Below are 64793 nucleotides of genomic sequence, written 5' to 3'. Positions count from 1 at the left end.
GGGGGGGGGGAAAGGCATTACTTGAGATAGGAGGTAAAAATATCTATGGTTTAAAGTTGTAGGAGGAAATTATTTGAAGCAAACTCAGACAGACAAAATGATTTTCATCCATTATATAGGGATGCATTGAGAAATAATAAATTTCAAACCCGCTGAATTAACTTTGAAATCCCTTGAAATAATTAATTTCATCTCTCTTAATATTTTGACTCTAAATTACGTTAAAATATTACGATAAATATCTGGTACTAGTAAGAACTGAGAACCATAAGATCTCAGGTTCAAATCTAAATATTAGGTGATTTCTTCCTATTTGTCCAAGTCTCGGTGGATAGAATTTCGATACTATATTGGTAAAAGGTGGCACGTACATCGTGGAATTAATTAAGATGCGCGCATACTGACCCGAATACCATAATTATATATAAAAAATATTTTACCCTAAAACTGCTCTCATATTCACGCTACTAAGTGTTAGACCTCCGCCACTTTGAGCTTGACTTGACAACGAGAGCGTTGTCATGAGGCAGCAAGAGTGTTGCAAGCTAGGTGCACGAGTAGCACCAAGGCAAAAAGGGAAACGGGTAAGTGATGGCCAAGGCTTGACGGAGGTGAGGCGGCTTGGCAAGGGCTTGACAATGAGTTGCAGGCTGAGGGTGACACTTGATCATGGCAAAGGCATAAGGCATGAGGCAGTGATGCCAAGGCAAGGCAAAAACGAAGTGGCAAAGGCAGGCTAAAATGCAACGGAAGGCAGTGCGGGGACAGACTTGTTATGGCATTGGGGCGAGGCAAAGAACCATGTTCGTGGGCAATGGCATAGGCAAAATGTGGCTACAATGCAGCAGAGGCGAATCTAGGATTTTAAGTTTATGGGTTCATGTCGCAATTTTAAATTAATATACAATAATAACTGGGTTCACAAGTAGATATTTATAGATATTTAATAAAATTTTTAACAAAAATACAAGGTCTACGCAAAAGTTACTGGGTTCCCAGGAACCCGTATATTACACCCTAGATCCGCCCCTGCAATGCAGCTGGATACAACGGCATTGGCGCCTGATTCAAGCCAAGGTATGAAAATGAGTAGCAAGCTTCAGATTGACCAAGTCAAGAGCGGTTACAGCACATGTTGTGCACATGGGCAGCAATTAGCTTTTTTCAAAATGCTGGCAGATGGGAGTTAGCACGTTTTTTGCCATATTTCCATTATTATTGGCATGATCTTACATGTTCCTAGTAGTTTGGGGATGTCAACTACATTAGGCTAAAATAGTGGGCTATGTGGGACAAGTGTCTAAGCCTAAGTGCAACTAACTAAGGGGCTGGTTCATTTGTTATAAATGGGCAGCACCCTTATGCTTGTGGGATAAGTGAAAACGTGAGAGTGCCTGTTTTGGTTTAGGAAAGAGTTCCTAAGTCCGTTTTCAAGAGTGAAAACGATAAGGCTAAGAGTAGTCTTTGTGAGAAAAGTCTGAGGGTCAAGAGTGATCTTCTTTTGTACACGGCTATACTTTGAGTTGAGTTTCCTTGTATGCTCGAGTTAAATACAAAGTTTGGAAAAGAGTTTCATGTATATTCTGACTTGTGTACATCTAAATTTTGTTACCTTTACGTATTTTTGTTGCTAAAATCAGTCCTAATACTTACTACGTTGAAGCTCTCCAAAATAATCTAAGTTCAAAGTTACTGTAATTTTGGCTAAGTGTTGTGAAGGCTGAAGTCAAGTGCGGGACTTGGCTGCCGCGCAGGCTGGTTTTCGGCGGAGTGAAAACGCGCCTGTGACGACTTGTATTAGAGCGAAGCAAGTTCGTGACGGAGACACGAAGGGCAGTGGTAGATTTCATGGTCTTGTTTGAGAACATGGCTAGTGGTAACAACGAACTGCGGGAAAGGCTAACGAAATTGGAGGCATTGGTGGGAAATGTTCCTGATGGTGAAGAAATTCAGACTCTCGTGATAAGTCGTGCCTACCTTGAGGCAGAATTGGCAAGGCTAAGTCAAGAGAATGCGGATCTGAAAGCCGAGACAGTGGTGCTGCTATGTGCTGTGGGCGAGGATGCTCCTCAACGTGGTGCTGATCGTCTAAAGGTGAAAATTCCTGAACCAAAGGCATTTGATGGTGCAAGGAGTGCATGTAAATTGGAGAATTTTCTTTGGGATATGGAGCAGTACTTTCATGTTATTCGTGTGCAAGACGAGAAGGAGAAAGTAACCTTGACTAGCATGTATTTGAGTGAAGACGCTAAGTTATGGTGGCACACTCGTGTGGCTGAAGATGAAAGTTTGGGCAGACCAAAGATTGAGTCGTGGGAGCGGCTTAAAAAAGAATTGAAGGATCAGTTCCTTCCTAGCAATACGTCTTGGATTGCTAGGGACAAACTGAAAAAGTTGAGGCAAACCGGATCAGTTAGAGCATATGTCAAAGAATTCACTTCTTTAATGTTGAGCATCAACAACATGTCGGAAGAAGACAAATTGCACAACTCCATGAGCGGGCTGCAACATTGGGCACAATTGGAGTTGCGAAGGCAGAATATTCAAAACGTCGCAAGTGTTGTGGCTGCGGCAGATGCATTGGGCGATTTTCACTTGAGTGATGAGATTTCTGCTTCAAAGTCTAACGATGGAAAGAAAGACAAGGCAAAGGAGTGGAAGAAATGTGAAAACAACAATGCTAATGAAGACAAGGGGAAGGGAAAGCATGAGGCTGGAACTTCAAAGAGCAAGGAGAAGGACAGCAAATTCAGTGGTTGTTTCCTTTGTGATGGGCCACATCGAGCAAGGGACTGCCCGAAGAAGGCAGTGTTAAATGCTATGACTACCGCGGACAAGAGGGTTGCATTAGAGGCAATGGCCAGCGACAAACAAGTGGCTGGAGTGAATACAATTGTAGCTGAAGAGAAGGGAGGCCAAGGGGCATTGCTTGTCAACCCCTTAGGACTCATAAATTAAGCTAACCTCGATGAGGACGTCGAGTTTCAAAGGGTGTGGGTGGTTTGTTAGACCTCCGCCACTTTGAGCTTGACTTGAAAACGAGATCGTTGTCATGAGGCAGCAAGAGTGTTGCAAGCTAGGTGCACGAGTAGCACCAAGGCAAAAAGGAAAATCGGCAAGTGATGGCCAAGGCTTTGACGGAGGCGAGGCAGCTTGGCAAGTGCTTGACAATGAGTTGCGGGCTGAGGGTGATACTTGATCATGGCAAAGGCATCAAGGGATGAGGCGGTGATGCCAAGGCAAGGCAAAAACGAAGTGGCAAAGGCAGGCTAAAATGCAACGGAAGGTAGTACGCGGGACAGGCTTGTCATGGCATCGGGGCGCGACAAAGAACCATGTTTGTGGGCAATGGCATAGGCAAAATGTGGCTACAATGCAGCTGGATACAACGGCATTGGCGCCTGATTCAAGCCAAGGCACGAAAATGAGCAGCAAGCTTCAGATTGACCAAGTCAAGAGCGGTTACGGCACATGCTGTGCACATGGGCAGCAGTTGGCTTTGTTCAAAATGCTGGCAAATGGAAGTTAACACGTTTTTTGCCATATTTCCATTATTATTGGCATCATCTTACAAGTTCCTAGTATTTGGGGGATGTCAACTACATTAGGCTAAAAAAGTGGGCTATGTGGGACAAGTGTCTAAGCCTAAGTGCAACTAATGTAAGGCTAAGGGGCTGGTTCATGTGTTATAAATGGGCAGCACCCTTATGCTTGTGGGATAAGTGGAAAACGTGAGAGTGCCTGTTTTGAGTTAGGAAAGAGTTCCTAAGTCTGTTTTCAACAGTAAAAACGTTAAGGCAAATAGTAGTCTTTGTCACACCTCCTTTTTCCTACCCCCGAAAGGGTATAAGGGAGTTTTTCCAATTAAAGTGACAATCGAAACGGAATTATTTATTTAAAAATCAGAGTCACAACTTGGGATAGTTTGTGGTGTCCCAAGTCACCGGTTTAGAATCCCGAATCGAGGAAAGATTTGACTCTGTTTATGTCTGCGAACAAAGAAATTCGGGTAAGGAATTCTGTTAACCCGGGAGAAGGTGTTAGGCACTCCCGAGTTTCGTGGTTCTAGCACGGTCGTTTTGATCATACTTGGCTTATTAAATTGTTTAATTACTCATTTTAGAACCTATGTGCTTTTGCCTCTTTCATCGCTTTTAATTAAGAAAATTATCTTGGAATGGGTTACGCGTACGTATACCCATTTGTTTGGTGCGTCAAAATCGTGTCACGCGAACGTGTCCATAATTAATAATGCTTTATTATTATTAAGAAAGTTTGGCCGAAGTTGCGCAAACGCATACTCCAGTTTTGTTTTTTAGGAATCGTAATCATGTCACGCGAACGTGTCCACAACCACGATAATATATTAAACGTGCCTAAAGCAAAACTACGAACATTTTTCATTTTATATCTAAGTCATAAGAAATCAATACGAGGGCCATATGTGATTTAGTTATAGATGGAACACCTCGATTCTAATTTTAAGGGAGCTCAAACTGAATTTTGGAAGGCCGTAAGCTATTTGTGTTATCTAATACGGCTCCCCTCCATCAATTAATGGACCTAACCAATTAAACATAGCAGGAGCCCAGATTCGGGTCCAAAGTGAGCCCTCTCTGCTTAATGAAGACACGAACGTCCAAACCATATGCCTTTTAGGCAAATTGGGCCATCCGTTGGCCCCATCTTCATAACCAAACACATGGATTACCAATTAAATACAACACTATATGAAAACATGAGATTGAACTACACCTTTATTTCTAATTCTCTACTGATTAACACAAATTAGTTAACTTAAGCCTCCAATTTTATTTTAGCACATTTTTGAATCAACTCTGTTATGTAGACATGTCCAGCAACAATCAATACGAGCTATTGGGCTCAACGGACAAGCCCAATGCATCAAAGTACCATCCTCTCTCGAAAGTGGCCCAAAATCTAAGGCTCCATGAACCTAAGACTTGCAAAACCAAAACTGGAAATCAAGACTCAATATCGAGTCTGACCCAACACAGAAGCCTCAACATATCCTGTAGAATTGACACTGAATAACCACAAAATTAAACTGACAATTACTAGCTATTGAAACACTAACCAGCACTAAACTGACAACTATTTTAAACCATTTCTAAGTTTAAACACATTCACATGCTAATCATTGAAACACTATTAATTGACAACTACTGAGACACTAACTAGCTAATCATGATGCGTTTTCTGATATTCACACTTAAGTCGACTAAATGAGCATCCCAATTTCCACTCCATTTCTAAAGTTAAACACATTCACATGCCCTCCAACAGTAAATCAGTGCATGATTTTACCCCCTGAAGCAAACCAGACCATCTTGAAAGGAACATTCAGCTATACACTTACATGAACATTGCAGCATCCAAACACCACAAGAATTTGCCAACAATTTAAATGAACACATAATAGAAAATGTCTAGTGCAGTCCAGGATTTAAATGATGGAATACAGAGCCTAAACTACTAATTCAACCCAACAAGCTGTTTTCCAAGTTTTCCTGACAATCCAAACTTAGATACAGTAATAAAACTTACTAATACAAACTAGAACTCGATTAGACAATGTAATTTACCGAGACAGCATCAATAGGAATCAGCTTCGACCAGCAATGGAACAGTAAACCAAACAGCAAAACTTAAACCAAAACCTTTTCAAAACCCAAGCTCAGTCCATTTCAACTCCAGAATGAGAATTTGTGATTTTTAAAAGTTTTGCTCACCAATCGAAAAAGGAAGACTAAAAATCAGCAGGGTTGGAGCAGTTTCCCAAACAAATAATGCAAGGAATTCAGAATTCTTTCCAAAGAAAACCCCCTAGCCATTTCAGTTTTTTTTCAGTGTTTTTTATCTCTTAGCTCTCTCAAACAAGCCATTTCAGCCCTCAGATAAGTCAGAATTCAATTCAGGAGTTGGAAATCTAAGAAATCACCAAGGTAACTCAATGAAACAGTAATTTTGCAGCCATTTATATTTTTTCAGAATTTTTCTCTATTTTTCTGGAATTTTTTATCTCTTCAAATCTCTTGGGTCTATTTTTTCTCCCTTGCAAAGCAAGTTTGGGTTGCCTTTATAGGCAAAGGACTAGGGCAACATATCAGATTTTTTATTTCAATTTTAGTCCATTTCTAATTCCTATTTTTGCTACTTCATCCCTCATTTACTGACTTGTTACCCAAGCTAAAGTCTGAAATTCAATTACAGACCCCTACTAGAAGCTTCCTATTTCTATTATCAAAGATTTCCTAATCTAGACTACCCAAATTAATCCTAGTTATCCCTGAATTTACCTTAAAAACCATCTTGGGTCAAATTGACCTGGCTAATGGGTCTACAAACCCAAATTAAATCCCCTATCTGGACTAATCCCCTTTTCCGGGTTCAATTTCAATTAAGAAATCAAAAATAGTAACAAAACAGGCCAACCATTTGGGCTCAAACAAATTTACGAATCAATTGCCATATGTGGCCCAGGACTAAAATAAAATCAAGTAAACTAAACTAACGAACTCAAACAAACTAGAAGAGGAAACAATTAAAGATGAACTTGGATTAAAAAAACACATGCAGAAACGACTTCGAGGGAACAAAGGAGAAGAAGAAAAAACAAAAATAGAAGAGGATAAGAAAGCGAAAATGAAGAGAAGGAAATACTGACCATATCTGTCTGAACCAAACGAACAAGAAATCCTTGAACAACCTCTGGAATCCGATTTTGGATCGAAATAAACTTTAATCGTGCGTTCTCGATGAAAACACACGACTAAAGTCCAATTCGAACTCAAATTTTCTTCCACCGGCTGATTTGTACTTTGGAGATTTTAGGGTTCCGCTTTTAGATTTAGGATTCGAAGAGTTCTAGGCAGATTCGAGGAAAACTAATCAGGGATCGAGGAAGGGGAGGTTGAGGGGGTTCTATGGTGTTAATTTGGGTAGGTTTGGCCGCCGGCCGCCGCCGTGGGCGATTTCTGGCGGGCGGCGGACGGTGGCTTAGGGTGGAGCTCGGCGGGGCTTTCAAAGGTTGAAGGAGAAGACTGGGGTAGGGGGGTAATGAATTAGGACATATATATATTTAGTACTCCTTAGTTCAGAGCCGTTGGATTGATGAGATCCAACGGTTGGGGTTAAAATGGGCAAAACTGTGTCGTTTAGAGGGGAAGGGGGCTGGACCGGGTATGGGGAGCAAAACTTTGGGCCTGAAATAGAACCAATTAATTTGGCCCAAACAGACCATCTCTTCATTAATTCTTTCCCTTCTTCTTTTTTATTTTTTTATTTTTTTATTTTTCTAATTTCTTTTAAATTCTTTTTAAATTGAAATAAAATTAAAAAAAATCTAAATTAATCCCTAATCAAATTATCCCATCAAGTTAAGTTAATTACTATATCTAACACTTATTACACCTAATTAAAACCAAATAAAAAAAAGAATACCAAAATTCCAAACTAAAATTAAAGTGTGAAAATAAATTACTTTTTGTGTGATTTTCCCTCTTTGTAAAATAAATACTTACTAATTAATTCTTAAAAATGCAAAGTCAAACCCTAAATGCAACTGCAACATATTTTTTCGTATTTTCACCAATTAAAATGCACAGACAAAAATGCAAACAATTAACAGAAAATGCCACAAAAATCCACACAATTACAAACACTGAAAGAAATTATTTTATTTTGAAATTATGGGAGTAATTCATATAGGGCAAAAATCACGTGCTCACAGTCTTTGTGAGAAAAATCTGAGGGTCAAGAGTGATCTTCTTTTGTACACGGTTGTACTTTGAGTTGAGTTTCTTTGTATGCTCGAGTTAAATACAAAGTTAGGATATTGTGCCTTGTGTTCCTCTAAGTTTCTGTTGCCTTTACTTATTTTCGTTGCCTAAAATCAGTCCTAATAGTTACTACGTTGAAGCTGTCCAAAATAATCTTAGTCCAAAGTTGCTATAATTTTGGATAAGTGTTGTAAAGGTTGAAGTCAAGTGCGGAACTTGGTTGCCGCGCAGTCTGATTTTCGGCAGACTGAAAACGCGCCTGTGACACTAAGATAGAACAATCAACAGGTTGTGAAGTCGCCTGCACCTGCGGCGACATGCAGCACTCGGTGCGATTTTGTTTTCTTTTTTTAATTCATTACCGTCCGTCAAGCTATTTTTGGCAACTTGACCATTTTATATTATATTTTCGGTTATATCATTTACCATCTATAAAAAGGCTTTGATTCTAACAATACCCGTTTAGGGCAAGACCTCCGCAACTGTGATTGGCTAGGATAAATCCTTCAACAACCCCGGGAGCGCCGCCTGTCACATGACTACTCCAATTGCCGAAATCGAAGGAGACATTGACACAGCCATAGACAAAGACAACCTCAATCCTTTCAGTATGATGCTTCTACAAGATGGTCAAGACAAAGACGCGAATCATACACCTCAGCAGCAGCAGCAACAAGTCTATTTTCTCCAATCCATTAACTCCAACATAGTCATTAGGCAACTCCCATCTCAAGGTCTTTCCTTCCAACTCTGGCCTGCCGCCACCATTCTCATCACTCTCCTTGACAACATCCGTGGCGCATCAACTCCGCTTTCCGACTTGTTCAAACGTCAAGAAGAAGAGGATTCACCCCTTCGCATTCTTGAACTGGGTTCAGGAACAGGTGTTGTAGGGATAGCTGCTGCTGCAATTCTTGGTGCTAAGATAACTGTTACTGACCTCCCTCATGTTCTGCCTAATATACAGTTCAATGTTGATGTGAACTCTAAGGTTCTGGAACAGCAGAGTGGGGTTGTTGATGTTGCGGCGCTTAGCTGGGGGGAGAGCCAGGATATGGAGGCTGTTGGTAGAGATTATGACCTGATTTTGGGATCTGATGTGGTGTACCATGATCACCTCTATGATCCTCTGATTAAAACGCTGAAGTTCTTCCTGTTAGGGGGTGAAAAGAAGATAGCTTTTGTGATGGCTCATTTGAGAAGATGGAAGAAGGAATCTGTATTCTTCAAGAGAGCTAAGAAGCTTTTTGATGTCCAAATCATACATACAGAGCCTCCATCCAATGGGTCTAGGATTGGGGTGGTTGTGTACCTTTTCACGGGGAAAAGATAGCCTCAAAAAGAGCCACTGTCGTCAACCAACGCATGATGTTAGTATTAACCTTATTGTCATGTTTAACAGTGGGGTTTACCCAACAAAGAAGTAAAACGCTCTTTGCTTTTACATGGAAATACGAACAACAAAGAAAATTGTGTATCATTGCATATTAATTGAACATTCACAATCTGAGTTGGTACAAACACTGCATTCAAAGACACTCTTCATAAATAAGTTATAAACACCTCCAATACTAGCTTCAATATTTTTCAATACAGACTCACATTACACAACCTCAGATTTTACTTCAACGTTTGACATAATATACAACATCTGTATTACACATTCCTTTGCAAGAAGCACTGTCATTATTGCTTGCACGTGTGTACCACCAGCTCGTTTCATATCTCTTGGTATACAGTCAATAATCATGCAAACACACCAGAACACTTCCAGAAACACGAGAGCAGAAGTTTACTTTTAGGAATAAGGGCGAATTAAAACTTTAAGCCGCAGAACATGTTAAACGGTACTAACAAGAACAACTGCAATCAATGCCACACATATAGCAAACCCAAAAACTCAGTTAATCCAAATCCAACTTCTCATTATCATCTTTTCCTCAACTGAGAGCCTCTTCCAACTGCCTTCATATTCTGTGAATCTCTAAAGCAAACAAAGTGCACAATTGTCTTACCATTAGGATAGACTGCAAAGACACTGGTCCCGATCTTCTTGTTGCAAAGAGAACACAAGCTATCACTTGTGATCTTCAAGACTGCTTTTCTTTGGTTATACAGCTCATCTTTGACCTGTTTCGTACACACAGCTTTATAATGAGAGACAACAAACACTAAACCACAGCTTTAGTAAACAATCTAGTCGTAGAAATTAAAATATTCCCATGATTAATTTTTAAATTTGCATTTGCTAACATAAACTCAAACAACTGAATTGCAAAGATGATAATTGGAGGTTACCGTAATACAGAAAAAATAGATGGAAAGAAGAAGATGATTCACATACCAGTAAAGAAAATGTGTGTGTAATTGATTGGTATAACCACATATAAAATTTACCTGTAGGTTTTCACTTTCTCTCAAGCTTTTAATCACCGAAAAGTTCCGATACGCTTCACTGGATTTCCTCAGAAGAGGTCCAAGAAATGGAAGCAAATTCTGCATGATGCCAAAATGACTCAATACAACAGTACAACAGCAAGATGCGAAACATTCTTGCTCATGCACAGGGCAAAGCTAGAGACTAGAGTGAATGATTCTCCAGTTGCAATTTTAACATGTCTGGGCATGAGAGGAAGTTTACTCAAAACAAATAAACAATGTTGCATGTACTATTCCTACAATGCGTATATGTCGAACTTCTAGAAAATCCTAAAGGCTCTACTACGTAATCTTCTCATTATAACTTGATGCTGGGAGAGAGCATAAAGAAAAACTAAACCAATTCTTTGTCCCAAGAGAATCAACAAGATGCTGACATGATATAGAACAGTGCATGCGGATTAGCATTCGATAGCAATTTACTTGGCATAGTTGTTTCAAACACACAATTCGATATACTTGACCATTTGAAAGACAAATCGAAACAAACTTCACCTTGCAGCTTTCTTAATGTGTATGTGTATTATCTCAAAGTAAATATTTCAAGGTAATATGGTTGGAAGTATCTAATATACAGTTTAACGACAGTGTCCAATCTAAAAACAATGCCTTAGGAGTTTGGGAGGTGTTAACATGATTAGTGCTCAGATGCAGATAGGACTACCACTCTTGAACAGATATCTTAGCTGGTGTTCTAGTGAGACATTTTTTTTTTTTGGTTTTTGGCCAGGGAAGGGGGATGGGGGATGTGGCATGATGATATAGCGGACACTGTCTCTAGTTTCTTTTCTGAGAGAATCGCTTCTGCAAGCAAAAAACAATGCTTGTTTTCTTCAGCCAAATTTGATTAAAATTTAGAACAGCAACAAACTTCTTCATCTAGTTCATTATACCATCACACTGATATGGTTTTCTACCTGTAGCTTCGTATCCCTTGGCAGTAGTTTCAGAGCTTGGGCCCCATGGATCCGATCCCACCTTCTGCTCAAAAGATCAAGAACTTGATCTAGCATAATGGTAGAATCTCCTTCCTCAGCAACATCTTCCATATCTCCATCACTCCTACCACTGTCAGTGCCACTTGGACTGAATCGAATGTCCTCGGCACCCTCAATTTCAGCAATTTTCTTGGAGCGGCCTCCTTTTATCTTTGCTGTAGTTCCTGAACCAACTTTTGGAATCCCAGGGCTCTGAGATGATACCAGATTAGTAATTTTTGTCTCAAAATTTTTTGTTGTCTTCGTAGGATTTAGATAGATTTGCAGTAGAGTCAGGTAAATGTTTCCATATGATTTTGCTGAATGTTGTTGAAGTCCTGAATCATACACCCGATCACAATAGGACAGTGCAAGTTCAGGAACGTGAAGCTATCAATCAAACAGAGCAATTCACTTTAGTATGAAAGAACACCCACAATTCAAGGTAAATACAACACAAAGAGACAACTGAAAAGACTTCAATACCTGCCATCAAAATTCATAGAATTAGACATGTATGCTCAATAAAAAAAAATGACATATCCAATGCCCCTACTTGGGAAATTATACTAGCCCAATAACATAGAGAGAAAGAAAGGGTAAATAGAAATCCAATGATGTAATAAAACCATGAGAAGGTTAACATTTCTGACCAACAGGTACACCAAATAAAAGAAGAGTGAAATGATCGCACTACTGGGATTGACTGCTAGATTAGTCAATAGATCTAACAGCAAATGTCAAGTTCATAATACAAGCCTGTAGTAGCACTTATGAAGAAGAAATTGTACAGTTTAGATTTCGTGACATCTTAAGTCCCCTCGAAAGCACCAATGCATTAGATAAAAGACACCAAAAAGAATGTCATGTGCAGTTGAGGTGGAAAAAAATACCTTGTGCACATAAATAGACAGAGCAAGTTCATGTTGATTCATTTTCCCCAACAGAACTGCACGTTCTTCATACAAAGCATCTGGTGGAAGTCTCTTCAGCAGCACCTCTGGGTTATATCCAGAGATACTCTCCAAAGCAGACAATAGCTTTTTCCTTGTCGGAGAATATGTTTTCTCATCCCACTTTTGCTGGGTATTTAGTTCAGCATACAAATCAAGCACTTCCGAGAGATAAATTTGCACCTGCCACAAGTTACTAAGTGTATTTATCATACTCACGGACACTCTCAACATTTACGTCAGAAGGATGGAATTGAAGCACAAGTTTATCCACTGATAAACAGTTCTAGAGTCAAGAGAATTGTTCCCAATTTTCTCAACCCAGCTTTGAGTTGAAAGGATCCTAGAAAATATGAGCTTCTTTTCGCCATATCAAGAACCTCCAGCCTTCTTGCTTCACTTGAAGCAATGTTGCTTTCATAGATTTTGTGCAATAGAAAGTACACAGGGGAAAGAAAGAGAGAAGCTACAGAAAAACCAGACTGATGAACAAGTGCCCTACCATTTCATTCTGCAGATTCCTGGAGATGCTATTTTCATTCATGGCAAGCATGAGTTCCAGATATGTCGCCTGCATGTTTGGAGCATGCTGTTTTAAGTAAGAGTTCACCAAGTCTGCTGGAATGTTACCAGACAAGAATAGCTCAATGGTTTGCATAGGACAGCTTTCAAGAACAGGCAGTGAGAACTCCAGGACAAGCATGGGGTCTGTTGCACAAAGGGGCTGCCAAAACAGAAAGACTATAATCAGGTGTATATTCTGAATTGACATAATAACTGCATTGACGAAGGTTTGTTCCATAAAATTCCTTGCAGCCAAACTTCAACATAGCTGATCCAAACACTTTACGAGCTTCCACCTCTCAAGTAGTTAAAACCCAAAAGGAAAGAAATAAAAGTAGATAAAGATGCATACTTTGAGATATTCAATGATCATATCAGGCTTGAATTTCGTTGAAAGCTCTACAGGAATTTGCTCTGACTTGCACTCTTCTACCAATTGATGGAGAAGTTTCAGTGCTTCACGATGCATTGAGTTGCTTCTATAAAGTTCTAGCAGACAAGCATACTGGATTCTTTTCTGCAGAAACTCCTGGCATATTTTCACATCACAATAGTTGAGGGCTTTCAGAAAATCTGTAGCAGCTGAGGACTGTCCAGTTAAAAGTAGAGCTTGAAGGAGTGCAGTGTCCAGAATTGCAGCCATATCCCTAGCGACGGAAGTGATTGGAGCATGGGTTCTTCCCTAAATGGATCAAGGAAACTACATTTTTAGATGTAAATTAGGTAACAAGTAATACAGCTACCTTTTAAGTGGTTTCTCCATTCAGTAGACCTCAACTATAAATAAGCCAGTACTTTTGCAAATAGCAGAATCAGAACTTACCTCCCTGACATTTAGAATTTTGGAAGATACAAAGGAAACAGTATTTTTCGGAATGATATAAATGATCTATAGCTTGAATAATCAATCAGAGTATTCTGGACCAACTTAAGCTTTTCTTTCTGATATGGTTTTCAGTATTTAAATACATCAAACACAAAAATAACCAGAAAGGTACTTACACTTGGATGCAAAAAAAGGTCTATGTTAAACAGCTCAATATAATTTGGGCTGCTTGTTAAACAAGATAACCACCTGGATACAATTCCCCTGTGGAGTCTTTGGAATTTCTAGAAAGCTTTGCTCAAAAGTACTGAAATACACTGCTAGTCACATTTACCAAGAAGAGATCTGCTTAATGTCAAAACTTTGCCTTTTGATTGGGACCTTAAAAATAATTTCTCCAAAACACCGTAGATAGAAGGCATAAGATAGAAGAAAAGTTACCTTGGCTGGTTTCTTGGACCGGCTAGTTCCATAGGAAATGAAATTATCTCCTACAGCATCTGAAACCACCTCCTCAGTTCCCTCAGCTGTGGCTTTCTCAATGACACTATATCTCTTCTTCTGCAAATACTTAATCAGACCCATCAAAGTGTTATGACTCATTTTCTTGGATTCTATATCCATTTCATCAGATTCTAAGACATTCGAAGGCGTCGAGTCCAGATCATCTGATAGACCAGAGGAACCTCGGGAGAGATATGGTGCATCCGCGACATCAAGAAATTTCTGTGGTTCAGGTATGAAAGATGATTTGGGAACAATAATTGATGGATATAAGGCGAGCACATAAGTGATTTCTACTTGAGATGCCAGAAAATGTTCCATTGCCTCTTCATAGCTCCCATTTTCAAATAGAAAGTGCGCATATCTGTATCAAAAAATTGTTATCATTCTTCAAGTAATTAGTTTCGGCACTTTCTTTTTCTTTCCCTTTTTTTTTCCAAAGAAATAACTTATGAATCTACAAAAAATGAAAAGAAAGAAAAGAGATAAGATGCAACTTTTTTTTTGATAAGGTTAAGGTGTTAATAAGATACAAGTTTTTTAAGAAACTTCTTGCCGATCAATGTTCATATTTCAATTTCTTTTTTCAAAACGGAGGTACCGTGCCAACTGCTGTGCACTTTGACTAATCTAAGTTACCTTCTACCTCCTACAGGCACAAATATCAAGTAACTCTGCCCACCAAGGTTTAACTAGATGAGACGAAATCACCACCAAGGTTTAACTAGATGAGAAGAAATCACATGATGTTTTTTTTTTCATCAAAGATCACCTAATATTTTTTTCTTCTCTGTTGGAATTTGAACTTTTGGTCTCCAAGGGCTTTTTCCATTTCATTGACCAATAGGCTAGACCCTTGAGTGTTGTTTATATTTCAACTTTTACTGGAAAAAAAGGGAGAACTTGCTAGAAAATAGAGTCAGGATAGTTTCCTGGTCAAGCCAGTATGCTGTCAGTGCTTCCTACTCATGTGTGCTACACCAGATGAAGTAAAACTTTCTAGCGAACATAACATCTCACATAAGTTTATAGTAATATTATCTATGCATTATTCCTGTGCAATGGAAAAAATGTGAATTGTTATTAAAATAAGGATTAGTTTCCATTATAGCTTCTATATAGCCTAAGCTTTATCAAAAAATGCGACACATCTTGCTAGATCCCACATTATCACACCCATTAAGAAGTCCAAGACAAAAAGTATAAACTGATCTTCCAGGGAAGATAAGATAAGCAAAATCTCAAAGTTGGTGAGAATGCAACAAGTAAACAACTTGAGACAGAGGCGAAATAAACCAACTATAGTCATATATCAAAACTCTTACACATACAGTGCCAATACACCAGAACCAAGTAAAGGTTAACTAAGCTTCCCAAGCACAAGTGTTTCAGACACTATGGCAACCAAAATTCTCTTTATTCAGGCACCAGTGATCTCATTGTGATAAACTAATTAATATTTCCTTTATCAAAAATAAATAATTTATTGAATGAAGAGGGAAGTGCAGAAGTCAGTCTTCATATGAAACGTGACTTTCTACTAAAAGCACCCAATCACTAATACTAAGTGGAATACCATTAATGCACCAAAAATGTGTCCGAAAAAATTCCACTATTTAGTACAAAAGACTTAACTCCCTCAAATGCTCCTTTGTTTCTTCCAATATGGTCCACATAAGCTCCAAAAGTGATTTCCATGCTCTACTTCTCTACCTCTTTTTCCTGAACTTCCACCTAAACAGTATGTCTTTAACACAACCAAGCATCACACGATCAACACCAAACATGTTCCATGCTACACATGATAACCAATAGCCACAGCACAATGGAATAACAGATGGTTAACATCTGCTAGCCTTTGAAAATTTTGGCCTCATTGATTCTCGTAGAACTTTCTAAAGATGTTTTGTCTAAACTTTCAGTTTAGACATTCAGCTTCCCTCACTAGAGCTTATTTATTTGTAACTTGTGCTAAATGTAAACATGTATGCGCTATCACATCATATAAGAAAATATTCAATTTAATTAACTACGACTTAACAAGAAACTATCACTATTGAACTGCAATGTTAACATAAAAATTGGTTAAACGTACTGGCGCGCGCACGGGGTTAGTGTGACCATGACCTAAATGGGATACTTTTTATTGGTTCAGATTAAGTAAGACTTTCATTAATATAAACACCAAGAAGGTTCTGAAAATGATCTAGATGAGATACTATTGCCATTGACCTAGCTCAAAATTTCCTTAAACGCAGGGTCGGGGGAATGACCTTATATGAATCGATTGCTCCTTTGCAGTTCTAAGACTTGAATCTTCTGGTGGTAGCAATTTGCACAGAGCCAAGGCTTCCTCAAAGTTTCCAGATGCTGTTAGTTGTACAATCTGCATTATAGAGACAAGTTGGAATCACACTCGCAATTCTCTGAAATAAGAAGCAGTTTTCTCTATGACCAAGAAATACCCTGGACCCAGTGGAATCACTCTCACAGTTTTTTCCAACATCCATACTGTTTCTCACACTAACATCCTCCAATCTCCATCCCCTCAGCAAAATACTAATAATAATTGACTTGGGGCACTTCAGTGATGGTAAATCATGAAGATAAAATACAATGGTAATAATTAAAGCCCCATCTCTGAGGTATACATATTACAGAGTTTCACTTCGGGGGACTTCCCAAATTTAACATTGGAAACTAAATTAAATCACATTCTGATGTTTTTTCAATTAAATCAGCTGTGCAAACGAACTGCAACATTTAATTTGATCTTTTCTTCGACCACATGAATGTTATATACGAGTCAAACAAACTTCGTAGTTAATACTCCAAGTCAAAATATATAATATAAAGGGATGGGGAGCATTAGTATTTGGACAATATGCAGCATTTTTCTCTTTTATCTAAATTGGACAATATTCTGAGTCAAAATATATTTTTGCGATTTTTTTTCATAAAACTGTAAGCTAAACCTCATCATTTTTTATAAGTAAAAGTTTAAAAAATATTATTGTGGCTCATGCGGGTCTCGTAAACAACATTAATCAAGATCAGGTACAACTTGCAATATTGATTTATTTTGCAAGACTTAGGCATCAATTTGAGTGCCTAAGGCATTCTCATCTCAGTTTAATGACAAACCTCAGTCGCTCCAAAATGAAATGTTCGGTTACAAGGAGACATGAATGTGCTAGAGTTCCAATACTGGATTCAAAGCATAAACAAGATAACTTCAACATGATATTAAACTAAACCTTTCAGAGTGATAATTACCTGTGCACCCAGAGGAACAGGAAAAAAGCCATAAACAGAATAATCAAGAGCAACAATAACAGCATTGTTGCTTCGAACAACACGGCGAACATTCCGAAGGACAACTGTTTGAATTAAAGGATAAGGAACACGAAGAGAACGTATCTGCAATATTCCAAAAGATCAAACGGCATTATCTTTCCAGATTATTAATACCTAAGGTTATTCGCTTATTGAAGAACAAAAAGAGCAGCTTAACAAGCTAAACACTCAAGCTACCTCAACATGCCGTGGTAAGAGACCTATTGCATAGGGATTCTGAATAACAACAGCTGCAGGAGCCTCAGACCAACAAACCCTCCCCTCTTGAATCAACTTGCCATTTTGGTCAACTAAGACACCAATATTATCCTGAAACAACACTTAATATCATATAAGAATACACATAGTTTTCAAAGATCAGGACTTGACTCGAGAAAAGTACGAGATGATCCACAAAGGCTTCATCAACTAAGTCATAGAGTACACTATAGATTATAGTAACAGCTCTATCCAGGGAATAAGGATGGAGAGTACATCATACTAATGAATTAGTATAAGAAGTAAAAGCAGATTTTCCCTGCTCCATGGATTCATTGAGGCTCTGGTAAGAAGAATTTGATAGTAACAACACTCGATGGCCCACCTTGGCCCATCGGATCATAGTATTGTGTGCATGAGTGTGACAGAGAACTATAAGGCCAATCAACTCAATGTAATAATGACAGTGACAACATTACCTTTCCCAAAAGAAGTTCTCCTGAGGGAAGAGACACCACAAGAGGTGGGGCGATCCTCCCTGAAGGAAACACCTCAGACAATGCACCATTGGTGGTATTCAATATCATGTACTCTCTTCTAATCCCCAAGCAAATATTCTCACCACACCATGACATCGACTTGACTGTGTCAGGGACTCCGAATTCTTTCACCTCCACAAATCCCCTTCCCCCTATAGAAGATTCAGATAAGAATCACATTAAAGTATCAGAACTCTTAAAGCATGAGAAAAAGACTAGTCATCAATATCCAAACTGCTTTGATCAAGTAACCTGAAAGTCACCAACTGCAAGGAGAAAGAAATTACAGGCATTGATGAATTTGTGTTAAACTAAAAGTAGTAAAGAACTTATGTAATACTCCTATATTTGGACGTCAAAAAATGTTTGTACCATTCCATTTCTGTACAACTTTTAAACATTCAAATTATTAAACCATTTAACTTTTTCAATGTTATCTGATGTTTTCTATATCAAACTATCATGTTAACCCTTTTTTTTTTTTTGGAAAAGGAACTATCATGTCAACCCTTATAATAATTTTTTTCTACTTTCATTATTATAACATATAAATCAAGTTAATATCTCTATGTCCAATTAAATATTGTCATATACAACGGGACAGAAAAATACAGTAGATTTCTTTAGTAGCAAGAACAAGGAAAGCAGCTAATTCGGACCCTAAAAAACACTCGGAAGAGGCGCAAAAGGTTATCTACGGTTTAAGGGGTATGTCTCCACTTACTGGAGGCAAAAAAATAATCAAGTGCATCCTTTTAATACATTTAACCATTATCTTTAATTCCATATTATGTTTGTAACATCATCAAATGATCAGCCAAAGGAAAAAGCACTTCATTTCACATCTAGCAGACACTGAAGAAGTACGCCATTCACTCATCTAGAATCACCAGAAAATGCATTACCATGACAACAATGTAAAATATTCAATTGACAAATATCGCAATTAAGCTTCAATTCAAGTCATTACCGTCATGTCTGAAAATACAAACTCTCTTTTGCCTGCCGAAGCAAAGAAACCCTCTTTTATCATCCCATGAGTATACATTTGCACCTTTAGCCTTAGTTATCACAGCCAAAGTCTCCAAATTGGGCAACCGATGGAACGCTATGGACTCCGAGAGAGAAAGCAGAAGTTCTCGCGACACGAGAACTTCCATAGCCAGCATTTGTCTTCTGGAGAATCCATTCACACTTCTTTCAAGCACGTACCGCTCTTGATGAAGCCCTAAGGTTTGGGAGTGGAAATCGGACGGCGGAGATTGATCGGAAACGGCGGATTCCGGACTGTAAACGCGGAGCGATCCATCGGAACAGGCGATGAGTAAATTTGAGCCGTATGATTCGATGGCATCGATTTTTGTGGGACAATTATTGAGGAGTTCGAAGGAATCGTAGGCGCTGTGCACCATTCTTTTTTTGCTTGTCTTTCTTCTTCTTCTGATTGATTTGTCTACGATTTCAATTCACAGTCCACATGAACGACGTCGTCTTAGCGTTCAGACACTTACAAGTTACAACCGGAGAGGTTGTTACTGTTATGCTTTGTCCCGCTCTTTTTGGATTTTGTCATAAACCCTTTACTATTTCCATACCCAAATTATCGGGAGCGGCTCTGCTCCAGTGATAAACGGTCCAGTAGATCCATTTGTCCAATAAATATTCAAGGGTCTGGAAATTTGTTTGTTCTGGTCATATAAATAAAAGATTAAAAAATGACATCAAACAACATGAAAGGTGTTATAAAATAACGACTATAAAGTAAATAAATTAAAGACAAGTATAGAGAGAAACTCATCTATTATTCAACTTCAAACTTATATACATAATAAATTGAAATATGCTTTATTTATAGAAGAAAGCAAGTTGCTGTGTAAGTTGCTACTGCAAGCTGCTGTGTAAGTTGTTACTGTACCATATATAGATAATCTTCAACTGGGGTAATGTTTATCCATAACGGAGTATCGAAAGGATAAGCTTATTGTACCAGGTATGGATAATCTTCTACCGGGGTTAATATTTATCCATAACGGAGTATCGAAAGGATAAGCTTATTGTACTCGGTATGGATATTCTTCAACCAAGGTAATGTTTATCAACGGAGTATCGAAAGGATAAGCTTATTGTACCCGGTATGGATAATCTTCTACCGGAAGTAATATTTATCCATAACGGAGTGTCGAAAGGATAAGCTTATTGTACCCGATATGGATAATCTTCTACCGTGGGTAATGTTTATCCATAACGGAGTATCGAAAGGATAAGCTTATTGTACCCGGTATGGATAATCTTCTACCGGAAGTAATGTTTATCCATAACGGAGTATCGAAAGGATAGGCTTATTGTACCCGGTATGGATAATCTTCTACCGTGGGTAATGTTTATCCATAACCGAGTACCGAAGTGATAAGCTTCTTCAGGAGGCTTATTTCGAATAGAGTACTAAATAGATAAACACATTTACGGCGGAGTCTCATATGGATAAGCTTCTTCAGGAAGCTTATTTACAACGGAGTACTAAATGAACATTCATAATATAATATATTTATAACACTCCCCCTTGGATGTTCATTAAAAGATAATGTGCCTCATTAAAACCTTACTAGGAAAATTCCTGTGGGTAAAAATTCTAGTGCAGGAAAAAGAGTACATATATTTAGTAATACGCATTGCTAGGTGCCTCATTAAAAACCTTATAAGAAAAACCCCTGTGGAAAAAACCCTTAGTAAGGAAAAACGAGTGCATCCCGTATTTTACTCCCCCTGATGAAAACCTTGTTTCAAATATTTGAGTCTCTGCATTCCAATCTTGTATACCATCTTCTCAAAAGTTGAAGTTGGCAAAGATTTGGTGAATAAATCTGCCGAATTGTCACTTGAACGGATTTGGTGCACATCAATGTCACCATTTTTCTGAAGATCGTGTTGTAGAATAATTTTGGTGAAATATACTTTGTTCTATCTCCTTTTACAAATCCCCCCTTCAATTGAGCTATGCATGCAGCATTGTCTTCGTATAAAATTGTGGGTCTTTTCTCACATTCCAAACCACATCTTTCTCGAATAAAATGAATTATTGATCTCAACCATACACATTCCCTACTTGCTTCATGAATAACTATTATCTCAGCATGATTTGAAGAAGTAGAAACAATAGATTGCTTTGTGGAGCGCCATGATATGACAGTACCTCCATATGTAAATATGTACCCGATTTGAGATCGAGCTTTATGGGGATCAGATAAATAACCTGCATCTGCATAACCAACAAGATCTGTACTATCTTTGTTAGCATAAAACAAACCCATATCAAGAGTTCCCTTTAAATATCGCAATATATGCTTAATCCTGTTCCAATGCTTCGTGTAGGAGAAGAACTATATCTTGCTAGTAAATTAACAGAAAATGTTATGTCAGGCCTTGTAGCATTAGCAAGATACATTAGTGCACCAATTGCACTGAGATAGGGTATTTTGGGACCAAGGAGTTCCTCATCCTCTTCTGGAGGTCGAAACAAATCCTTACTCACTTCAAGTGATCGAACAACCATTGGTGTACTCAATGGGTGCGCTTTGTCCATGTAAAAGCGTTTTAAGACCCTTTCTGTATAGGCAGATTGATGGGTAAAGATCCCGTCTGCTAAATGTTCAATTTGCAGACCAAGACAAAGTTTTGTCTTTCCAAGATCTTTCATCTCAAATTCTTTCTTAAGATATTCAATTGCCTTCTGGAGTTCCAACATGATTTTATGTCATCAACATAAACAGCAAGTATAACAAATTCTGAAGCCATTTTCTTTATAAAAATACATGGACAAATAACATCATTTATATGACATTCTTTCAGCAAATATTCAATGAGGCGATTATACCACATGCGCCCAGATTGCTTTAAACCATACAAAGATCTTTTTAATATGATTGAGTACATTTCCCGAGATTTTGGATATGCTTCAGGCATTTTAAATCCTTTAGGGATTTTTATGTAAATTTCATTATCAAGTGATCCGTATAGATAAGCTGTAACCACATCCATTAGATGTATTTCAAGCCTTTCACGTAAGGCTAAACTGATGTGATATCGAAATGTTATGGCATCCATGACAGGTGAATATGTTTCTTTATAATCGACTCCAGGTCGTTGTGAGAATCCTTGTGCGACAAGGCGAGCCTTGTATCTTTTAACTTCATTTTTATCATTCCTTTTTCACACAAAAACCCACTTATGACCAACTGGCTTTATACCAGCAGGTGTTTGGACTACTGGTCCAAAGACCTCTCTTTTAGCAAGTGACTTCAATTCCGATTGAATTGCCTCTTGCCATTTTGGCCAATCAGATCTTTGTTGACATTCTTCGACAGATCGGGGTTCACGATTCTCACTATCTTGCATAATATTAAGTGCAATATTATCCAGCACTATTTCAAATCGATTTAAATTAATCCCATCACTGGTAGAACTTATTATAAGTTCCTTACTCACTTGAGCTTCAGGTTCATTGATTTATTCAGGAATCTCAGAACTAATCAGATCTTAAGTCTCTTCAGGAAATCCCTTCATAGTATCGTTTTGATCATTTGTCGATTTTCTTTTTCGAGGATTTCGATCCTTAGAACCCAAAGGCCTACCATGCTTAGGCGTGCTTTTGGTTCACTAGCTCTCATGCTAGTAGATGGTCCTACTGGGACATCAATTCGGACAAGAACATTCTCTGCAGGGATATGTGACTTAGTTATCCTTTTCAAATTAGTAAATGCGTCTGGCATTTGATTTGCTATATTCTGTAAATGGATGATCTTCTGGACCTCCTGATTACATATAGGGGTACGTGGATCAAAGTGAGATAATGATGAAACTTTCCACACAATTTATCTTTTTATTTCCTTTTTCTCTCCCCCTAATTGTGGGAAAATTGTTTTATCAAATCGACAATCTACAAATCGAGCAGTAAATAAATCTCCTGTCAATTGTTCAAGATAGAGAATAATAGAGGGTGATTCAAACCCAACATATATTCCTATCTTTCTCTGTGGTCCCATCTTACTACGCTGTGGTGGTACTACTGGCACATATACAGCACATTCAAAAATTCGTAGATGGGCAATATTTGGTTCATGACCAAAAACTAATTGTGACGGAGAATATTTATTATAATGTGTCGGTCTGAGACGGATAAGTGATGCTGCATACAAGATAGCATGGCCCCAAACAGTAGTGGGCAATTTTGTTTTCATAAGTAGTGGTCTTGCTATCAATTACAGGCGTTTAATAAATGACTCTACAAGGTCATTTTGAGTATGAACATAAGCTAAAGGATGTTCAACGTTTATCCCAACTGATAGACAATAATCATCAAAAGCGTGAGATGAGAATTCTCCATCATTATCAAGGCGAATAGCCTTTATAGGATAATCTGGGAATTGTGCCCTTAATCGAATTATTTGGGCTAATAGCTTTGGAAACGCCAGGTTGCGAGATGATAGTAGGCACACATGAGACCATCTTGAAGATGCATCTATTAGGACCATAAAATATCTAAACAACCCACTTGGTGGGTGAATAGGTCCACATATATCCCCATGTATACACTCTAAAAAGGCAGGGGATTCAATGCCAACCTTCATTGGTGATGGTCTAGTGATCATTTTGCCTTGATAACAAACATCACAAGAAAATTCGTCATTTGTAAGAATCTTCAGGTTCTTTAATGGATGCCCACTCGAATTTTCAGTAATTCGTCTCATCATTATTGATCAAGGATGGCCCAAACGGCCATGCCAAAGCACAAAAGTATTTGAATCCGTAAACATCTGGTTTACGATAGAGCGCTCTTCAACTGTACTAATTTTTTAATAGTATAAGCCGGAAGATAAAGTTGCTAACTTTTCTACAATGCATTTCTGACCAGAAATATTCTTTGTAATACAAAGATATTCCATGTTCATTACATCTATTGTCTCAACATGATACCTATTTCGGCGGATATCTACAAAACTCAACAAGTTTCTTCGGGACTTAGAGGAGAATAATGCATTGTCTATAATAAGTTTTGTTCCCTTAAAAAGAAATATAATGGCTCTTCCGGAGCCTTCAATCAAACTTATATTACCAGAAATTGTTGAAACATTTGCTTTTTTCTTATGCAAATAAGAAAAGTATTTCTGATCCTTGAATATGGCATGAGTTGTTCCACTATCAATAACACAAATATCTTCATGATTTGTCTTTGATCCAAACATAATTTGAGAATTATCCATATTCTTCAAAATGACATAAATAAAATATATTATAGTAAATATCATTATCAAAGCATAACTTTTATTTATGTACATCAATTACATAACCATACTATCTATTACAAACAACAAAAATTAAAATATTTACATTTCTACAGATCACTACCAATTACATGACTTGTTTCTCCTTCTGGAAGTGCAAAGTAATCAGCTACACCCAAATGCATGAAGTCTAAATTATATTTAGAAATAAAATTTGCTTTGGCATTTTTCTCTGTCTTCTTCAGGGAGACTTGATAAAGCTCAACCAGGTGCTTTGGCGTACGACAGGTACGTGACCAGTGCCCTTTTCCTCCACATCTATTGCATGTATTTTCTGCATTTGGTGCTTGCACCGCTTCATGCTTTTGTTCCTTCCTTTTCCACTGCTGGTGGTGAGGAGGGTTCTTTGGTGCATTATTATTACCATGATTAGAGTTTCTTCCCCGACCACGGCCATGACCACGAGTGGGGCCACGACATCTTCCACGTTTAGCTTGGTGAAAGTTCATCTCATTCACTTCAAGGAATGTACAAGAACCAGTAGGTCGGCCTTCATGGTTTTTCATTAATAGCCCATTATGTTGCTCGGCTATAAGAAGATGTGAGATAAGTTCAGAATACTTTTTAAATCTCATCTCTCGATATTGCTGCTGCAGGAGCATATATAGCATAACCAGGAGAACTAATTTTTCTCTTTCACCAAGAAAAAATAAGAGAAAAAGATGATTTAAATATAACTTTAGTTGAACTCATATTATGTTGTTGATACAGGAAGGTGATTGTATTTTGTGTTTACCCATAAAATGGTACAGTTGAATTTATATGTGGTTTCAAGATAAGTGGACTAATTTGATCCTGAAAATAATAAAATAATTAAAGAATTGTGCAATACTTAGCCTTAAAATGTAGATGAAGCAGCAGAGATGACAGTTCCGGTAACAACAACGATGAAATCAAAAAGTGAGAAAGTAAAATTGTATTAAGCTTTGTACATAATGTAGTGTAAGTTTGCTAGAAATTCATGTCCTTTACAATGATAACTGAGCTCACTATTTATAGTTGTGTCTAGGGAAGGAGGTCTTAGGATCGTGCCCTCCTTTAATGTCAATTATGAGGGTCATTGATGAAGATATAACGGTGGACATAAATGCCAAATTCTTCGTAACGGGTTGTCGCTCTTAATGCCGCATAATATTCTTTATTAAATGCTACCGGACGCAGAGCATTTAACACACCTTGATGATCGTTATGCCTTCCGGTGACGAGTGGTATAGTTGTGTTCGGTCTTTAGCCATCCCCGTCTTGGGTTCCACGTGTCTTTCCTTTGGATGACCACGTGTCATATCATACTTTACCCTATACAGATAGTCCCCCTGCTTTCCAGTGACATAACTTTGTGTTACCGGGAAGTTGGTAGAAACACTCTTTTGGTGGGGATTACTATAACTCCCTCTGAAGACTTCTGACGGTTATTTAGATGCACGTCTCTCTGCATTTAACGCCTCGAACACGCGTCATCCCACGATTCAGCACAGCTTTTTCCAATTATCGAGGTAATCATGGCCATGAATTTAGCCGCCAAAATTTTTCTTATACGCATCATCCTTTTTCCCTTGTACTTCATAATTATCCAAGCTTCTGATTTGCACTTTTGTTTTCCATCTTCTCTCTAATTCTCTTCAAACAAAAAACCTTCTCCATCTTTCATACAATGGCTTCTTCCTCAAAGTACACCAGTTCTTCAAAGAACAAGAATAAGGCCGAGGGCTCTGTTCCTGCAACGGTGGGCTCCATCATCGCGAGAAGTCTATTTACCACAAAATACTTCGAAGAGAGATTCCCTACTACTAATTCTCGCACATGGGCCGTCAGTAGGTACCCTTCTTTAATCCGTTCTTCCAGCATTCCTGTTGTGGAGGAAGACTGCCACTGCCATGAGTTGGATATTATCGCTCCTGATCTATCAGACAGAGTGACCCTTCCCAAGGAGGATTTTATATATTTTTACATGCATCCCTTTACTTTGGGTGCATTTTCTTTGAGTGGAGAGCTTGATTTCGTGATTGCGGGGTTTTGCCTTCGCTACCAAGTATGTATGGCACAAGTAAGTCCTTCTATGTAGAGGATGGTTGCTTGCCTTCGGCGTATGTGCCAGGAGACCGGAGAAGAGCTAACCTTAGCTCAGATGATGAATCTCCACTCTCCCAAGATCTTCATGCGGGGGAATGATAAACCTCTACAAACGTGGCCACCATGCTTTGTTGACTAGCATGGATGATGATAGCGACTGTGGGTGGATGGAACGGTTCGCTGCAGTTGCCACCAACAACATCATCCAACAACGGCTTCATCCTTTCCGGCCGCTTGGAACCGCACTCGTAAGATCTTTGTTTAATATTTTTACTAAATATTCTTCTATAGTCGTATTGATCTTTTATCCTTCGCATATTTCAGCAACTCGATGGATCCCACCGATGGTTCAAGGTTTAGACCGGTTGGTTCAGAAGATTTTGGACGTTACAACGCCCGAAACTCGTTTGTGGAAAGAACTGGCCCCTAAATTTGGGCAGAAGGCCAAAAATCATGGTAATTCAAAACTCACATTGTTTCAATTTTTCATGAGAAGAACTTGACTAATCCCTTCTATCTTATTCTTGAAATCAGGTCTTCCCGGGGGGTCTTTTGTTGTCCCCGAGGAGGATGTCTTGGCTGATCGTACTGATGCGGCGAGGCTGCTTCAGGAGGCGCTTACTCGAGCAAGTGTCCCCGGAATTGCTTTAGGCACAAGTGTTTTATCACGAAGTCCCCGACCAGAGAATAAGCAACCAAAAATAAGGCGTTCTTCCATGGCCAGGGAAAAGAATAAGAGGGCGAAGATTATTGCCCCCAAGTCATCTCCGAAAGTTGTGATCACTAGCCCTCCTTCCGGACCGACCATAGACACCATGATGATCAACGATGATGGAGAAGCTAGTGATGATGGGGCTTCTCTACACAGAAGGCGACTTTCATCATCAACTCAATAGAATGCTCAATCTGTTAAGTTAGTTACACCACCCGAGGACGACGCCTCGACACTTTGGGGGGAGTTTGATTTAGTGGAAAATGTAACTCCCGTTTTGGGCCCCAATTGATGTGACCGGTGTTGCAGGGCTGAGTACCGAGTCCCTGCCCTCTTTGGTTGGAGAGCATCCAACAACCAGCACTGGTTCTTATTCTTCAACTCCATCTTCATCAACACCAGCAATTGCTACATCATCTCCATCTTCTTCCACTCTTCCACCAGCAACTGCTACATCATCTCCACCGGCCGCATCTGATGAAGAAGATGTTCCTCTTCCCCAGTCCTCATTTCATGGGATCTTGGGGCAAAATTATGTTGCCCCTTCTGAAGATCCACAAAGGAGGAGGAATGTTACTCTTTCGGTCTCTACTGGATGCAATTTGCTATCACGGCCGGTGGAGCTTGCTAATTATCTGAAGCCTTTGGCTTCAGAGAAAGATTGGGAAAAGATTCAGGCACTCTCGGGAGAGTATTTGCTGAACAACGCCATGCATAATGCCGCAGCGGTACGTTCTTTTCTTCATTTGTTATTCTTCTACTTTTGTGTATTTTGAGTTTTACCTTTCTTGTTTTGTAGGCCAACTTCCTTGCTTCCGAGGGCCTTCAGAGGTTGATTCGTGATAAGGAAGAACTTACTTCTACTCGAGATCAACTTTTGGCAGAGAGGGAGCAAGGTGTCGCTTGCCTCTCGGAACTGGAAGCCAAGGCTATTGAGCCCGTTGCATTAGAAGCTCGTTTGGAGCAAAGCGAGAAAGAGGGCTAGATTTGACGAAGCTAAGGCTAAATGGGCTGAAGTCCATGACTTCGTTCTTGCTGCAACCGAGCGTGAGGCTGCCATTGCTGAAAAAGTGACATACTTAAAGGCAGCCTTGAACTCCAAAATTGAAGAGCTTGCTGCTACGGGTGCAAAACATGCCCAGTTGGAGGAGAAGTATAGGAAAACAATCGAGCATAAGGCTCTTTAGTTCAACTTTCCGTGATCTTGATGTTAGTCTCAAATTTGTTAGTCCGCCCGGGAAAGCCTTTCTACCGAGGTAACCCAACTCAAAGAAGAACTTGAGGAGAAAAACCTTGGAAGAGGCCAAAGCAAGTATCATTGATTTTGATGCCGAAATTGCTAAGGCCTATGAGCTTGAGTTAGCTGCTAAAAACTGGCTCCCAGGGCAGTCTCATGCTCCCGGTTCCTCTGGTTCCGATTTTGAGTTCGCAGAAACTGAAGAAGAAACGGAGGACGATGATGCTGGAGACCAAACTGTGGAAAATGTCGAGCCATCGGTGGATCCATCTATTTCTCTCGGGGATGCGGACACTTCTCTTCCTCCTGGTTTGGAGGTACTACAGTTTAGCTATTAGCATGTTTGTGTAAATAAAAACATATTTTTTGCTCAAGTACTGTATGAGTCTCACTTTCGTTTGAATATCCATGCAAGTCTTTAACCTTTGCATTTGCTTATGAATTAAGCGCACGTTTTTATGTTCGTGTTATATTATGTGCAGCCTCAAATGCATTTTCCTCGAAGCATTTTGATTCGGGGCATTAACCGTTTTACGTGAGGGTTTCTATAAGTATTGTGCAAGTTTACTTTTTTGTGTTTTCGGGTGAATTTTTCCCCGAAGGCATTCCAGATTCTGGGCATTAACCCTTTTACGTGATGCTTTCTATAAGTATTGTGCAAGTTTACTTTTTGCGCCCTTTTGTGTATGTTTTTGAGTGCATTTTTCCCCGAAGGCATTTTGATCCCGGGCATAAATTCTTCCGAAACCAACACTTTAACGTGAGGGTTTCCATAAGAAGGGCCCTCTTATGTTTACGGTGCTCTTGAAGAGGACGTCTCTTGTTCATTACAATACTAGCATTTGAATACTTGTTTAACTTTCAAATAACAAAATTATTTCATCGTTCAGACAAGAAACAAGATAAAAACAAAAGGATTTCATTTCATTAATTCCTTCTATTTTCAAAAGTACACAAGCATTTGCTATGCTGAAAAGAAATTGCCATTACTTATGGCTATCTTGTACAACTTGTTTCTACGGGGCTGGCTACGCAGTCCCCGATCCCGATGATGCATTCATGTTTCCGGATTTTCATTTCCCGGTCGACGTGGCAGTCATTGTTGTCATATCCTCATATCATTCCCCCCTAGTGTTCGAATGTGAAGAATGCGAATTGGAACACTGGAAGTCTTGTACCTTCAAAGATTCCACCAATGAATTGCTAAATAATCCTTAACTCGGTAACACACCTTACTTCCCCTCAGGAATCTATGCTATCGAGCAAAAGACTATCTAACACCCCTCTAGTGGTTTGTGCTCGTGAACGGTGGGGTAACCTTTGCTCAATAGCAAACTTAACTTCCCAATGGGAATTTTCTACAGAGCCAAAGACTATCTAACTGTCCCTGAGTGGAAACTTGCTTGTTTGCTTGCTATTAAAGGTCTTATTGTTGATGTCTTTGTAGTATGCTTTCTGTCGCCGCCTCGTTAAAAACCTTGCCAAAAAAACCCAACTGGGACAAAAACTGAACAAAGGGAAAAAAAGTGCAGCACATAGCCTCGTTAAAAACCTTGCCAAAAAAACCCAACTGGGACAAAAACTGAACAAAGGGAAAAAAAGTGCAGCACATACTTTCTGATTGGATAATGTTCATCAACAATAATAACTTTTGAGGTGCGCCACGTTCCAATTGTTGGGCAACTTATCTCCATTCTGGTTCTCCAACTCGTATGAACCTTTGGTGATAACTGAAATCCGGTAGGGACTTCCCACGCTGGACCCAACTTCCCCCCATTGAGCTCCCGAGTATTTTGAGTTACTTTCCTTAGAACCAAATCTCCTACTTTGAAATAATAGAGGTTAGATCTTCGATTATAATACCGATCCATTCTCTGCTTTTGAGCTGCCATTCTTACATGCGCTAAGTCCCTGCGTTCCTCGAGCAGCTTTAAGTTGATTAACAATGCTTCGTTGTTCGACTCTTCATCTGCCTGGAAATATCTCAAGGTGGGTTCCCCTACTTCCACCGGGATCTGCACTGTACACAAGGGAAAAAGGAGTTTCTCATGTGCTCGACTTGGCCGTTGTTCGATAGGCCTATAGAACTCTAGGTAATTCTTCGGGCCAATTGCCTTTAGCTGCTTCTAACCTTTTCTTATGGTTTTGAATAATCGCTTTATTTGCGGATTCCGCTTGACCATTTGCACTCGGATGATAGGGTGAAGATTGATCATCTTTTTTTTCAAATCTTTGAGGAACTTTGTAACTTTTGCACCGATAAATTATGGCCCATTGTCGCATGCAATCTCTTTTGGTATTCCGAACCTGTAAATTATATTTTCCCACAAGAAATTGACCACTTCGCGTTCCCCTATCTTCTGATAAGGACCTGCTTCCACCCACTTAAAAAATATTTAGTCAAAATTAAAAGAAATCTTACATTTTCGGGAGTCGATGGCAGCGGCCCGATGATGTCCATCCCCCATTTCATGTACGACCACGAGGACAGAACTGAATGTAAGGGTTCTGCGGGATGATGCACTAGTGGTGTGTATAGCGTGAAAAGTGGTGAAAGTTTTCTCCAACATATCATGATCAATAATATTATCACCACATAATTTCAATTGGCAAATAATTCTGAACATAGCAGAATTATACTCACTTATATATTTAAAATCTTGTAGCCTTAGATAAGTCCAATCATAACGTGCCTGTGGAAGAACGACCATCTTCAGGTGGTCATATCTATCTTTCAAATTATTCCACAGTATGACTGGATCTTTAATAGTGAGATATTCCATTTTCAGGCCCTCATCAAGGTGATGGCGTAGGAATATGATTGCTTTGGCACGGTCTTGGTTTGATGCCTGATTTTTATCCTTGATGGTGTCTGCCAGACCCATCGCATTAAGATGAATTTCAGCATCAAGCACCCAAGACCTGTAGCTTTTGCCTGATATATCTAGTGCTACGAATTCAAGTTTAGAAAGATTTGACATTATTTAGAAAGAATTTCTAAAAGATAATGGCAGAGTCTCGTGCTGATAACGTGTTATAAATAACGACTATAAAGTAAATAAACTAAAGACAACTATAGAGAGAAACTGATCTATTATTCAACTTCAAACTTATGTACATAATAAACTGAAATCTCCTCTATTTATAAAAGAAAGCAAGCTGTTGTGTAAGCTGCTACTGCAAGCTGTTGTGTAAGATGCTACTGTACCAGATATAGATAATCTTCAACTGGGGGTAATATTTATCGATAACGGAGTACCGAAAGGATAAGCTTATTGTACCAGGTATGGATAATCTTTTACCGGGGGTAATGTTTATCCATAACGGAATATCGAAAGGATAAGCTTATTGTACCCGGTATGGAAAATATTCTACTGGGGGTAATGTTTATCCATAACGGAGTAACAAAAGGATAAGCTTATTGTACCCGGTATAGATAATCTTCTACCGGGGGTAATGTTTATCCATAACGGAGTATCGAAAGGATAAGCTTATTGTACCCGGTATGGATAATCTTCTACCGAGGGTAATGTTGATCCATAACGGAGTATCGAAAGGATAAGCTTATTGTACCCGATATGGATAATCTTCTACCGTGGGTAATGTTTATCCATAACCGAGTACCGAAGTGATAAGCTTCTTTAGGAGGTTTATTTCAAATATAGTACTAAATAGATAAACATCTTTACGGCGGAGTCTCATATGGATAAGCTTCTTCAGGAAGCTTATTTACAACGGAGCACTAAATGAACATCCATAATATAATATATTTATAACAAAAGGGATATATTTACAGCAAGGTTCACCAGCCTGATATATTACTACTTCACTTTAATTTTTCGTACTGTGCCTGAGTGGTTGCCGCATATCCCTTCGTGGACCTCTCTCATGACATAGTTAGCTGCGAGTTCCCCTAATCATCGGGCCAACGGGACTTGGAAAGAATTTATATATAATTGTCCTCTTTTGAAGCTATACCGCGCTGCTTTGGTGCGCAACGCCGGGATACATTGGGATCTTTGGGCAACTTCCCATGCTCAAGATAGTCGATGATCTCATTTCACTAGTCTCAGACCAAATTAGTCAAATTTACCTCAAAATAACCATCCGCATCCAGGACTGAGTTCATCAGTTGTAGTACCATCCCAGACTCTGATCCCTTCATTTTCGTCGATGATCCTAAGTTTGCCAATGCATCTGCTTCTGTGTTATCCTCCCTTGGATATGATTAATTGACCACTCCCAGAATCGTACCAACAGAGCCTGGACTTTTATCACGTATTGCTGCATGCGTTCTTCTTTGGTGTCAAAGATCCCGTAGACCTGATTTACCACCAATTGTGAGTCACATTTGATTTCGATGACCTCGGAGTCAAGTCCCCAGGCCGATTCGAGCTCTGCAATCAAAGCTTCATACTCTACTTCATTGTTAGTTAAAGGGATCGTTCTGATGGCTTGCCTTAGGGTTTCCTTCGAAGGCGTGATTAAGACTATCTCGAGCCCGGACCCTTTCACGTTGGAAGCTCCATCCGTGTATAAGGTCCAAACCCCCGATGTCGATTCCGACACCATTACTGCCTCTTTGGTTGCCAAAGGCAATAATCTCGGACTAAAATCAGCCATAAAGTCGGCCAAGACTTGAGACTTAATTGTAGTCCTCCATTTATATTAGATGTTGAGTTCACTCATTTTGACGGCCCATTTGGACAACGTTCTCGAGAGCTCAGGTTTATGGAGAATGTTCTGCATAGGGAAAGTAGTCACCACGGCTATTGGGTGGCATTGGAAGTAGGGCCTTAGCTTCCGAGCGGCAACTACAAGAGCTAAGGCCAGTTTCTCCAAAAGTGGGTAGCGGGTTTCTGCTCCCGTTAAAATTTTGATAACATAATAAATGGGAGATTGTGTACCTTCGTCCTATCGGACCAAAATCGCATTTACCGCAACTTCAGAAACCGCAAGGTAAATTAGCAACGTTTCACCTTCTTTTGGTTTTGAGAGCAATGGAGGGCTTGACAAGTACTTCTTCAAATCCCTCAAAGTCTGCTGGCACTCCAGTGTCCATTCGAAATTATTGATCTTTTTGACAAGTGCGACGAAGTGATGATATTTTTCTGATGATCGGGAAATGAATCTGCTTAAAGTTGCTAATCTTCCCGTGAGCTTTTGGACTTCCTTTACGTTTGACAGTTGATCCGGGATGTCTTCTATGGCCTTTATTTTATCGGGGTTTACCTCAATTCCCTTAGGTGAGACAAGAAATCCCAGAAACTTACTAGAACTAACCCCAAGCGCGCACTTCTCGGGATTAAGTTTCATATTATGCTTCCTCAGAGTGTCGAAAGTTTCTTGTAGATTTTTAAGGTGGTCACCTGCATTCAAATATTTGACGAGCATATCTTCTATATAAACTTCCATAGTTTTTCCTATTTGATTTTCAAACATCCTGTTCACAAGCCATTGATAAGTGGCTTCCGCATTTTTCAACCCGAAGGGCATCACATTGTAACAATATGTAGCCAAATTCGTTATAAACAAAGTCTTCCGGGTTTGTCTTGATTTGGTTGTACCCAGAATAAGAAACGAGGAAACTCATTAACTCGTGAACGGTCATGGCATCAATCATTTGATCGATATTTGGCAATGGGAACGAGTCTTTTGGGCACGCCTTATTAAGATAATTATAATCTATACACATGTGAAATTTATTGTTCTTCTTAGGAACTACAACTAAATAAGCTAGCCAGTCCGGATATCTTACCTCTCGGATCAAACCGATATTAAGTTAGCGGGTTACCTCTTATTTGACGAATTTATTCCTAGCTTCGGCAATAGGGCGCTTCTTTAGTCTTACTGAAGCTATGTTGGGATCCAAGCTTAACTTATGCACGGTTACCTCCATCGGGATATCTGTCATATCCTCATGCGACGATGCAAAACAATGAGCATTAGATTTAAGAAATATAATAAAATCAGACCTGTGTTCCAGGTGTAGTCCTGTCCCTAAGTGGAATTTCCTTTGTAGGAATTCTTCTAACAATACAACTTGCTCTAGTTCTTTCGCCGCGGATTTCGTTGCATCCGTCTCTTCTGGAACTTGGAAATACCTCGGCACCTGATAATGCTCCGACGCCTCTGTCCCCGGGCTCACTTTTTCTGGTTCGGGAGTAGGTGTCGGTTCTTGTAATTTCCAAGCCACGTGTTCCTTTCCTTTTCTACTGGGGACCGAAATTGCATTCATCTCTCTTGCTGTCGGTTGATCCCCCATATCTGCTTGATTCCTTCAGGCGTTGGAAACTTCAACAATTGGTGATATGTTGATGGCACAACTTTCATCGCGTGTAACCATGGCCTTCCCAGGATAATGTTGTATCCCATGTCGCCATCTACTACCTCGAAAAGGGCTATTTTTATTACTCCTTCAGCGTTCGTGAGCAATAATATCTCTCCCTGGGTCGTCATGCTTGCGAGGTGTCACGACCCAGATTTCCCACCCTCGCGGGTCGTGATGGCGCCTACTCGTGGAAGCTAGTCAAGCCAAGAACCCTTGCACACATTAACCTATCTCGTTTTATACATGATTAATCAATTAAATTATCAATGAATAAGCAGTTAAGAGACAGGGAAAAACAAAATTTAGCGGAAGTCTGAACTAAATATAGAACAGCGTCTAGAAAGCCAATACAAATCTCTACCCAGCATCTGGTGTCACAACAATACACGGACTGTCTAGGATTACTACAAATAAGAGTTTGAAATAAAGGACATAGTCTGTTTCGAATACAAATGTCAACAGAACATGAAAACTGATAAAAGGGACGCCGGGCCTATGGACGCCATCAAGGCTACCTCGGAGTCTCGTGGACTGAAGGTCGGCTCCCTGACTACTGCTGCGCACCGTAAGCTGCTCCGACACCTGGATCTGTGCAAAAGAGCACAGAGTGTAACATCAACACAACCGACCCCATGTGCTGGTAAGTGCCTAGCCTAACCCCGGCGAAGTAGTGACGAGGCTAGACCAGACTACCACATAAACCTGTGCTGTTATATATATATATACACATCAACAGCGGGAAAATAACAAGAATAAACATTTTAAATGGGAGGGGGAACATGCTTCTGGGATAGCAGATAATACAGAATTGCAGGAGAATAATAGGAACATAAATAAATTAACTCTAACACGGATAAGGGAAATAAAAGCAGATTTCACTATCAGTACACATCTCGTTGCAGGCGTGCAACCCGATCCCATTTCTCAATGTTTCCGTGGTAAGCGTACCACCCGCTCCCATTTCATCAAATCTCGTGGTAGGCGTACCACCCGCTCCCATTTCATCATAACTCGTGGTAGGCGTATCACCCGCTCCCATTTCAATCAATAACTTGTGGTAGGCGTACCACCCGCTCCCATTTCAATTCAAGACAAAGTCACAATAAAACTTACGGCAAGGAAAACCAAAGCAACACAATAAAAATTTCCCGACAAGGGAACAACAATATCAAAATAACCATCCCGGCAAGGGAGAATCAGCTATAACCAAATCCTAGCTCAACTCTTACTCAGCTCGATTAATACCAGTACTCAAGCATAAATGAAGCCCAAGAGAATAGCTAAATCTCTACTCAATATCAAGAATCACCAATTTAAAGCATCCGAAGGGTCATTTAAGAACACAACAACTATCAATTTAAGACTCACGGTCATGCTCGACACCAACGTATAGATACTCGTCACCATGCCTATACGTCGTACTCAACAAGAAGCAATTAACAAATAAGACTCAACTCCTAGTCCCTCAAGCTAGGGTTAGAGCAAACACTTACCTCAATGCCTTGAATACAACTCAAGCCTCAATTATAGCTTTACCCTGCGATTCCACCTCCAATTCGCTTGTATCTAATCATAAATTACTTAATTACATTAACAAACACTAAATGAATCAACCCCAATGCATGAAAATGAGGTTTCGAAAGTTTTACCCAAAAAATCAAAAATCGCCCCTGGGCCTACTTTGTCAAAACCCGAGGTTCGAACCGAAACCCGATTACCCATTCCCTCACGAACCCAAATATATAATTTGTTTTGAAATCGGACCTCAAATTGAGGTCCAAATCCCCAATTTTTGAAAAACCTAGGTTGTACCCAAAACACCTAATTTCCCCTATGAAAATCTATGATTTTAGGTTGAAATCATGTTATAAGATGTAAATGATTGAAAGAAATGAGTAAAAACTAACTTACAATTGATTTGGAAGAAGGTGTGTTCTTGAAAAATCGCCCAAAGGAGTTGTGTTTTGAAAATGGGGTGAAAATGACTTGAAAATCAACTAAGTATAAAAATTTGCAGGTTGCAGATATGGGAATTGCGAACAGGGGTTCGCAATTGTGAACCCCGACCCTCAGATATGGGAATTGCGAAGTCAAGTTCGCATTTGCGAACACTGAGCAAAAGGAGGGACTTCGCATTTGCGACCAAAAGTGTCGCATTTGCGAAATCCCAATTCCGCATTTGCGAGCCATGTGGTCGCATTTGCGATCCCAGGCCAACTGGGGCACCTTCGCATTTGCGAAGAAATATATCGCATTTGCGATGGAGGGTCAGGTCTGGCAACCTCGCATTTGCGAGAAGACCTTCGCGTTTGCGAGCTCGCATTTCGAGATGCGAAGCCTGTGGTCAGTTATACCAGAACTTTCAAGTTAAAAAAATGCAATCCGTGGCCTATCCAAAACTCACCCGAGCCCTCGGGGCTCCAAACCAAATATGCACACAACCTCAAAAATATCCTACGGACTATTCGCGCGATCAAATCGCCAAAATAACATCATAAACATCGAATTAAACCCCAAAATCCAAGAATTCTTTCAAACTTCATAAAATCTCGATTTTCCAATTTAGGTCCGAATCACGTCAAACGATGTCCGTTTTTAACCAAATTCCACAGAAACATCTTAAATCATATATGAGACCTGTACCGGGCGCCGGACCAAAATACGGGCCCGATACCAACACGTTCTAATAAATTTTCATTTCAAATTCCCTTAAACAATTTCAGAAAATAATTTTACATAAAAGTTCATTTCTCGGCCTTGGGACCTCGAAATTCGATTCCGGGCATACGCCCAAGTCCCATATTTTCCTACGGACCCTCCAGGACCGTCAAATTACGGGTCCGGGTCCGTTTACCCAAAATGTTGACCAAGGTCAAATCTATTCATTTTAACAGCAAAATTTATCATTTTTCACAGAATTACACATTTAAGCTTTCTGGTTACGCGCCCGGACTATGCACGCAAATCGAGACTACTCTAACTGAGGTTTTCAAGGCCTCAAAAGCACAGAATTCATTTAAAACAGGTGATGGCCCTTTGGGTCGTCACATTCTCCACCTCTAAAACAACCGTTCATCCTCGATCGGATAGAAGAAAGAAGTACCTGGGTCGGGGAAAAGATGAGGATAACGGCTCTGCATATCGGACTCGGACTCCCAGGTCGATGCCTCAGGAGGCTGACCTTTCCACTGGACACGGACAGAAGGGAAACTATTGGATCTCAACTGACGAACCTGTCGGTCTAGAATAGCAACCGGCTCCTCCTCGTAAGACAAGTCCTTGTCCAACTGGATAGTGCTGAAATCTAACACGTGGGCTGGATCGCCGTGATACCTCCGAAGCATGGACACATAAAACACTGGATGCACGGCTGATAAGCTCGGCGGCAAGGCAAGTCTATAAGCCACCTCTCCCACTCGGTCAAGAATCTCAAACGGACCAATGAACCTAGGGCTAAGCTTGCCCCTCTTCCCAAATCTCATCACGCCTTTCATAGGCGACACTCGGAGCAATACCCGCTCACCAACCATAAAAGCCACATCTCGAACCTTGTGGTCTGCATAGCTCTTTTGTCTGGACTGAGCTGAACAAAGCCTATCCTGAATGATCCTGACCTTGTCCAAGGCCTCCTAAACCAGATCCGTACCCAACAACCGAGCCTCTCCCGGCTCAAACCATCCAACCGGAGACCGACACCACCTACCATATAAAGCCTCATAAGGAGCCATCTGGATGCTCGAGTGGTAGCTGTTGTTGTAGGCAAACTCCTCTAAGGGTAAGAACTGATCCCACGAACCTCCAAAGTCAATAACACAAGCTCGGAGCATATCCTCTAAGATCTGAATAGTCCGCTCGGACTGACCGTCCGTCTGGGGATGAAATGCTGTGCTCAACTCAACCCGCGTGCCCAACTCTCGCTTTACTGCTCTCCAGAAGCGCGAGGTAAACAGCGTACCCCGGTCCGGAATGATAGATACGGGCACACCATGAAGGCGAACAATCTCTCTAATATAGATCTCAGCCAACCTCTCAGAAGAATAGGAGATTGCCACAGGAATGAAATGTGCTGACTTGGTCGGCCTATCAACAATGACCCAAACTGCGTCGAACTTCTTCCGAGTCAGCGGAAGTCCAGTAACAAAATCCATAGTAATCCGCTCCCACTTCCACTCGGGAAGCTCAATCCTCTGAAATAAACCACCAGGCCTCTGATGCTCGTACTTAACCTGCTAACAATTCAAACACCGAGCCACATATGCAACAATATCCTTCTTCATCCTACGCCACCAATAATGCTGCCGCAAATCCTGATACATCTTCGCGGCGCCCGGATGAATAGAGTACCGGGAGCTATGGGCCTCCTCCAAAATCAACTCTCGGAGCCCATCCATATTAGGCACACATACTCGACCCTGCAATCTCAAAACTCCATCATCATCTAAGGTAACATGCCTGGCACCTCCGCGCTGCACCGTGTCTCTAAGGACACACAAATGGGGATCATCATACTGCCGATCACGGATACGCTCCAATAATGAAGAACGAGCGACCGTGCAAGCTAACACACGACTGGGCTCAGAAACATCCAGCCTTACGAACTGATTGGCTAAAGCCTGAACATCCAAAGCAAGCGGCCGCTCACCGACTGGAATATAAGCAAGACTGCCCATACTGGCTGACTTCCTACTCAATGCATCGGCCACCACATTGGCCTTCCCCGGATGATATAGAATGGTGATATCATAATCCTTCAACTACTCCAACCATCTCCTCTGCCTCAAATTCAACTCTTTTTTTTCTTGAACAAGTACTGAAGACTCTTGTGATCCGTGAACACCTCACATGCCACGCCATACAGATAATGCCTCCAAATCTTCAATGCGTGAACTATGGCTGCCAACTCCAAATCATGAACCGGATAGTTCTTCTCATGAATCTTCAACTGCCTCGAAGCATAGGCAATGACTTTGCCATCCTGCATCAACACTGCTCCAAGCCCAACATGGGAAGCATCACAATAGACTATATAAGGCCCTGAACCTGTGGGCAAAACCAACACTGGTGCCGTAGTCAGAGCTGTCTTGAGCTTTTGAAAGCTAGCCTCACACTCATCCGACCATCTGAACTAGGCACCCTTTGGGGTCAACCTAGTCATCGGGGCTGCAATGGATGAAAACCCCTCCACGAACCGTCGATAGTAGCCTGCCAACCCCAAGAAACTCCGAATCTCTGTAGCTGATGCTGGTCTAGGACAGTTCTTAACTGCCTCAATCTTCTTTGGGTCCACCTGAATACCTCCGCTGATACAACATGACCCAGAAATACAACTAAACTCAGCCAGAACTCACACTTGGAGAACTTGGCATATAACTGACTATCCCTCAGAGTCTGAAGAACCACTCTAAGGTGCTGCTCGTGCTCCTCCTAGCTGCGGGAGTATATCAAAATATCATCAATGAAAACTATCACGAATGAGTCTAAATAAGGCTTGAACACTCGGTTCATCAAGTCCATGAAAGTTGCTGGGGCATTTGTCAACCCGAATGACATAACCAAGAACTCATAATGCCTATACCGAGTGCGGAAAGCTATCTTAGGGACATCGGATGCCCTAATCCTCAACTGATGGTAGCCAGATCGCAAGTTAATCTTGGAAAATACCCTGGCACTCTGAAGCTGGTCGAACAAATCATCAATCCTCGGCAGTGGATACTTATTCTTGATCGTCACCTTGTTCAATTGCCGGTAATCAATACACATTTTCATTGACCCATCCTTCTTCTTGAAAAATAACATCGGTGCACCCCAAGGTGAGACACTGGGTCTAATGAAACCCTTCTCAAGCAAATCCTGCAGTTGTTCCTTTAGCTCCTTCAACTCCGGCGGGGCCATACGATATGGCGGGATAGAAATGGGCTGAGTGCTCGGACCCAGATCAATGCAGAAATCAATATCCTTGTTAGATGGCATACCCAGCAGGTCTGAATGAAAAACATCAGGGAACTCACAAACAACGGGCACAGAATCAATAGAGGGAACCTCAGCACTGGAATCCTGAACATAGGCTAAATAGGCCAAACACCCCTTCTCGACCATACGCTGAGCCTTCACATACGATATAACACTGCGGGTAGAATGACCAGCAGTCCCTCTCCACTCTAAACGAGGCATACCCAGTAAAGCTAAGGTCACAATCTTGGCATGGCAGTCCAAGATAGCGTGATAGGGTGATAACCAGTCCATCCCAATATAATATCAAAGTCAACCATGTCTAAAAGCAACAAATCTACACGAGTCTCCAGACCCCCAATCACCACAACACAAGAACGATGGACTCGATTGACCACGATAGAATCACCCACCGGCGTCGACACATAAACAGGAATACCCAATGCATCACTAGGCATGACCAAATACGGGGCAAAATAGGATGACACATACGAATACGTAGACCCCGGATCAAACAACACTGAAGGATCTCAATCACAAACCAGAACCCTACCTGTAATAACCGCGTCTGAAGCCTTTGCCTCGGGCCTGGTCTGAAGAGCATAACATCGGGGATGGGCCCTACCACTCTGATCTACCTCTCTGGGTCGGCCTGCTGCTCGCTGGCCTCCACCTTTGGCGGTTTGAGCTCAACCTCTATGACCTCTACCTCCACCTCTAGTACCTCTACCCCCACCTCTAGCTGGCTGGGCGGGCTGTGGAACACCTGGTACCTGAACCATGGCACGAGAACTCTGATGTTGAGAGCCACTTGGCATGCGAGGGAAATACCTAGCAATGTGCCTCGTGTCACCACAAGTAAAACAAGCCCTCGGCTGCTGGGGCTGACAACCCTGGAAACTCTGAAGCGGTGGTGCACTAATAGGTGCTGGTGGCACACTGAAAGACTACTGATCGAAATACTGCGTCTGAGGACCACGGCTACCAGAAGCACCGTGAGAAACCTGGAGGGCTGACTGGAAAGTCCTAGAAGGCTGACCCCTATCATACGAATCTCTACCTCCAGACGAGGCACCACTGAATCGGCCTGACTGACGGGGTCTCTTATCGGCCCTGTGACCACCCCCCTGTGACAATACCATCTCAATCCTCCGGGCCATATTGGCCACCTCCTGAAAGGATATCTCGCTCTCAGTCTTTCTAACCATCTGGAGACGAATAGGCTGAATGAGTCCATCAATAAACCGTCTCACTCTCTCCCTCAGTGGGAAGTATAACAAGAGCATGGCGAGCCAAATCAATAAACCTGGTCTCGTACTGGGTGACTGTCACGGATCCCTGATGGAGACGCTCGAACTGCCTCCGATAGGCCTCTCGTTGTGTAATAGGGAGAAGCTTCTCCAGAAATAGATGTGTGAACTGCTCCCAGGTCAAGGCTGGAGATCCTGCTGGTCTAGCTAAACAATAATCCCTCCACCAAGTCTTGGCAGATCCAAACAACCGGAATGTAGCGAAATCAACCCCATTGGTCTCAACAATACCCATGTTCCGAAGAACCTTGTGGCAGCTGTCCACATAATCCTGAGGATCCTCGGTAGATGCACCGCTGAAGGTAGTAGTGAAGAGCTTGGTGAACCTGTCCAACCTCCATAAAGCATCGGCAGACATAGCTGCCCCATCACCGGCCTGGGCTACTACACCCGGCTGAGCTGCTCCAACTGGCTGAACTGCTGGAGTCTGAATCGGGGAAACTACCTGCTCCGGAGTATGAGTAGCAGGAGTCTGGGCCCCTCCTCCAGCCTGAGAGACGGCTGGTGCTACAGAAAGCAAACCTGCTCGGGTAACACTCTCCATGAGACCCACCAATCGGACCAGAGCATCCTGAAGAACTGGGGTAGCAATAAACCCCTCTGGGACCTGAGCTGGGCCCACCGGAACTGTTGGGGCTGGGGCCGGAACCTCCTCGTCAAAGTCACCTGAGGCTCCGCCACTGGTGCTGCTGCTCGGGGCTGAGCTCTGCCCCTACCTCGACCTCTAGCACGGCCTCGGCCTCTGCCTCTAGCGGGAGCTACCTGGGGCTCGGACTACTGATCAAAAGATGAGGAAGCGCGTGTTCTCACCATCTGCGAAAGAACAGAGTAGAAATTCAATTAGCGTTGAGAAACCAAACCGCACGATAAGAAAGAACAGATGTGAAATTTTTCCTAACTCAGTAGCCTCTAGGGATAAATACAGACGTCTCCGTACCGATCCCTCTGACTCTACTAAACTTGTCCGTGACTTTGTGAGACCTATGTAACCTAGAGCTCTTATACCAACTTGTCACGACCCGGATTTCCCACCCTCGGGGGTCGTGATGGCGCCTACTCGTGGAAGCTAGGCAAGCCAAGAACCCTTGCACACATTAACCTATCTCGTTTTATACATGATTAATCAATTAAATTATCAATGAATAAGCAGTTAAGAGACAGGGAAAAACAAAATTTAGCAGAAGTCTGAACTAAATATAGAACAGCGTCTAGAAAGCCAATACAAATCTCTACCCAGCATCTGGTGTCACAAAAATACACGGACTGTCTAGGATTACTACAAATAAGAGTTTGAAATAAAGGACATAGTCTGTTTCGAATACAAATATCAACAGAACATGAAAACTGATAAAAGGGACGCCGGGCCTGCGGACGCCATCAAGGCTACCTCGGAGTCTCGTGGACTGAAGGTCGGCTCCCTGACTACTACTGCGCCACGTAAGCTGCTCCGACACCTTGATTTGTGCAAAAGAGCACAGAGTGTAGCATCAGCACAACCGACCCCATGTGCTGGTAAATGCCTAGCCTAACCCGGCGAAGTAGTGACGAGGCTAGACCAGACTACCACATAAACCTGTGCAGTTATATATATATACATCTACAGCGGGAAAATAACAAGAATAAACATTTTAAATGGGAGGGGAAACATGCTTCGGGGATAGCAGATAATACAGAATTGCAGGAGAATAATAGGAACATAAATAAATTAACTCTAACACAGATAAGGGAAATAAAAGCAGATTTCACTGTCATTACACATCTCGTTGCAGGCGTGCAACCCGATCCCATTTCTCAATGTTTCCGTGGTAGGCGTACCACCCGCTCCCATTTCATCAAATCTCGTGGTAGGCGTACCACCCGCTCCCATTTCATCATAACTCGTGGTAGGCGTACCACCCGCTCCCATTTCAATCAATAACTTGTGGTAGGCGTACCACCCGCTCCCATTTGTATTCAAGACAATGTCACAATAAAACTTACGGCAAGGAAAACCAAAGCAACACAATAACAATTTCCCGACAAGGGAACAACAATATCAAAATAACCATCCCGGCAAGGGAGAATCAGCTATAACCAAATCCTAGCTCAACTCTTACTCAGCTCGATTAATACCAGTACTCAAACATAAATGAAGTCCAAAAGAATAGCTAAATCTCTACTCAATATCAAGAATCACCAATTTAAAGCATCTGAAGGGTCATATAAGAACACAACAACTATCAATTTAAGACTCACGGTCATGCTCGACACCAACGTATAGATACTCGTCACCATGCCTATACGTCGTACTCAACAAGAAGCAATTAACAAATAAGACTCAACTCCTAGTCCCTCAAGCTAGGGTTAGACAAAACACTTACCTCAATGCCTTGAATACAACTCAAGCCTCAATAATAGCTTTACCCCGCGATTCCACCTCCAATTCGCTCGTATCTAATCACAAATTACTTAATTACATTAACAAACACAAAATGAATCAACCCCAATGCATGAAAATGAGTTTTCCAAAGTTTTACCCAAAAAGTCAAAAATCGCCCCCGGGCCCACGTAGTCAAAACCCGAGGTTCGAACCAAAACCCGATTCCCCATTCCCCCACGAACCCAAATATATAATTTGTTTTGAAATCGGACCTCAAATTGAGGTCCAAATCCCCAATTTTTGAAAAACCTAGGTTCTACCCAAAACACCCAATTTCCCCCATGAAAATCTATGATTTTAGGTTGAAATCATGTTATAAGATGTAAATGATTGAAAGAAATGAGTAAAAAATAACTTACAATTGATTTGGAAGAAGGTGTGTACTTGAAAAATCGCCCAAAGGAGTTGTGTTTTGAAAATTGGGTGAAAATGACTTGAAAATCGACTAAGTATAAAAATTTGCAGGTTGCAGATATGGGAATTGCGAACAGGGGTTCGCAATTGCGAACCCCAATCCTCAGATATGGGAATTGCGAAGTCAAGTTCGCATTTGCGAACATTGAGCCAAAGGAGGGACTTCGCATTTGCGACCAAAAGTGTCGCATTTGCAAAAGTCCTAATTCCGCATTTGCGAGCCATGTGGTCGCATTTGCGATCCCAGGCCAACAGGGGCACCTTCGCATTTGCGAAAAAATATATTGCATTTGCGATGGAGGGTCAGGTCTGGCTACCTCGCATTTGCGAGAAGACTTTCGCATTTGCGAGATCGCATTTGCGAGATGCGAAGCCTGCAGGTCAGTTATACCAGCAACTTTCAAGTTAAAAAAAATGCAATCCGTGGCCTATGCAAAACTCACCCGAGCCCTCGGGGCTCCAAACCAAATATGCACACAACCTCAAAAACATCCTACGGACTTATTCGCGTGATCAAATCGCCAAAATAACATCATAAACATCGAATTAAACCCCAAAATCCAAGAATTCTTTCAAACTTCATAAAATCTCAATTTTCCAATTTAGGTCCAAATCACGTCAAACGACGTCCGTTTTCAACCAAATTCCACAGAAACATCTTATATCATATATAAGACCTGTACCGGGCACCGAGACCAAAATACGGGCCCGATACCAACACGTTCTAATAAATTTTCATTTCAAATTCCCTTAAACAATTTCAGAAAACAATTTTACATAAAGATTCATTTCTCGGCCTTGGGACCTCGAAATTCGATTCCGGGCATACGCCCAAGTTCCATATTTTTCTACGGACCCTCCGGGACCATCAAATCACGGGTCTGGGTCCGTTTACCCAAAATGTTGACCAAGGTCAAATCTATTCATTTTAACATCAAAATTTAACATTTTTCATAGAATTTCACATTTATGCTTTTCGGCTACGCGCCCGGACTGTGCACGCAAATTGAGGCGACTCTAAATGTGGTTTTCAATCCCTCGGAAGCATAGAATTCATTTAAAACAGGTGATGACCCTTTGGGTCGTCACACGAGGTTGAATCGAGCTAGGAGTTTTGTGGCCGGAATAATGCTTCAGGTGAGTTTATCTTGCTCCAATACTCTCCATTGTGTGATACTAGCCGAACTTCCTAGATCCATTAGAACACGTTTAATCTTAAAATCTAACACATTTAAAGAAATTACTAGTGCATTGTTATACGGTAGCAGCAATCCGTCTGCATCCTCCTCCATAAAAGTGATACCGTCTTCTCGAAGTCTTTTACTATGAGTTATCAATGCTTTCGTCTTCTTTTCCACCAAAAAGGTGACCCCGTTAATCTCATTCCCTCCATAGATCATATAAATCATTTGGCGTGGTGGTTCTTCTCCTGCTTTAGATGGTCCTGTGTTGTTGCTGTTACGACCATAATATTTCTTAGCTCGGTCACTTAAGAACTCTCTAAGGTGACCATTCTTCAATATTGTTGCAACTTCTTTCCAAAGGTGTCGATAGTCCCTTGTCCGGTGGCCATTCGTCCCATGGTATTCGCACCATAAGTTGGGATCCTTTTGGTTGGGATCAGATCTCATTGGTCTTGGGAACCGTGCATTTTTTTATGTTTTTCATGGCTGACACCCATCCACTACACTCACATTAAAGTTGTGTTCCAATAACTTGGGGTAAGAAGGTTCCCGTTACCCTACAGTTTCTTTATCCTATAGTGATCTGTTGTTCCGACTGCGATCGATCCTTATATCAATGGTGAACTTTTCTACTGTCCGGAAGCCTCTACCATGACCTTCAGTCTGCTCGTATGGGAAAAATCGGCCCCTTGAAGTCCGTATGTCCGTGTCGTAATCATTTTTTTGTGATGAACCGATCGGTCATTTTGAACTTTGCTCGGTGGTTTGAGGGCATGAGTAGCTCTGTATGATGTGTCATGACTTATGTGAATCACCGGTTTAGGTTTTCAGGTTATTCGTAATTGATTTGGAAGGATGATTCTCAACTAGGAAGCTTTAAGTTGGAATAGTTAACCAAGTTTGACTTTTTAGCGTTTGATCTTGGATTGGAGTTTTGATGGTTCCGTTAGCTCCGTTGGGTGATTTTGGACTTAGGAGCGCATCCGAATTGTGATTTGGAGGTCCGTAGTTGAATTTGGCTTGAAATGGAAAAAGTTGGATTTATTGAAAAGTTTGACCGGGAGTGGCCATTTTGATATCGGATTCGGACTGTGGTTCCGGGAATTTGTATATAGCTTAGATATTTCATTCGGGACTTGTGTGAAAAATTTGGGTTCATTCCGGGTTGATTTGTTATGTTTCAACACGAGTTATGGAAGTTGAAAAGTTCAAGTTAATCAAGTTCGAATTGAGGTGTGATTTGAGGCCTCGAGTAGGCCCGTGTTAAGTTATGGGACTCGTTGGTATATTTGGACGGGGTCCGAGGGGCTCGGATGAATGTCGAACGATGTACGGAGCATTTTGAAAATTTTGGCTAAGGCTGGTTTTTGAGCAATCCTGGTGTGATTGCACCTGCAAAATTTTGGGCACAGGTGCGACGTTGCACAAGCGAGGTAGAGGCCGCAGAAGCGGTATAGCAGGATCAGGGCAGTGTCGCAGGTACGAGGCTATTTTCTGAGCCAGCATGATCGCAGAAGCGGATTTTTTGCCGTAGGTAGGAGGGAAGGCTACCAGTGCTCTTTCGTAGGAGCAAGATATTGAACGCACGTGCGAGTCCGTAAAAGCGGATATTTTGTTCGCAGATGCGAAGATGCTGGGCAGAGGCGATAAAATCAAGGTTTTGGCTTTTTTATCATATTTTGAGATGTGCGACTCGGATTGAGGTGATTTTTTGGAGCAATTTTCATCACAAGGATTGGGGTAAGTATTCTACACTTGGTTTTGATCTTATTTCGCGAATCTATCTTCATTTTTGGCAATTGGTTGATGAATTTTAAAGAGAAATTGGNATTGTTAAGGCTGAATTAACAACAACCTAGAAACGGCATTTCTAACGCGGATGTGAAACATGACATAACTAGAGATTTTAGGAGACAAATAACATGATGAACCTATAAGCACGTTTTCTAATGCACACAACAACCTATAGGCATGGTTTTCTAATGCAAGGTAGATAATACATAACAATCCTAAGAGCATGATTTCTACCCGATTTTCCCACAAACATATATAAAAGTTCCTACCGATTTTACTAATATCCCCAATATCTGTTATACAAGAAATGTCATTACAGACCAAAGATGAATGAATTACAGAAATGAGACTGCTAGACTATAGGGAGCCTGGATAGGACCCAAAAAGTAAACCTGGAAGAACCAAGCCTTCAACCAAGTATGAACATGCCAATATTCTCATAGTGCACCCAATGGTATCCTGGTGTGTCAAAGTTCCCAAGGGCCTCGGGGACCCCGTGCAAGGCTCACACCAGAAAAAACTTTTTAAAAAAAAAGCCTTTCTGTGAGAAAGTTTTGGAGAGCCAGCCCCAACATGTCAAAGTTCAGAGGAGTCTCATGGAATCCTAGGCAATGCTCACATTGGAGGGGCAGGACCCTAGGTATTCTAAGATTAGGAGTTGAAAACAGGAGATAGTTTTAAGAAAATAGCTTTGGATTTTCAGGAGGTAAGGAGAAAACATCATTCAACACTTAGAAAAAATTCCAGCAGTAGACATGAGGTAGAGGCCGCAGAAGCGGTATAGCAGGATCAGGGCAGTGTCGCAGGTACGAGGCTATTTTCTGAGCCAGCATGATCGCAGAAGCGGATTTTTTGCCGTAGGTAGGAGGGAAGGCTACCAGTGCTCTTTCGTAGGAGCAAGATATTGAACGCACGTGCGAGTCCGTAAAAGCGGATATTTTGTTCGCAGATGCGAAGATGCTGGGCAGAGGCGATAAAATCAAGGTTTTGGCTTTTTTATCATATTTTGAGATGTGCGACTCGGATTGAGGTGATTTTTTGGAGCAATTTTCATCACAAGGATTGGGGTAAGTATTCTACACTTGGTTTTGATCTTATTTCGCGAATCTATCTTCATTTTTGGCAATTGGTTGATGAATTTTAAAGAGAAATTGGGGGTTTTAGCCTAAAGTTTGAACATGTGAATTTTCGAGTTTTGAGCATCGATTCGGAGTTGGATTTGAGTGAAACTAGTATTGTTGGACTCGTAATTGAATGGGCTGTCGGATTTTGTGAGTTTTGTCGGGTTTCAAGTCACGGGACCTGGTTGGACCTTTTAGCCGATTTTGGGCTTTTGATTAAGGATTCGACCTTTATCATTTGGAATTGTTTTCTTGGGCTTCATTTGATGTATTTGAATTGCTTTTGGCTAGTTTTGAGCCGTTCGGAGGTCGGTATGCGTGAGATGGCATTTTTGGAGCATTGCTTGGCTTGCTCGGTATTAAAATTGGCTTTTTCGAGGTAAGTAATACTTCTAAACTTAGTGCTGAGGGTATGAAACCCCAAATTATGTGTTATGTGATTGGTGTTGAGGTGACGCACAAACTAGGTGACGGGCGTGTAGGCGTGCACCATGTGAATTGTGACTGCATTATTTCTGTGGACTGTGTAGTTACCTGATATTACCTGTAACCATAAAATTTATATGTATTTGAGCTATTGAGTTGTGATCTATGATAGAAACCATGTCTAGGCTACATGCTTATCCTGTTGGGGCCCACTGAGGTCATTTTTGCTGTTGAGTTATCTGCTTTCATTGCTTTATATACTCAGTCATACGCATTCATATGCATATCATATCTCAGTCTCTGTTATCATTTATCGGCATATCATATCATCATTTCGGGCTAGTTTCATGGCATTATGAGCCCGAGATACTGGAGAGATTGATTACTAAGTGAGGATGAGGGCCTGAGTGATATTATAGGATCGGGCTGCACGCCGCAGCGGTTATACTGATTTATGATAGCTCATGGGCTGAAGGAGCCCCTCCGGAGTCTACACACACCCCCAGTAAATGCGGTTGACTATATTGAAGGATGGATCTTGTCTTAAGCATTTATATACCTGGGGATGGATCTTCCCCACGGGTACATATATGGGATCGGGCTGCACGCCTCAATGGTTATACTGATTTATGATAGTGCTTGGGCTGAAGGAGCCCCTCCGGAGTCTGTACACACCCCTAGTAAGCGCGTTGACTATATTGAGGGATGGATTTTCCTTGGACATAGATCTTGTCTTAAGCATTTATATACCTGTGGATGGATTTTTCCCACGAGCTAGATTTGTCCCTACTCAGTACTGAGTGACTGTTGGTCAGTTGATGTATATATTCCAGGGTGGATCATCCCTAGGCCGGATTGGCCATATACAGTACTGTGTGATTGAGCATGATAAGTGGAAAGTGTTAGACAGTGAGATTGGGTACTCTGAGAGTGTGAGTACATGAGTTGATCTTTAAGATACATGGCATTGACATGCACACATGACATACAGGCATAGAGATACATTTTCCTCATAATGTATGGTATCACGTCATTCATGACTTCTCACACATATTGATATATGGGCATAGAGAGGTATTTCACACTTGCTATCAGGAAAGAAAATGAAACATCTTATTTATATTCGAAAGGATTTTTGGGAAAAATTTACAGTTTTCAAACTTACTCATATTTTCGACGATTTCGGTAAAGGATTTGGGGTTTCACTGATATACTTGAAAAGCGAAACTATTTTTTGGGAAACTATGAAAAAGCTGAGCATTTTATCTCTGAGTTACTTCTTTTATTACTTGCTTTGCGTTGTTATGAACTGTTGTTGGCTATTGGATGTTGGACCCGGCCTTTGTTTCAGCTCGTCACTACTTTCAACTAAGGTTAGGTTTGTCACTTATTGAGTACATGGGGTCGGTTTTACTCATACTACACTTCTGCACCTTGTGTGCAGATGTTGGCTGTTGATGTTGCTGTGTTCGATGGGAGCTGGATTTGAAGATGTACCTGCATTCCAGTTGTAGCTGCCTCTTGTTCATGGCAACCTTAGATTCATAAAACTCTATTTATGTACTTTTCAAACATATGATATATTTACTTCATACCAGCTTTGTAACCTCTATTCTTTGAAGCTCATGATTTGTATTAAAAGTCCTTGGGGAATGCATTAGATTTAGATATTTCTTTACTTAATTGCTTTGTTAAATTGTTATTGGAACTGGTTAGTTGACAAATAGTCTTACCTAGCAGGTTAGGAGGGTGCCATCACGACTAGTTGGATTTTAGGTAGTGATAGATTGGTATCAGAGCTCTAGGTTCATAGGTTCTACAAGCCATGAGCAAATGTCTAGTAGAGCCTTGCGAATCGGTATGATGGCGTCCATACCTATCTTCGAGAGGCTACAGGACATTTAGGATATACTTCCCATCTTTCTTTCCTTATCGTGCGGCATTGATTCAACTTGAAGCGTAACTCTTTGAATTTCTTCCACGCATTCGTAGTATCAACTGTACATCGATGTCTTGTGATCCATGGATGAGGTGCGAGATGTGATTTTGGTGTGCTGATGAAGGGCCAGTTTGGAGTTTTTGAGGCCGGGTTTTGACTGTAGTTTGAGAACGGAAATTTTGATTGTATGAGCACGTGCTTTTGGACTGGTAGGTCCAGAAGTGTCCTTATTAGTGGAATTTATGGATCGATGAGTGGTTGGATTGCTATATGATGAGTACGATATGACTGCGAGATGTGTTCAGATGGATTGAAAGTGCCGAGAAGAGTTTTCTTGAGATGTAAAAAGGACAATTAGGTGCTTGATTTCTGTCTTGATGGGATGTATGGTCTCGAGTTATGAGTGTATTGAAGGATCTTTCATGTTGCTTAATTGAACGAATTGGACTCTCATATCTTGTTGTGAGATAGACTCAAGAAGATTAAGTGATGGCGTAGTAGTTGTGGCTGTGAAAGGGTATATAGAGGTGTCCGTTTGAGGCTAAGCGGGTGGCTTATCACCTGCTGGGTAATCTACAGGTGTATGGTCCTTATGATGTTGTGTGGAGAGTTTCTTTCTACTAGCGGGTTATATGTGTTGCGATTTGAGTTTGGATTGGTTGAGAAAGTTGACCTGACCGTCACAAGGACGAATGCGAGATTTGTAGACGATTTGAGGTATTAGATGGTGTGTGTTACATGAGCTTATGAAGGATTTAGTTGAATCTCACTGTGGTATCATGGCAATAATGGGGTATGGTTATTGTAAGCTATCAAATGTTTCATTCCATGGCTTTGAGCCAAGTGAGGGAGTCTGCTATCGACGAGTTGATTGCACGGATATGTTTTGTATTGGTTTCGGTTTGATGTATACTTATGAATCAATTATGACTTGTAGAGGTTGGGATCGAGGATGACTCGAGTAAGGGAATTCCTGGATACACGTTGTATTACACTCTATGGGTATATGGGAATCATGGAATGATTGAGTGGTTATTCGAGACGGATGTAGTGTGCATGGAGTAGGGATTCACTCCGTTGCTTAGAGGTGTGGATTACTTCTCAGGGTGTTGGTGTGCTAATGGGGCACAGGTCGTTCGGTTCGTTTAGTCGTTTTAATTGAGATTTGGGTAGAGTGGATAACTCTCAAGAATTGTTCTAATGGGTTCAAGATTTATATGTAACAATTGGGAATTTCAGGATTTGTATATGGCTAAAAACTGAGATTTACATTGGATGGTGTCGAGACTTGTGGTATTTATGTATCACTATGGATTCTACATTCCAGAATCATAAAGGTAAAAGGAACAACTTTAAATTCACAGAAGGTTTCTTCAGAGTGGGTATCTCGGTTGTGGTACTTTTAGGGTGCTTAAGAGAGAATACAATGATTTATGAGCCTTAGGGCGGTGTGATTTTATGTTAGGGTCTCGTGTGATGAGTTTTGGTTGAGGGTCGTAGTATTATGGCGAGGAAAAGTATCAACTTGAAAGCAATTCGAAAGGAACTCGGAGAAATAGGACAGTTTAGTAGTAGGTTCGACCAACACCGTAATGGATATGATTGGTTCTTTGGGTACTTATGATGTGGGGAGTCTCTACAGGTGTCTTATGGTAATGCTCTTGGGTTTTTTGTGACCTGTGTGGCTTGGTTGAGTTAGAGAGATTTAGTTCTGATGGCTTAATTATGTGCAAATGGGTTTCTAAGAGCTCTCGATGGTTACTACCACGACTCGAGGAGTATATTTCCTACTGGTGTGAGGAACATGTGGCGTATACTGATTTTCTCACAGGTGAGATCAAATAGAAGGTTCTTGGCTAACTGAGTATGTAGTTGCTTGTGACTCGAAGTGGATTATGAGGTTCTCTTCATATGATGGCATATTATATACGGTGTGTTGTCTGGGATTGAGATATGCATGTGCAAGGTCACGGTTTGATTTTGAAGGCAAGGTCATGAATTCTCAGTCAGCATGGACGGTTTCCGATGTTTAGATGAATGCAATAACTACTTGGATTGCTTGAGAAGGGTGCACATTTCAGTAGGTGCACTGTGTTTTGACTTACGGATGCTTCATTGGTATTGTGGTGCTCGCTTGGTTGATCGACTGTTGATTTTCAGATATTTCTATGTGGTGTGGAGGAATTAGAGAAGTATTCCTCGTGGGATGATCGTGCATGAGATATGTGTTAGACATTCAGGCGGTGGAGTTGGGGATCAGATGTGGTGATTCGTGTGTTCTATGGATATGGAGACTGGGAGTTCTCAGCAGCAGATTATTTCATGGTTGTGGACTGTGAAAATGTGGCCAAAGCTAGTCAGGGGATAGTATGCGTTATGGTTAGACCATTCTGGACCTTCGGAGGGTTATTTATCTATTTGTGGATGACCAAAGTTGATTTGGGGTCCATTGATAGGCCCAATTAGGATGTGTATTCTACACCGGGTCGAATTGGTTGGATCCATACTAAAATGGTGGAGGGATGTTCCGTTCGGTTGTTGTTGAGCGTATTTGTGTTCTGATATGATCTGTGAGTTACTCTTCTATGCTACGAGGAGTCGTGATTCATTGCTTATATGCACACATGGTGCGGTTCTATTGGGGCCTTATAGCAGAATTTGAGCGAGATAGTATTTGGGTATTGCATGATTGATTGCGTATTGGTTATGATCTTTCGGGTTTTGTGTGGCATTGTGTCATTTGCTTCTCCGTGGTTATGGTAATGCACTTTGGGTACTTGATGCGAATTGCGCGTGGTTATTGATTTTGAGCAGGGTGGCTTGAGGTATATAATGTGGACCAGTGTTTGGATGGGGTCACGCGTTGTAGCGGAGTTATGTTCAAGTATGATCCTTTATGTTAGATTCGTGTGCTATGGTTCTATGGTGTGTAATGGATTTTCAGCATTTATTAACAATCGCGCCTAAAGCAAGCTACGATATTCATAAGATTCAATTATTTATCTACAGTTCAAGATTACGTGTGAGGGTCCAAAATTATGGAATTCATTTGTTAGATAACCACACATTTCATTGCTTAAGATAGTAGTGATTGTATTCTAGGGGGCTCAATTAACGTTTCAGCTATGCTGGCCCAGTGATACATTGATTGCTTGTCAACATTATCAAATGTAACTTCCCCAAATATTAATACATGACTGCTCAAATTTAAAAGCAACTACAAGACTGTTTCCGAACATTAATTCCCGATTACTCTAACTAACATCACAATGCGAAAATCATTTGTTGTTACAACACAAAAATCCAAAAGAGATTCGTGACTCTTTGTACTACGACTTCAACCCAAGCATTCAAACTCCCATTCGCTTATGTGAAGAGCGTCAACAGTAACCAAATTCAGCTCAAATCCTTTTGAACTCACAAAAACACACAGCCAACAGTGATATAAATGACATTTTAAATTATTAACTACTTCATTAGGATGGTTCTACTGTCAGTAGCAGCTAAGCTAATAATGTGTGGTTTGTAATTTCAACTTTCAAACCTAAGTGAAAATCAGAATTTCAAGCTAACACAAAGGAAGTTATAAGCAGTATTCGACACCATGATTAACAAACTGATTCAAAGAATGATTTGAATTTAAACACTTAGTTCAACAAACAACTAACACAAAATTAGCATATGAGAGGGTATAGGAAAATCTCATGTTGTATCTATGGAATTAGCCATAAACATGGCATACAAATCAACGATAATAGTCACTCTCTTAACAGAGAAGAACATGTAACTTCACAAAAGTATTTTCATAGAACATGAATTATCCAAATCAAGTTACATGATCAAAATCGAGAAGAGTACCTTGATGTAGAAACAGTATAGAGAGAAGCAGTAATAAAAGATTTATCTCGAGATCATCAGTGAAGTGATTCGGCCGCAACCAACAGTGATTTGAGAATTTATCCACTCTTTGAAAACCAAAAAAAACAACCGAGCAAATCAATAGAAAACCCAATAGCTCCTTGAAACTATTGATCTAAACTAACATTTTTAGGCTATTTGGAGTGTTTTTAACTGATGCTCTTGTGTATTTTCTCGTCGCCTAAGATTTCAAATCTCAACAAGACCTTCAAGTGGAGAAAATGAGTCTATGAGTATGGGTGTGAGAGTCAGAGATGCGGCTGGCAGAGATGTGAAGAGACGAGGCGCCACTACTCTTGTGTTCTCGGTGAGTTCGCCGATGATAAAAGCAGGGCAAAGAATGGGAGAGGGAGATGTTGAGGCAATCAGAGGTGTTGAGAGGATGGGGTTAGTGGCTAGGAAGGGTTGCGCCGTTTTGCTTGGGAGGGTATCTGGTCTTCGCTAAAATGAGGAAGAAGAAACCAGAAACGGCGCCCTTCGTTGTTGAGATGGGGAAGTCCTCCTCTGTTGTTCTCTGATGTTGAAGACCATAGATGCGCCGCTCCTCCGGTTTCTTTCAAGGGGGAGGTCCTCTGATGTTATTTTGTCTAGGTCTAGGTTTTCTAATGTGTAGGCTTAGGTCTTTAGGGTTGAGATTTAATGAGAGGGGAATGGGTTATTGGGCCAAGCGGGTTAGGCGTGCGAATTGGGTGGGTATTTGGAGTTATTTTTGGCCTTTGAGGCTTGGTCCAATATCAAATAAGACAACCTTCCTTCTTTTCCTTATTTCATTAGCCTTTTGCAAAATTAGCCACTTTAGACTCGAAATTTAATTTAAATCCCAATTTTTGTGTGGCTAGCCTATTTATTTATTTTTCTGTCACGACCCTAGTTCACCAACCGTGAACATGTCATGACGGCACCTGGTCCCATGACCAGGTAAGCCTAACATTTGCGGAAATATATTAATTGCAGAAAAATAGAGAAAATCAAATCAAATATCTAAAAGAAACTGTACTGAATGCCGCTTGGCAAGTACAACTCAATATCGCAAGTCTAAAACAATTCCCAAAACCCGGAAACTCACGGGCAACACAGGCTACAGAAGTGTATAGTAAAGGTTCCAAACTCCAGAATTTCTAACAACTGAAAGAAGGAAAAACTAAGTACTAAAGATAGAATAAGAGGGAGACTCGTCGGTCTGCGGACGCAGCAGATCTACCTCGAAGTCTCCGTAGTCCTCCTGCCTCACTGATAGGGCGCCTGAGTAGAGGTACCTGGATGATCTGCACATGAAAAACATGCGCAGGAAGGGCATGAGTACACCACAGCGGTACTCAGTAAGTGCCAAGCCTAACCTCGGTTGGGTAGTGACGAGGAAGGTCAGGGCCATACTGAGACAAAATATAGTAATAACAATAATTAACAGTATGATAATCTGACAGAAATAATAAATACAGCAGTGATATAAGACAGATTAAGCAAGGCAATAGCAAATACACAAGAACGGAACAACCACAGAATAAGTACAGCTCAACACCAATGGTAACAATGAGGATCTCCTGTAGTCCTTCTCTCAACTGTCCAGTGGATCTCCCGTGATATCGTCCCGTAGTCCATCATATGTGTATATCCGAAGGATCTCCCGAGATACCGTCCCGTAGTCCAACTATCAATGTGCAGGGGGATCTATCGGGAATCTAACCCACAGTCCCAAAGTAAAAGTACGGGGGGGGTCTACCGGGAATCGAACCCGTAGTCCCAAAGTAAACAAACAAGGGGGGAGGGGAGCTACCGGAATCCCACATCCGTAGTCCCAATGTAAATGCGCAATCACAACCAGAAGGTACACGGAAACGGAGTACAAAAAGACAAGCAACAGATAGTACTGACCTAGCATGCTTCACGTAGTACAATTGAGGCAGCTTAAGCAATTAGGCAAGTTAAATCAACTAAACATGCTTTCCTAATCTAGCACAAGTTATAATTTCAAGTAGAATAAAGCAAATATGGAAGGAACTCAATCTCAATATCTTAAGAAAAACCGGGTTTTCCAACAATTGGCTCAAGTACACGCCCGTCACCTCGCGTACAAGGCACTCAATCAACAAATAACAAATCCTAAGGGGAAAGGTCCCCCACACAAGGTTAGACAAGACACTTATCTCGAACCGGCTCAATATCAATAGAAACCACGCCTTTGCCACGAGTATCCGACTCTAAATAGCCCAAATCTATTCAATTCAATTACATATCGTAAATAATATTGCAAACAACTGATTCCACTATTAAATTTAGAGCTAGGGCGCGAAAATAGGTAAAATGACCAAAATGCCCCTCCAGCCATCATCTCGGAATTGAATAATTTTTACGTTTTCAGAACCCTCGTACTCTCACGAGTCTAACCATATAAAAATCTCCCAAATCGGAGGTCAAATGACCCCTCAAAACCCCATAGTTAGGTCTAAGAAGTTTACCCACTTCCCATTCAAAAATACGAAATTAAAGGGTGAATTTGCGATTAGATTAATGGGTTTTAGTCATAGGAGAGTAGAGAATCGTTACCCGGTGATTGCCCTTGAAAAACCCTTGAAATTGCTCCCAAATCCGAGCTCCAAACCTTGAGTTTGCAAAACCTCGTTTTTGAAATGTTAAGTACTGTTCAGGAGTCTAAAGCATCGCGAACGCGATAGGAAGCACGCGTTCGCGAAGAAGGAAAATATCAGGGCCCAAAAATGCCCTTCGCAATCGCGAAGGGAGGAGCGCGAACGCGAAGGCCAGGGGATCAAGAACTACGCGAACGCGATGGAGGAAATAGTGAAGCTACGCGGACGCGGGTGATCTTATGCGAACGCGAAGAGGAACGGGCCCCCCTCTCCAGAATTACACTACGCGAACGCAGGAGAGTGGCCGCGAACGCCATGAGAGGATGGCTACTACTACATGAACGTGGTGCCTTCTTCGCGAACGCGAAGAAGGAATTCAGACTTGCAACTTTCTACAACATTTCCAAACTTCAAATTGCTCGGATGAGCATCCGAAACACACCCGAGGCCCCCGGGACCTCAACCAAGCCTACGGACATATCCCATAACATCATTCAAACTTGTACCAATCCTTAAACCACCTAAAACAACGCCGGAAACACGAATTAATCAAAGATTCAAGCCTAAGAACTTCAAATTCCAACAAAACACACTTTCGATCAAAAACCAAACCAAACCTCACCCGAATGACCTGAAATTCTGCACACACATCCCAAATGACATGACGGAGCTACTGCAACTTCCGGAATTCCAATCTGACCCTCGGATCAAAAACTCACTATCGGACCGGAAACTTCAAAAATTCAAACTTCGGCGTTTCAAGCCTAAATGAGCTACGAGCCTCCAAAATACATCCCGAACACGCTCCCAACCCCGAAATCACCTAACGAAGCTAACGGAACCATCGGATTTCCATTCCGAGGTCTTCTTCACACTGTTCCGATTACGGACCATTTTTCAATTCTTAAGCTCTCATTTAGGGATTAAGTGTCCCAAAACACTCCGAATCCCAACACAGAACGTCCCGGCAAACCAAAATAGCAGAAATGAACTTAGGGGAAGCAGTTAATGGGAAATCGAGGCGTAAATTCCAAAAACGACCGGCCGGGTCGTTACATTTACCTAATGATGGACTAATGCAGCTAATTAATTAACCTACGAATGCAATTTTTTGATTTTTAGTTATTTAAACATGCATTTAACACTGTAATTAAATCCTAAATGCAATTAAGATCTAAAATGCTTATGCAATGTAACATTGAACATTTTTTGGTGTTTTTCTATAATTTAAAAATATTAAAAATGCATGAAATGCAACTAAATAAAGAAAAACTTCTAAAATACACTAAAATTATTTTTGGTCTATTTTTAGGAGTTATTTCCATGCAGGGAAAAAATTAGGTGCTCACAGCTGCCCCTCTTTGCTCGGAAACATGAAGAGTTTTCGGACAAAGATAAAGTGAGCAATTACAAGCAATTTTTGCCCATTTGAAACTCCATGGGAAGAATTGTTTTTGAAAAAGTCTGACTGAACCTTGCTTCGGAGGTTGCCTACATATCCTTGGCTATAAAGGAATCAGGTCAGTGTAGTTCTGGAAGTTTTGGTAGCTGGGACTACCGAGAAACTGTGATTTCACTGTTGTTGTTGCTTGCTGCTTGTTGAGCTCCTTATTACACCAAAATGAAAAGTGAAAAGCTAAACTAACTAAGCCTATAAGCCACGAGTTACAAGATTCCTATCTATAAACCTTCTAAAGCTTGATCTTGAGTCTTGGCTGGTTCTTCCTGCAAACTCTGATCTGAATCTTGATGCTCGTTAGCTGCAACCTGTAACGACCCGGCCGGTCGTTTTAAGAATTTACGCCCTGATCCCCTATTAACTGCTTTCCCCAAGTTTATTTCTACTATTTTGAATTGTCGGGATGGTCGATTTTGAGTTTCGGAGAGTTTTGGGACACTTAGTCACAAAATGAGAGCTTAAGTGTTAGAAAGTTGACCGTAGTCGGAACAGNCTTTCAAAACCTAAGTGAAAATCAGAATTTCAAGCTAAAACAAAGGAAGTTATAAGCAGTATTCGAAACCATGATTAACAAACTGATTCAAAGAATGATTTGAATTTAAACACTTAGTTCAACAAACAACTAACACAAAATTAGCATATGAGAGGGTATAGGAAAATCTCATGTTGTATCTATGGAATTAGCCATAAACATGGCATACAAATCGACGATAATAGTCACTCTCTTAACAGAGAAGAACATGTAACCTTACAAAATTATTTTCATAGAACATGAATTATCCAAATCAAGTTACTTGATCAAAATTGAGAAGAGTACCTTGATGTAGAAACAGTATAGAGAGATGCAGTGATAAAAGGTTTATCTGGAGCTCATAGTGAAGTGATTCAGCAGAAACCAACAGTGATTTGAGAGTTTAACCACTCTTCGAAAACCAAAAAAAACAACCGAGTGAAATCAACAGAAAACCAAACAACTCTTTGAAAACTACTGATCTAAACTAACATTTTTAAGGCTATTTGGACTATTTTTAAACTGCTGCTCTTGTGTATTTTCTCGTCGCCTAAGATTTCAAATCTCAAACAAGACCTTCAAGTGGAGAAAATGAGTCTATGAGTGTGGGTGTGAGAGTCAAAGATGCGGCTGGCGGAGATGTGAAGAGACGAGGCGCCATTGGCTCTCGTGTTCTCGGTAAGTTCGCTGATGATGGAAGCAGGGGCAGAGAATATAGAGGGGAGTTGTCGAGGCAAGTCGGAGGTGTTGAAGNAATTAGGTGCTCACAGCTGCCCCTCTTTGCTCGGAAACATGAAGAGTTTTCGGACAAAGATAAAGTGAGCAATTACAAGCAATTTTTGCCCATTTGAAACTCCATGGGAAGAATTGTTTTTGAAAAAGTCTGACTGAACCTTGCTTCGGAGGTTGCCTACATATCCTTGGCTATAAAGGAATCAGGTCAGTGTAGTTCTGGAAGTTTTGGTAGCTGGGACTACCGAGAAACTGTGATTTCACTGTTGTTGTTGCTTGCTGCTTGTTGAGCTCCTTATTACACCAAAATGAAAAGTGAAAAGCTAAACTAACTAAGCCTATAAGCCACGAGTTACAAGATTCCTATCTATAAACCTTCTAAAGCTTGATCTTGAGTCTTGGCTGGTTCTTCCTGCAAACTCTGATCTGAATCTTGATGCTCGTTAGCTGCAACCTGTAACGACCCGGCCGGTCGTTTTAAGAATTTACGCCCTGATCCCCTATTAACTGCTTTCCCCAAGTTTATTTCTACTATTTTGAATTGTCGGGATGGTCGATTTTGAATTTCGGAGAATTTTGGGACACCTAGTCCCTAAATGAGAGCTTAAGTGTTAGAAAGTTGACCGTAGTCGGAACAGTGTGAAGACGGCCTCGAAATGAAAATCTAATGGTTCCGTTAGCTCCGTTGGGTGATTTCGAGTTTAGGGGCGTGGTCGGATTGTGTTTTGGACGTCGTAGCTAATTTAGGCTTGAAATGCCGAAAGATAGATTTTTGAAGTTTCCAGTTCGATGGTGAGATTTTGATCCGAGGGTCGGAATGGAATTTCGGAAGTTGGAGTAGCTGTGTAGTGTTGAATGTGACGTGTGTGCAAAATTTCAGGTCATGCGGAAGTGGTTCGATAGACTTTTTGTTCAAAAGAGTATTTTGAGAAATTTGGAGTTCTTAGGCTTGAATCCATGGTTAATTTGAGGTTTCGATGTTGTTTTAGGTGTTTTAAGGATTGGTACAAGTTCGGGCAGTGATATTAGACCTGTTAGTGCTTTTGGTTGAGGTCCCGGGGGCCTCGGGATGATTTCGGATGGTTGACGGGGAGTTTTGAGGTATATTGCAGCTGCTGAACTTTGCTGCTTCTGGTATTTCCGCACCTGCGGTTTGGGGACCGCAGGTGCGATGTCGCACGTGCGGAAGAAGAGCTGCAGAAACGAAAAGAGGGGGAGTCATCAGGAACCGCAGATGCGGTATCTTTTTCCGCAGAAGCGGTACCGCACCTGCGAGTGGGGAGCCGCAGATGCGGAAGCTAGGCGTTAAGTGATGGGTCGCAGGAGCGGTCCCAAGGCCGCAGATGCGGAAACTGCTGGGCAGAATGGTTTTAAAAGGGGTTCCGCGACTTTGAAGTTTATTTTCACCATTTTAATCATTTCTGGAGCTCTTTGGAGGGGATTGAAGAGGGATTCGAAGGGAATCACTTGGAGGTAAGCTTCTTGGTCTTAAAACTCGTTTTTAATGTGAAATCTACCTAGTAAATCATGGAAGCTAGGCCTAAAATGGAAGAATTAGGGCTTGGGATTTAAGAGACTTGAAATAAGAATTTGAGGGGTCATTTGGGCTCCGATTTTAGTGTTCTTTGTATGTATGAACTCGTGAGAGAGTGAGGATTCCGGAAATATAAATTTCACTTGATTCCGAGATGTGGGCCTTAGGGGCATTTTGGTCATTTTACCTAATTTTGCGTATTAGCTTAGAATTTAATTGTAGTATCAGTTACTTGAAGTGTTGTTTACATTATGAACTTTAATTGAATAGATTTGGGCCATTTGGAGTCGGATACTCGTGGCAAGAACGTGTTTTCGGGTTGACATTTGAGCCGGTTCGAGGTAAGTGGCTTGTCTAACCTTGTGTGGGGGACCTTTCCTCTTAGGATTGATATTGTGATAATTGAAATGCCATGTACGTGAGGTGACGAGCGCGTACTTGTGCTAATTGTTGGAAATTCGGTTTTTATTTCATTAAAAATAGCCGTGAATTGTGTTCTTCTTTTCTTGCTTATACTCCTTGGAAATTTAGCCTGCTGTTAGCCTAGAGAAGCATGTCTACTTGACTAAATTGTTCTATTTGACTTAACTGCCTTATTTGTATTACGTGAAGTATGCTAGGTTAGAATTATCTGTCTGACTTTGGTATGAAATTGACTAAATTGAGTTCGTGTTGCTGCTGTGTATTTACTTTGGGACTACGGGACGGTATCCCGGGAGCTCCCCTGCATGTTTACTTTGGGACTACGGAATTGCATTCCGGGAGATTCCCCTGCACTTTTACGTTGGAACTACGGGATTGCACCCGGTAGATTCCCCAGTACTGAGTATTTACATTTGGGACTACGGATGTGGTATTCCGGTAGATCCCCGCGCATTTATGAGTTGGACTACGGGACTGCACCCGGGAGATCCACTGGATATGATATTTATATTTGGGGACTACAGGACGGTATCCTGGGAGATCCCCGGTTGTTATCTTGGAGCAGAGTTGTATTCTCTTTCTGTGTTTAACTTGCCTCTGTAATAGTTGTTGTTGTCCTTCATATCCTGTGTTACTTATTTACACTGTTTATTTCACACTGTTGAACCTTATATCTTATTTAACCTCAATAGGGCCCTGACCTTCCTCGTCACAACCCAACTGAGGTTAGGCTTGGCACTTACTGAGTACCGCTGTGGTGTACTCATGCCCTTCCTGCGCATATTTTCATGTGCAGATCCAGGTACTTCGACTCAGTCCTACCACCCCCGAGGCGAGGCGACTTCGAGGTATTTCAGCCGCATCCGTAGACCGAGGAGTCTTTTTCTATTCTTGCTGTTTAGTATTAGCCTTTCTGTATTTTCAGTTCTTGTTAGACATTCTGGAGTTAGAGCTATGTAGTACTTCTTAGCTTGTGATTCATGGGTTTCCGAGTGTTGGATTTATGTGTTGGTTTTTGAGAGTTAGATATGGCGTATGCCGAACGACACATTTAAACACTGTTATTTCTTTATTTCCGTTTTAAATTGTTTTACTTCTGCAAATTTTGGTTTCTTTTCCGCAAATTAGGCTTACCTAGTCGTAGAGACTAGGTGCCGTCATGAGAGGTTCACGGAGGGCGAACTAGGGTCGTGACAAGTTGGTATCAGAGCTCTAGGTTCATAGGAGTCATGAATCACAAGTCGGTTTATTAGAGCCTCGTTGATTGTTATGGAGACGTCTGTACTTATCTACGAGAGGCTATGTAACTGTTAGGAAAATTCCGCTTCGTTTGATTTCCTTGTCGTGCGAGATTTTTGATATCACAATTCTAAACTTCTGTCTTCTATTCTCTCACAATTAGTGAGGCACGTGCTACTCGATATGACCAGGCACCCGCGCCCCCTACTGGAGCCGTTAGAGGCCGGGCCCAGGGCCGGGGTAGAGGCCGAGGACGCGCTTGTGGTGCAGCCAGAGCACCCGCACGAGCTGCCGCCGAGGCACCACCAGCAGTACCAGCCGGAGTCCAGACACCTGATGCATCTGCTACTACTACTCCAGCACTCCAGGAGACTTTAGCACAGTTTATGACTATGTACACCACTCTAGCTCAGGCAGGGTTGCTTTCCCTTGTTGCAGCTACATCCCAGGCCGGGGGAGGAGCACAAACTCCTGCCGCCCGCACTCCTGAGCAGCGAGTGCATATTGATCAGGTTCCAGAGGCTATTCCTGTACAGCCGGTAGCCCCAGCTCAGCCCGAGGAGAGGGCAGTAGCATCAGAGGAGGAGCAGAAGAGGCTTGAGAGGTTCAAGAAGTATCAGCCTCCGACTTTCAGCGGACTAGCCTCAGAGGATGCCCTTGGATTTCTTGAGGAGTGCTACTGTATCCTTCGTACTATGGGCATATCAGGATCGAGTGGGGTTTCCTTCACTACTTTCCAGCTTTGAGGAGCCGCCTATCAGTGGTGGCATGCTTATGAGTTAGACAGTCCGGATGAGGCAGCTTCCCTGACTTGGGCCCAGTTTTCAGATATGTTCACGAGGGAGTATGTTCCCCAGAGTCTTAAGGACGCCCGGCGCGCGGAGTTTGAGAATTTGCGCTAGGGTACCATGACCGTCTCGGAGTATGCTGTCCGTTACACTAACTTGGCTAGACATGCACCAGCTTTGGTTTCTACGGTTCGCGAGAAG

The 64793-nt window shown here is 41.2% G+C and overlaps 3 protein-coding genes across 3 annotated transcripts; 1 reads left to right on the top strand and 2 right to left on the bottom strand.

Annotated features, from left to right (window-relative positions):
• Positions 1 to 8272: 8272 nt before the first annotated feature.
• On the top strand, positions 8273 to 9254 carry LOC109207953 (protein-lysine methyltransferase METTL21C-like). Its single transcript, XM_019370954.1, has one exon. It carries the CDS (start codon positions 8338 to 8340, stop codon positions 9133 to 9135), a length of 798 nt encoding a protein of 265 aa, XP_019226499.1. The 5' UTR covers positions 8273 to 8337; the 3' UTR covers positions 9136 to 9254.
• An 8-nt stretch (positions 9255 to 9262) lies between these two features.
• LOC109207952 (vam6/Vps39-like protein) lies at positions 9263 to 19782 on the bottom strand. The gene is made up of 12 exons (XM_019370953.1): positions 19130 to 19782; positions 18100 to 18311; positions 17600 to 17731; positions 17342 to 17485; positions 16339 to 16451; positions 14003 to 14429; positions 13088 to 13417; positions 12674 to 12895; positions 12112 to 12354; positions 11159 to 11608; positions 10200 to 10298; positions 9263 to 9932 (listed from the first exon to the last, which is right to left on the bottom strand). The coding sequence occupies exons 1-12, from the start codon at positions 19569 to 19571 to the stop codon at positions 9732 to 9734; spliced, it is 3015 nt and encodes a 1004-aa protein (XP_019226498.1). The 5' UTR covers positions 19572 to 19782; the 3' UTR covers positions 9263 to 9731.
• Positions 19783 to 24547: 4765 nt separating this feature from the next.
• LOC109207943 lies at positions 24548 to 25072 on the bottom strand. The gene has a single exon (XM_019370941.1). It carries the CDS (start codon positions 25070 to 25072, stop codon positions 24548 to 24550), a length of 525 nt encoding a protein of 174 aa, XP_019226486.1.
• Between the last annotated feature and the right edge of the window lie 39721 nt (positions 25073 to 64793).

The sequence above is a fragment of the Nicotiana attenuata genome, unplaced genomic scaffold (genome assembly GCF_001879085.1).
Source record: "Nicotiana attenuata strain UT unplaced genomic scaffold, NIATTr2, whole genome shotgun sequence".
Taxonomy (NCBI): domain Eukaryota; kingdom Viridiplantae; phylum Streptophyta; class Magnoliopsida; order Solanales; family Solanaceae; genus Nicotiana; species Nicotiana attenuata.
This window is presented reverse-complemented; position numbering and strand designations above follow the sequence as displayed.

Excerpts from the sequence above, each read along its gene's own strand:
- LOC109207953 (XM_019370954.1), top strand. The coding sequence starts at position 8,338 with ATGACTACTCCAATTGCCGAAATCGAAGGAGACATTGACACAGCCATA.
- LOC109207952 (XM_019370953.1), bottom strand. The coding sequence starts at position 19,571 with ATGGTGCACAGCGCCTACGATTCCTTCGAACTCCTCAATAATTGTCCC. Across the intron at positions 18,312-19,129 it reads TTGTATTTTCAGACATGACG|GGGGAAGGGGATTTGTGGAG; the intron begins GTAATGACTTGA and ends AATCTTCTATAG. Across the intron at positions 16,452-17,341 it reads CTGTTCCTCTGGGTGCACAG|ATTGTACAACTAACAGCATC; the intron begins GTAATTATCACT and ends TCTATAATGCAG.
- LOC109207943 (XM_019370941.1), bottom strand. The coding sequence starts at position 25,072 with ATGAGATTTAAAAAGTATTCTGAACTTATCTCACATCTTCTTATAGCC.